The sequence below is a fragment of the Choloepus didactylus genome, chromosome 18 (genome assembly GCF_015220235.1).
Source record: "Choloepus didactylus isolate mChoDid1 chromosome 18, mChoDid1.pri, whole genome shotgun sequence".
NCBI classification, from domain to species: domain Eukaryota; kingdom Metazoa; phylum Chordata; class Mammalia; order Pilosa; family Megalonychidae; genus Choloepus; species Choloepus didactylus.
The window spans coordinates 54,044,201-54,115,147 of NC_051324.1; the positions used below are offsets into that span (position 1 = coordinate 54,044,201).

The 70,947-nt window shown below is 49.5% G+C and overlaps 2 protein-coding genes across 2 annotated transcripts; both read right to left on the reverse strand.

Annotated features, from left to right (window-relative positions):
* Nucleotides 1–484: 484 nt before the first annotated feature.
* Nucleotides 485–26,946, reverse strand: KIF18B (kinesin family member 18B). The gene is given in 17 exon segments (XM_037810511.1): nt 485–1,231; nt 1,461–1,563; nt 1,973–2,062; nt 2,971–3,499; nt 3,758–3,963; nt 6,564–6,691; nt 7,076–7,223; nt 7,642–7,782; nt 7,878–7,894; nt 7,896–7,951; nt 8,650–8,830; nt 9,005–9,202; nt 9,286–9,396; nt 9,603–9,707; nt 10,058–10,221; nt 10,820–11,146; nt 26,853–26,946. Coding segments are annotated over 16 exon segments (2,508 nt in total). The 5' UTR covers nt 11,139–11,146; nt 26,853–26,946; the 3' UTR covers nt 485–1,219.
* Nucleotides 26,947–46,409: 19,463 nt separating this feature from the next.
* On the reverse strand, nt 46,410–54,346 carry C1QL1 (complement C1q like 1). Its single transcript, XM_037809888.1, has 2 exons — nt 53,641–54,346; nt 46,410–47,749 (listed from the first exon to the last, which is right to left on the reverse strand). Exons 1-2 carry the CDS (start codon nt 54,235–54,237, stop codon nt 47,570–47,572), a joined length of 777 nt encoding a protein of 258 aa, XP_037665816.1. The 5' UTR covers nt 54,238–54,346; the 3' UTR covers nt 46,410–47,569.
* Between the last annotated feature and the right edge of the window lie 16,601 nt (nt 54,347–70,947).

The following is a 70,947-nucleotide window of genomic DNA, read 5'->3' on the forward strand; positions in this document are numbered from 1 at the left end:
ACACTATTAGTTCATTCAGCCAGCCATGTCTTCACAGAGGGAAGAGCGGTAAATCCGGGTGGAGAAGAGGGGAGATGGAGCTAGGAGCAGGAGGGGGCTGGCAGAGCTGCTGGGAAGAGGGTACTGCCCCCCTGGTCCAAGCTGTCGGGGGGGCCTAGGCTGGAGCCTCACCTTAGACCCAGGGCTGCTGAATCTCTCTGCCCGATGGCTGGACTCCTAGCAACCCACCCCAAGGCTGAGGAAGGATGGAACAGGCTTCAGGTGCAGTTGCTTCTTAACCTGCTGAGGCGCAGACACCTTACCGGAGGGCTGGCTCTCCCGTAGGCCTGGGCCGGGGGCTGCAGGGGGAGGAAGGGTGGGAGTTGTTTTCTAAACTCACAGAAGTATCCTGAGGTCCTTGAAGAGTAGGAAGGTCAGAAAAGAGTCACACCAGGGATAGAGATGGTTAATCAATATTATAATTAAAAAAAAAAATCTAAATCTACATGTATATATATGCAGAAATAAAAGATAGAAGGAACTAAACACAGGTACTAAGAGCAGTTATATCTATCATTAAAGCCGAATCTCCTCTCTCCCTTTCTTCTTCAGGCTTTTTCTTTTTACACAGGATGAAAGCAACAAAGCTGTCTTCAGTTTGCAATCAAGGCGCACCGTCACCTGCATCATCACCAGGACTGAGGCCTGGGCTCCTGCTCCCCACTGGGGCAGTAAGGCTGAAGACGCCCCTCTCTGGGAAATCAGGCAGAGCCAAGATAGGATTCCCTGAGCTGCCCCCCCATTCCCCTCCTCTGCGGTCACCATCCCTGGGCCCAGTGTTAGTCTCCAGGAGGTGGGGAACTATGAAATAGCCGCCTGCCGGCACCGAGGGCAGGGCATTACGAACTGCGGGGGAAAGACGGGGCACCCTTTAAAATAGCTATGTGTTAACACTCATGAATGAATATATACCCGCCGAGTGTAACGAGATCCATAAAGAGGGTGAGTAGCAGAATGAATGGTCACGGGAGGGGTGATAATAAAGGGAGAGCTCATTGGCAGTAACTGCTCGGAGCTGAGGGAGGCAGGCCAGGGCTCCTGGTGCAGGCGGCTCCAGCCACGAAGCGGAATGGCAGGTGTAGGGGAGCCAGTCAGTCAGGATGTCTTGGCGATGCAGCTCCCAGAGAACAGCACGGGCCCAATCCCCACCAGTTCCTTCTGGCTCCTCGGAAGCGCAGGCTCAAGGGGGGCTCTGTAGGCCAGTGGGTGGAGGAGAGGGCAGGGAGGAAGGAGAAAAGTGAGGTTCTGTCCCAGGGCTTCCCTCCCCCATCCCATCTCCGGCTCTCCTCAGGTTCCCTGAGATGCTTGGAAGTACTTCAGGCTCTCCTTTCACCAGGGTGTTGGCCCACCCCATCCCTCCTATGTCCCATCTTTCTTGACACTCTGGGGCCCAGACCCTCCCTGTCCCCAATGCCAGTCACCTGGGATTGCAAGGGGCCAGCTGGCCTCTTCAAGGTGGAGCTGGGAAGACGGGCGATGCGGCTGTGGCCCCGGGCAACTCTTCGTGAGCGGGAAACTGAGGCACTGAGGGAGGGGAGGAAGGAGGGAAGGTGGGAAGGTTACAGCCATGGGGGAGGGGAGGCCGGGAGCTAGACACTAAGCCCGGAGAGTAGGGAGGGTCTAAGCACCGAGGAGAGCTTCCGAGGGGGTGTGTGTGTAGGTGGGTGGGTGGGGGGACTGGATCCACTGGATTAACCAACAAACCCTGAATGTCTCCCTCATGGACAGGGGCCTTTAACCAAGGCAAGGAGGTTCCTTTCACCTCTAGGATGAGCCTGAGTTAGAGAACTCCTGCCCGGGAGCCCTCGACCACTTGTTCTCCAGGGTCAGGGGCACGTGCAGGTGGTGAGCCAGGCGCCCACTGTCCTGGTGCAAGCCCTTCCTCTCCTCTTCTCTCCAACCTCTTCTCTCCCCCACCCCTCCTGGACCTCACCTCCCAATGCGCCTCTTCTTGCAGGCAGAGATCCCAGGGAGGAAAGATGCTGGCTGGGGGCCCTTCATGGTGAACAGAAGCATGGGTCCCCTGGGGGAGGGTGGGAGGTGAAGGGAGGCAAATCAGGAGGGAACCAGAAAACGGTGCCGGCCCTTTCCTTCCCCCAGCCCCCACCCGGGGGGCTGAGAGCTTGGACAAGATGACCTCTGAGGCTTCTGCCTCCTAAGAGGTGGACTCCTCTCCCTGCCCACTCATCCCGGGCTGACAGCTGAGTGACAGGCCTGTGCAGGGAGAATGTCCAGATGTCAGTTTCTGGTATGTCCGGGGAACTGGAGTTCAAACTATTTCACCCTTCCACCTGCCCAGCTCTGAGCTTGTTACTGAGAGGTGGTGCAGGGGCTGTGGGAGGGGCCGGGGTGGGGGTGGGCAGCCTGCTGGCCCCCACCGCACAAATCCTGGTTAGTCTGCCACTTGTTCCTGGCCTTGGACTGTCCTGAACTGGTTGCTGTGGCCCTACCCCCTGCCCTCTGGGTTGAAAGTGACTACCTCACTGAAAAATACCTCTGCAGAGTTTTCTGAGGCCCCCTTCCCATGGGCTGGAGGGTGGAATCTGATGGTAGAGGTGGCGGAAACTGGCAGTTCCCAGTGGGACACAACTCAGGCCAGCCCACAGGGGACACAGGAGTAGATAAGGTTGGGCTCCCCTCATTAATTACTGCTCCCTGCTGACTCTTGCCAAGTTGGGGTCCTATTAGGTACACACAGACACCCCACAAGCCTGCACAGAGCTGGGAGCTTTGAAGCAGGGACAGACAGAGGCAGCGCCTCCATGGGAGCTGGGCATTCTGCTCTCCTGGGGTGCAAAGATGATCAGGACCAAAGGGAGACAGAGCACAGCTTTCCCGGCTCTGGGAGTCAGGCTGTCTTCCACTCCTTTTGGCAGCACCGTCTGTGGCTGACCCTTGACCCCTGCTGGGAGGGCTGGAGGGGAGACCCACCTGGGGAATAAGGGCTGGTCCAGCCTGTTCAGCTCCTGGGGGGCGTTCTCCCAGTCAATGCGTTCATGGAAACCCAGCTTTGAGGGAGGCTCTTCGGAGAGGTCAAAGGTGGCATTGAGGTCCCGAGCAGGCAAGGCCAGAGGGGTGGAGCAGTTCTGCATGGCGGAAGGGCCCAAGGGCACCTGGCTTTTGATGACGGTGACAGGGCAGAAGCGAGGGGAATGGCAGAGGGAGGGGGTCCTTCCTCCCTGGGGGGTGCTGGGCCCCATCGAAGGCTGGGCCTCAGGCAGGGACCCCCTCTCCAGACAGGGCAGGAAGGACTGGCGCTGGTGCTTAGTCACTGGCTTCGGGGCCGGTGGATGGTCTGGCCGTGAGGGGCTCAGTCTCCTCCTCCTCTTCTTTGCCGTGGGTCCCCGGGATGCCTGGGCTACGGTGCGATCAGGCCTGGGTGGGATCCCCAGAGTGGGCATGAGGTCACTCCATTGCTTTGCCATGGTCCGGGTCACGGGGCCAGAGTATCCTGGAGACTCTGGGCACAGAGAAGGGGAGATCAGGAACTGGCCAGAAGGAAGAAGAATTTGTAGAATTTGGGGAGCAAGGTGCTAGAGACACGAAGGAACCCCTGACTTCTCAGGTCTGCCCCAGCTCCTGGGGCCTCGCAATGTGCAGAAGCCCTCGTTCCCACGGGTCCAGTCTCCCTATCTGAGCACCAAGCCAGCCTCCCTCAGCCCCATCTGGGCCTTGGCGTCAGCACCTTCAGCCAGAGGCAGAGCAGAGATGAACTCACTTGACTCTGGACACAGCTCCGGGGCTGGAGGTGCCCTGCTGGCCGGGCCGGGAGCCTCAGAGGCCTCTGCCTCGGGCTCAGTTTTTCCCTCTCGCACCAGCTGCTGCAGGGCCTCAAACTCGGTGATCATGTCAGGGGTCAGGAGGTTGGCTGCCTGGAGCAGGGAGTACTGCCGCTGGGCCAGGCACAGCACCTTCAGGGCCAACCTGGAACAGAGGGAAGGGAAACCCCACCCCTATTCAGACCCATGCTCCCAGCCCCACGGCTCCAGAGGTGGACAGGAGCACGCGGCCTGGTCCTCTGGCTCCCTCCTGCCTGGCCTCACCACCGTCCCAGCCCTGGCTCCTGCTCCGCCATACACTTGCCAAAGGCCAAGGCTGGTGGAGACAGCCACAGGTAATGGGGAAGCTTCTCCCGATAAACATGCTACACGACAAAGACGGTGACCGGGAAGTTGGGAGAGGGCGCTACATGGCCTTGGACTCAGAAGGTCTGTGTTTCCTCAGCCCTGCCACATTCTAGCACTGCGCTTAAGTAAGTTCATTTACCTGAGGGCCAATGTACGGTGGCCATGTACGGTGGCCCTTAAGAGCCTATATTCAAATCCCTGCTAGTTGTGTGATCTGGGATGCCTTGCTTAGCCTCAGTCTCTACGTCCTTAAAATGGGAATAATAAATGCACCTACCTCATGGGCTTGTTGGGAAGAGTAAATGAGTTACTTTCCATGTAGAGTGTGTAAACAGTGCCTGGCAGACAGTAAGCACTATAAGGTTAGCTAAATATTGTTTTCTGTCAAATGGAAATAATACCATCTACCTCATTAGGATAAGAGGAAATTAAATAAGATAGGCTGTTTATCTTGGTTCTGAGAAGACCCTTAAAAAATGCTCTCAGTCTATGTTTGTTTTTTCCATTTAATAGTTGAGATCCGGAAAAAGTATGTGTGAATCAACACATATTTCACATGCACTGGGGGCCTATTTAAAGGAAATTATGAGGGTAATGTGATTACTGATGCTGTAAATTTAGATTCTAATAAAGCAAATTTTCTTTCTGTAAGGCACAACTACAATAAAATAAACACAATGATGTCGTTGGGGATTATTCATGGGGATTAACAAATAATTTATCTTCTGGTAACTCTACCTGCCTGGACATTCCTGAAGCCCTCCACTGCCCTCTGTCAGCGTGTGCTCAGAGAACCCAAACTCATTTTATAAAGTATCTCAAGGCCTTTTTGAAGGAAGACAGGATACACATTAAAAAGAACACAATGAAAACTCATTCTTTATCCACCTGAGCTACATGTTATAAGATTAGACTACTGAGGAAAATGGGTATTGGGGGGAAAGCACCGGCCTGGATGTTGGATGATCTGGGTCTGGCCCAGCCCTTTCTGTGTGACCTTGGGCAAATGCCTCAGTATCCCCATCTGACAAATGCTGAGTTGGTCCAAGTCAGAGGTTGCCAAATTAAGTTTCAAGAAACCCATCAGAGGACACTGCAAAACAGAGCAGCCCTGCTTTGTCTGTGCTACACATTAGATTTCAGCCTAAGATTTCATTTGAAGAAAGGACTTGGCAGCTCAAAAAATTTTTGAAAAGCCACTGACCTGGAAAATCTAAGCTCTACTCAGTGCCCTCGTGGTCTAAGATTCTAAATTATAAAGCCAAAGAAAAATTATTGTCGATTATCTGGTTGTTAAGAGTGTTTCCAAATACGGAAATGATCTAGAATGTTTTGCAACCCTTGGTTCTTGGCTAGCGATTTCTGTCACATTTTATTTGTACTTTAGCCTCGAGAAGTGGGGAGAATAATAAGCCAAGCTTGAAGCAACTTGCCAGAGACCACAAAACCACACTGAGGCAAAGCAGAAATGAGAACCCTGGTGTCCCATCTCCTCACAATAGGGGACACCAAGCACAGACCCTGACTCATTATTGGAAGTCTGTGGGTGAACCTTGGGGAGCAAAGGGCCATCCCCCCAGTGCACCCTTCCCTGCCTCTCCAGGGCCCCGAGGAGTCGGCAGCCAGCGGGAGACAGATAATGAGCTGCTGATTATTCAGGCTGCAGCATTTTTGCTGAGTCGGGAACAGACACTCCCCAACAAGAAATAAAATTAAACAGGCCCTTCTGTCCAGAAGCTTTAAATACACTGCCTGGTGTGAAGCATGCTGGGGAGGGAGGAGTGGAGTTGGCAGCAGCAACGCTGAGTGGCAGGGGATTTATGTGCTGGGAGCCAAGGAAAAAATACTAGCAGCATCTCTCTATTAAGCCCGGAAAGAATGACCTCCCCCCCCCATCCGTTTCTCTTTGGCTTTGCATGGTGGTTTGTATTTACTTCTGAGAAAAAAATAGCCACAGTAAATGTGTTGAAGACCCGTGACAAACACCTGACTCAGGAAGGCTGTCCCTTCCCCATCCTGACGCTCAACTTCTCTTGGCTGAGGACAGCTTTGCCCTCAGACCGGACAGAAAAGCACAAGCCCAAGCAGCCCAGCTCGAACTCGGTGCTCGCCATCTGTCTGGATGGAATTTTGCTCCTCTCTCCTGTTGGGCTGCCAACTTCATGGAGGGGGAAGTAGAGATGCTGGTAAGTCAACAGAGTAGGTGATAATACCAAGGAGTTGAAAGCAGGAGAGGGGCAGCGTTGACGAGAAAAGCCTGGACTCTTCACCAGAGCAGAACCAGAGCTTCAGCAACCACGCTTCGCGCCAACCGGTCCCACCCCCGGAAGGGCGGAGGGGTCCATGACCCAGTGCCTCCCGCCTTGGACCCCGTTGCCGAACAAGAAAACACCTACTTGCTGAGAGCGGTCCCTGCCCAGCTCCTGTGGGGAGAGGCTGCCCATGGCTGGCTTGGGCTGGAGGGTGGGGCCAGAGGCCCCTGCAGGTGGGTGTCTGAGGTTCTGCTCTGGCACCTGCATTGGAACCTGAAGAGAAAGGAGGAACCACAGGTCAAGGGCCCAGGATGCTTCCCTCCCTTGACTTAAGCTGCTCCTAGGATCTTTCCCACCTCCAAGAAGGCTTCCTAGGAGAACCAGGGCCTGGCAGAGGCTTGCTTTCTCCCATCTCCTCCCCTCCCTGCCTGCTCCCCGGTAACACACAGGGCTCCTCCCTTCTAAACACACGAGGACCAGAGAGAATATTTCTCCTTCCAGCACAAGATCTGACAGCCTCCTAATGACTACAAAGGAAGACATCGGGGTGGAGAACCCAGGCTTGAAGGGACTCTGAGTTTGGGGTGGGGCATTTCTCCAATATTCTACCAGCTCTAAGCCTTCCCACTGCCCCAGGCCTCACAGCCTGAGTCCTACCTCCTCAGCTGGGCCTTCAGCCTTGTCCTTCGGGGGCTGCTCCCAGGCTGGGCACTTCTCTTCCACAACCTTCTCCACCTGGGCCTCTGCCCCCAGGCTCTCCTCTAGGACCCCAGACCCTGGGTGGAACTCTGGTGTGCAGGGCTGGCTGGCAAGGTGGAGGGGAAACGAGGGAGTTTGAAAGGCAGGATGTGAGGGCAGGGTGGGATCTCTGTGGCACCCAGGTGAAACAGAGCCCGAGGGATGCTTGCTTGGGTAACACATGGGCAGTAGCTGATGGTCCAGGGATTTTCTGGTTTAGGAAACAGTGACACCCCACCCCTAACTTCACCTTCTGTTGAATGACAGACACCGCTTAGGTGTGCTGGGGTGTCATTTGCTTAGTTGTCACAGACAGATCACATGCTAGGAGACGATTGGTGTGCTGGGCACTGAGTGGGAACCCCAAACCCTAGGTATAGGAACAGAAGTGAGGAGTCCTAGACCTCCAGAAGCTGGAGAAGGGGGACTGGCTCCCATCCGGGCCGAGCTGAAGGGTGGAGGCAAGTATGGGCAGTAGAACTCACTGTGGTTGTTGGAAGGCCCGATTTGGGGGATTGTGGGAGGGCCTGTTGTGGTGGCCGGGGCTCCTGCCTCGTACACTTGGAGCTTCTCCCTCAGGGGCAGCCACCTGGAAAGGAAGAAAGTCCAGCCCCTCAGAGCCCTGGCTGGGCGCAGGAGCCGAGAGGAGGGCGGGGGGTTTTCCCGATGCTCTGTTTCTCGCTCCCCGCTCCCCAGCCCAGTCCCCAAGCGGGTTCCTCACCCCTCGGCCTGGAGCTGCTTGGCAGATGGTGGCGTACTGGCTGATGTGACAGTCCATGGCTGAGCACGTTGCCTCTTCAGCTGAGAGGGGGGCACAGGGGAGACCTGTTTGTTCATTCAGAGCCACTGCTATCAAGCACCTCTGATGGCGGGCATGGCGACAGGGTGCCTTCCTTCCCCACCCAAGGCCTCAGCAACCCTTGCCAGTGGGGAAACAGGAGACCTGAGGACCACAGCCAGAGGACAGAATGGGCTGTGGAACCCCAAACCCCAGTCCTCCCTGACCAATAAGTTCTTGCCAGGCCAGGGGCTTTTCAGCATGGTCCCTGGAGGAGGCGGGGAAGAGGCCAAGCAGCTGAGCAGAACCTGGAGCAACCGTGCTTTTGTCTGTTTTGTATATTGGTGTATATGTTGTTTTCTCAAAGTATGGTCCTGCTGCTGAAAACAAATCTGAAAAAAGCCACTAGACACCATCAGGCGGCCCCTCCTGTTGTCTCTTTCTTGAGATAATTCTGTCTCAGTCATCCCTGGGATATATTTTACTCTTACTTGTGGAGACTGGGCTGCCTGTCCCCCAACCAGAGGCTTCCCAAGGATGGGGACTGTGACACTCCGATCACAGAGAATTTCCCTGAAGAAAGAGGCGAGGTGATCTCTTTCCTCTGCCTTGAAGGACACTGGTCCAGGTATCTGAGGAAGCCATCTGGGTCCTGTCCCTTCCTCCTGCCTGGCTGGGGGCTCCCCACCCCCAAGCTGATGTCCCCAGCTAGCACACACCGAGAGTCTGATCTCCTTGGCCCGGTCAGCATACTTGAGGGTGTTGTAGGTGTCCTCGTAGGCCAGGCTGGACGGGCTGACGGCTGCGACCATCACTGTGCGGCAGTTGCCCCCAAGGGAGTCCTTGAGCAGACGGGTCAGCTTGCTGTCCCGGTAGGGCACGTGAGACTTGCGGCCCTGGGGGCAGTGGGCGGTGGTGGGGTGAGGTTGCTGGACCAGGTGGGGCCCAGGCCAGGACCTGGCAGCCTTGGCCCAGGGCTGGAGGGAGGACCCTGGGTTTGGAGCACTGAGTCTCTCTCCTTCCCTCCTCCCTCCTCTCCCAGGGAGGCCTCTGGGTCTGCGCAGCTTTACCTTTGCATCTGCCAAGGCGTTGAGGACGTTGATGAGGGCCAGCAGAGAGCGGTTGATGTTGGCACCCTCCCGCAGCCGCTCCCCCTTTGCGTGGGTGCTGGACGCCCGCTCCGAGCCAGCCAGGTCAATCAGGCTCATCTTGGCCACCTGAAGGGCCTGGGTCAGTCCTGGAACCCGGTCCTGCTGCTTAACAAAGATCTGGGGAGGGGACAGCAGGAGTGAGGGCTGGGCTGGGGGATCAGGAGGCCCCGGCTCCTGGCTCCAACCCATGGCCCTCTCACCTGGAAAATGGCATGGGAACGGGAGGAAGTCGCGTTGGCATCTGTGGGGTGCTGGGTGCGGTTCCGGTTCCCCCTCGTCAGCATTTCCAGCAGCTGCTCAGCTGAGGTTGGCTACAGAGGAGATGCCCAGGAAAGGGGTTGTGGTCTTCCCAATGAGGACCTTGCCCCTACCAGGAAGGGCCACTCTTTGGAGCCAATGTCACCCCTTTGCTACTGCCACTGCCACCACTACCACAGGACCCAGGGCCTTCCCAAACTGCCCTACGGGGGAACCCTAGACATGGGGCTGCCCATCCCACCCCAGGCCAACCCCACACCTGGTGGAAGGAAAGTCCTTGCACCACCACCCCCCTGTCGGGGTCCTCACGGATGGCAAGGGGTCCCTTGGGCTCCAGGAGGTCATGGATCTGCTCATTGTACACCTGAGGAGGAAGGAAGCAAGGAAGGGGCCTGAAGGGAGAGGGGCACGTCAGGAAAACCTCTCTCCCTAGAGGACCGGTGGAGGGCTGAGTGGCTGGGCAGGGGGAGCATGACTACACTGGTGCAAATCCGTGCCACACCATGAGTGGCACTCTGCAGGATGCCAGTAAGTGAACAAGAGCAGGGCAGGGGGCTTCAGTTCTCATGCAGTCCCTTGCCGAGCTGCGCCAATGCCCCCGAGCCTCTCACTTGGCCTCAACCCACCCACTTGCTACCACCCTCTCCCCAACCTGTTCTCCCCACCCCACCCCTCCACAAATGGCTGGGAAGGTGGGGGAGGGGGCAGCCCTACCTCCTGGTAGCTGATGAGCACCTCGAATCGCTTCTCCTCCTGGCAGGCCTCGAGACGCCTGTACAGCTCCATGGGTGGTCAGGTTACATGATGCCGGGTGTCGCCCTCCCTTCCCAGCATGGTGGTGTGTCTTCTCCGGCCCCGGTGGCCCCGTAGGCGGAACACTGCAGAGGCCAAAGCAGGCAGTAGAGTAGATCCACCTTCTCTAGGGTCTCCCCCAGTGCATTTCCCACCAGCTCACCTCTTCCTTCCTTCCCAAGCCCCGTTCCTTTGCTTTCCCTGTCCACCGTCTCACTGCCTCCACCCACTCACATCCCCCCCACTGCCGTGCTTGAGTTCTCCATACATCTGTCCCGGCTCCCCTCATAGTCCTGTGGACTCGAGGGCAGAGGGGGTTCTGCTGTGGGTGGGGGCTTATCCCCTCTCAGGGAAGCCTTCTCCAGTCTAGCCCACTTACCCCGGTTGCTAACCACACACTTGTTGGTGTGGTTTGGTGCTCACTGTCTCCCCCCTCTAGACTGTAAGCACCATGAGGGCAGGGACCATGTCTGTCTGGGTCACTGCTGTCATCTCGGGGCCCGATGGAGTGCCTTGCCCACAGGAGAAGAACGACGGGGAACCCACAGAGAATGGGAGCCCAGAGCCTTCTCAACAAGTCGTGTCCGTGTCAGAAGACACTCAAAAGCCTTAAAAGGAAGCAGGGAAGCAAGGCTGCTACCTGCCAACCAGGGATCTCCACCCCCCCATTGCCCACCTGCTCACCTGAGCAGTTGTAGCCCTGCAGGAAGCTGTCCAGGATCCTGCAGGTAGTGTGCTGGAACACATCCTGCTGTGTGGCAGCCTCGCCGAAGACCCGGTCAAAGACAAACTTCAGGTCTTTGCCCTTCTTCTTGGGGCCATCATGGGTGCTGCCCCACTTCAGGCCAGGGAACCCCACATCGGGCTCCTCAGGGTCGAACACCAGCACCCGCTCATCCACCACCTGAACCACAGGGCGCCGTTGACTCTCCAACTCCCGCGGGGTGGGGGGCCGCACACGCACCACCACCTGCACCACACTGTCCTCCACCGCGATCACCATGGCAACACCTGGCCAGAGACACAATGGATGAGGACCAAGCTGATCCAGGGCTGACCAGGTGCCCCCTCAGCCTGCACCCCAGGGCTCCCTCCCCAACAGCTGATCTCTGTTTATATCTTAAGAGAAACAGCACAGTGTGGAACCCAGGCTGGAATCAGAAAACCTATGTCCATCGTTGACCCGCTGTGTGATCTCGGGCAAGTGATGCCTTCCCTCCAGGTCTGTTTCTTCACTTAATGGATAAGGATAACAGCACCCAAAGTATCGGATTGCTCTAAGGACGGAGCATATATTGCTAAGTGGTAGCAAAACTTTGTTTCTCTTGAGTCACTGACAGCAATTGCATAGGATGTTCTAGCTTGCAGATTTGTGTTTTTAAAAAAAAAAACAACTATGGTGACGTGAAAGTTGCCATTTTTATCATTTTTAAGTGTACAAATCAGTGTCATTAATCACACTTTCAATGTTGTGCTACCATCGCCTCCATCCATTACCAAAACTGTTCCATCACCCCAAGCAGAAACATTGGAACTATTAAGCAATAACTCATTTCCTCTCACCCTAGCTCCTGTAACCTCAAATCTACTTCCTGTCTCTAAGAATTTGCTTATTCTAGATATTTCATATAAATAGAATCATACAATATTTGTCCTTTGGGTCTGGCTTATTTCACTTAGCATAATGTTTTTAAGATTTGTCCATGTTGTAGCCTATATCAGAAGTTCCTTTTTATGGCTGAATAATATTCCATTGTGTGGATTTACCATGTTTTGTTTCTCCATTCATCTATCGATGGACACTTGGACTTGGGTTGTTTCCACAGCTTGACAGTTGTGAATAATGCCACATGAACACTGGTATACAAGTATCTGCCTGAGTCCCTGCTTTCAATTCTTTTGGGAATATACCTAGGAGTGGAATTGCTGGGTCATATGGTAATTCTACGTTTAACTTTGAGAAAATGCCAAACTGACTTGTGTTCTTTTTTATCCTTTGTTCTATCCCCCCATTCCAATTTATCTTTCTCCTGAATCTGGAATTTAATTACTTTTTCCAAAATTGTATTTTTAATTGTATCCTGAATACTGAATATATTTTTCTTGTAAAAATTTCAAACAATAAAGTGAAAGTTCCCCTTATCCACCCTCAATGCCAGGTCTTTCCCCGAGGTCATCACGCTCGATAAATTATGAGTCTCCTTCCAGATCTCTCTCCATGTATCTACACACATATATTTGTACACCTGGAACTACAGAGTTTTGGTTTTCGAATTTTACATAATTGGTATCACTGTACATATTGTTCTCCAACTTGCTCTTTTTTTAATGGAACCTTAATGAGATATAGTGACATACCATACAATCATCCAAAGTGTACAGTTATTCACAGTATCATTATAGTTTTGCATTCATCACCACAATCAATCTTTGAACATTTTCATTACTCCAAAAAATAAGAATAAAAATTAAAGTAAAAAAGAACCTCCAAAACATCCCATACCCCTCCTCACCCCCTATTGTTCATTTACTTTTTTTAGTACAGTTTTGTTGAGATATATTCACACACCCTACAATCATCCACAGTGTTCAATCAGTTACTCACAGCACCATCATACAGTTGTGTCTTCATCACCAGAATCAATTTTTGAACCTTTTCCTTACTCCAAAAAAATAATAATAAAAGCAAAAAAGAACACCCAAAACTTTCCATCCTCTCCATCCCACCCTATTTGCAACTTGCTCTTTATATTTAATAATATATTTTCAAGATCTAGTTACCTCAGTCTTTTTTTTTTTATGATCAATTGATTTTTTTTTATTAAATTCAGTTTTATTGAAATACATTCACACACCATACAATCATCCATGGTATACAATCCACTGTCCACAGTATGATAACATAGTTATGCGTTCATCACCACAATCTATCTCTGAACATTTTCCTTACATCAGAAAGAACCAGAACAAGAATAAAAAAAATAAAAGTGAAAAAAGAACACCCAAATCATCCCCCCCATCCCACCCCATTTGTCCTTTAGTTTTTATCCCCATTCCTCCACTCATCCATACACTAGATAAAGGGGGTGTGATCCACAAGGTCTTCACAATCACACTGTCACCCCCTGTAATCTACATTATTATATAATTGTCTTCAGGAGTCCAGACTGCTGGGTTGGAGTTTGGTAGTTTCAGGTATTTACTTCTAGCTATTCCAATACATTAAAGCCTAAGAGGTGTTATCTATATAGTGCATAAGAATGTCCACCAGAGTGACCTCTCGACTCCATCTGGAATCTCTCAGCCACTGAAACTACTTCATCTCATTTTGCATCCCCCTTTTGGTCAAGAAGATACTCTCAGTCCCACGATGCCGGGTCCACATTCATCCCCGGGAGTCATATTCTGCATTGCCAGGGAGATTTACAACCCTGGGAGTCAGGTCCCACGTAGAGGGGAGGGCAGCGAGTTCACCTGTCGAGATGGTTCAGTTAGAGAGAGAGAGGGCCACATCTGAGCAACAAAGAGGTACACAGGGGGAGACTCTTAGGCACAATTATATGCAAGTTTAGCCTCTCCTTTGCAGTAACGTACCTCAGTCTTTTTGATTCCTGTAGGTTATTCCATGGTGTGGATGTTCCATTTTTAAATGTTACAATTTAACCCTTGCCCTATTAACATAACAACTATTTCCAATATTTCACTTATATGACAATGCTACAGAGAGATCTTTTTCAGACTCTCTAAGCACATGTGCAACACACTCTCTCTAGGGGACGTCTTCAGAAGTGGGCCTGCTGTGTCATAAGGTGAGAGCATTTTTAATTTTAGAAGAGACTGCTGAATCACTCTCCAGAATGGATGTGCCTATTGACACCACCAGTGTGAATATCCATTTCTCTCCATCCTCACCAAAATTGGTGGGTTTTACATTTTTGCCAATTTGATGGTGTGCTGGTTTGAATGTATTATGTCCGCCAGAACACCATTTTCTTTGATGTAATCTTGTGTGGGCAGATGTATCAGTGTTAATTAGATTGCAATTCTTTGAGTGTTTCCATGGAGCTGTGCCCCACCCAACTGTGGGTGATGACTCTGATTGGATAGTTTCCATGAAAATGTGGCCCCGCCCATTCAGCATGGGCCTTGATGAGTTTACTGGAGCACTATATAAGCTCAGACAGAAGAAGCGAGCTTGCTACAGCCAAGTGGGACACTTTGAAGAATGCACAGAAGCTGAGAGAGTAGCTGCAGATGAGAGACAGTTTGAAGACGGCCGTTGAAAGCAGACTCTTGCTCCGGAGAAGCCTGAGGACAAACACCCCAAGAGCAACTGAGAGTGACATTTTTGAGGAACTGCAGCTTAGAGAGGAACGTCCTGGGAGAAAGCCATTTGAAACTAGAACTTTGGAGCAGATGCCAGCCACATGCCTTCCCAGCTAATAGAGGTTTTCCGGACACCATTGGCCATCCACCAGTGAAGGTACCCAGTTGTTGATGACTTACCTTGGACACTTTATGGCCTTACAGCAGTAACTTTGTAACCAAATAAACCCCCTTTATAAAAGCCGATCCATTTCTGGTGTTTTGCATTCTGGCAGCATTAGCAAACTAGAACAGATGGCTTAATTTGTTGATTACTAGCAAGATTGGGTATTTGTATTTCCTTTTCTCTGAATTGTCTGTCTTATTTCCTCATTTTTGTCTGGACTGATTGCCTTTTTGTTAGAAATTTATAAGAGCTTTTAGACATTATTTGACATGCATTACGAATATTTTTTTCCAATTTATTGTTTGCCAGTTGACTTTATATTTTTTGCCTCACAAAATGTTTGTATATTTAGAGAAGCAAAATGTCTATCTTTTCTTTAAGAATTTTAGGAGTTCCTGCCTTCATTAAAAAGGTATGTCTCCCCAACTGCTAGATTGAACACATAGCTTCCTAAATTTTCTTCTAAGATTTTTTTTTAATTTAAAAGGTCGAGCTCTCTGGAATTGTTTTAATTTGGAGTAAGATAAGTGTATAACTTTATTTTCTTACAGACAGAGAGCCAGTGGTGCCAGCGCTGATTAATAAATATCCTTTTCTCACTTGAAATACCATCTTTGTCATAGTCAAATTACTATCTTTTTTGAGGCCTATTACTGGGCTTTCTACTATGTTCCATGAATCTGTTTGTCTATTTCTTGTACCAGTACCATACTGTTTCCATCATATTACTTTACAATTTGCTTTATATATAGTGAGACAAGACCTCCCTTGCTAGTCTTCTTTTTTTCTTTCATAATTTTCTTGGCTATTTTCAAGCATTTATTATTCTATTTGACTTTAAGAAAGTTGTATCAATGCCACACTGACCTCAGAGCACTCACCCCCCCCCCCAAAAAAAAACCCATTGGGATTCCAATTTGAATTGCATTAAATTTACATCTTTATTTTATTGTTTTAAATCTTCACATGCAAGAACATAGTACTGCCTTTCTATTTGTTCAGATATGTTTTATGTTCCTCAGTAAGATTTTAGAGATTTCTATCTCTTCAGATAGGTTCTGTAATTGTCCTTTTAATATAATTCCCAAGTACTTTATAGACTTAATTACTGTTATTAATGGAATATCTTCCCCCATTTCCATTTCCAGCTGGTAATTGCTAGTATGAAGAAAACGAATGATATTTATATATTTGCCTTATACCTACCACCTTTTCAAATTCTCTTATTAAATTCAATTTTTTTATTAGAGCCTATTGGGTTTTCTAAGTATATAATCATATATCAAAAAGTATTTTTTAACCTTTTCTTCTCCATATTTACACCAAATATTTCATTTCTTTTCATATTGCATTCCTTAAAACTTCAAAACAATATTGAAAAAAAACGATGATAATGGGCATCCTGTCTAGTTCCTGATTTTAATGAAATGGCTTTAGTGCTTCACTATTTAGAAATTAGTTTTTGGACAAACACTCTTTATCATAGTAATTTCTTCTATTCTTATTTTACTTAGAGTTGTTATTTGGAAATTCTGGAATTTTATCTAATGCTTTTTGAGCCTTCCTGATGTTAATGTGTTTTTCTTTCTCCCTTATTTTTTTTTTTTTGATTTTTTTTTAATTAAATTCAGTTTTATTGAAATACATTCGCACACCATACAATCATCCATGGTATACAATCCACTGTCCACAGTATGATAACATAGTTATGCGTTCATCACCACAATCTATCTCTGAACATTTTCCTTACATCAGAAAGAACCAGAACAAGAATAAAAAATAAAAGTGAAAAAAGAACACCCAAATCATCCCCCCCATCCCACCCCATTTGTCCTTTAGTTTTTATCCCCATTTTTCTACTCATCCATACACTAGATAAAGGGGGTGTGATCCACAAGGTCTTCACAATCACACTGTCACCCCTTGTAATCTACATTATTATATAATTGTCTTCAGGAGTCCAGACTGCTGGGTTGGAGTTTGGTAGTTTCAGGTATTTACTTCTAGCTATTCCAATACATTAAAACCTAAGAGGTGTTATCTATATAGTGCATAAGAATGTCCACCAGAGTGACCTTTCGACTCCATTTCAAATCTCTCAGCCACTGAAACTATTTCATCTCATTTTGCATCCCCCTTTTGGTCAAGAAGATACCCTCAGTCCCAGATGCCGGGTCCACATTCATCCCCGGGAGTCATATTCTGCATTGCCAGGGAGATTTACAACCCTGGGAGTCGGGTTCCATGTAGGGGGGAGTCTCCCTTATTTTTTGATGTAATAAATTATTTGATATTATTCCTAGTATCAAACCAACCATGCATTCCCGGAAAAGATCCTAGCCTGGCCACAGTGAAGTTTTCAATTTTGAAATAGTCAGATTTGTCAATATTTTCCTTTACAGCTTTTATGTCTTATTTAAGAAGGCATTCCTTTCTGAAGGTAATAAACACTTTTCTTATATTCCTATCTAATACTTTTTCTTCCTTACATTTAAGTCTTTATTCAGATGGAAATTATTTTTTAGGAATGGTGTGAGAAAATTTCTAAATATCTTTTCCTACTGAATGGTAAGCACTTATCTCAAGGTCATTTATTGAACAGTGCATTCTTTCTCCACCAATTTGAAATGCCACATTTAACATAAATGAATTCTCATAAATAACGAATTGGGGTGAGGAGTTCTCCATTTTGTTCTACTGGTGCTACTCTTTTCCAGTAATTCTGTAATTACCATGTTTCTTTCAAATATCCCCTCATTGCTCTTTTTCTTAGCTTTTCTTGTGCATCTTGTTTTGCATATGACTTTAGAATCAGCTTATGAAGTTCTATGAAAAACCCTACTAAGATTTTAACTGCGGTTATTTTGAATTTATAGATTAATTTGAGGAACACTGGCATCTTTAACATATCAAGTCTTCCCTTTCCATTTATTTGCATCTTTATCATATTCGGTAAAATTTTAGTTTTCCTCACATGGGTTTTGTATGTTTCTTTTTTTTATAAACAGTTTTATTGACATATATTCACATACCCTACAATCATCCATAGTGTATAATCAACTATTCACTATACCATCAAAAAATTGTGCATTCACCACCAGAATCAACTTTTGAACATTTTTCTTACTCTAAAATAAATAAATAAAAATAAAAGTAAAAAAGAACACCCAAAACATTCCATCCCCCCAATCCCAGCCTATTTTTCATTTAGTTTTTGTCCCCATTTTTCTACTCATCTGTCCATACGCTGGACAAAGGGAGTGTGAGCCACGAGGTTTTCACAATCACAAAGTCACACCATGTAAGCTACATAGTTACGCTATCATCTTCAAGAATCAAGGCTACTGGGTTGCAGTTTGACAGTTTCAGGTATTTCCTTCTAGCTACTCCAATACACTAAAAACTAAAAAGGGATATCTATATAGCACATAAGAATGCCCTCCAGAGTGACCTCTTGATTCCATTTGAAATCTCTCAGCCACTGAAACTTTATTTTGTTTCATTTCTCTTGCCCTTTTTGGTCAAGAAGACTTTCTCAATCCCCCAATGCCAGGTCCAGGCTCATCCCTGAGAGTCATGTCCCACGTTGCCAGGGAGATTTATACCCCTGGGAGTCATGTCCCACATGGGGGGAGGGCAGTGAGTTCACCTGTCACGTGGGCTTAAAGAAAGAGAGAAGCCACATCTGATCAACAAAGAGGTTCTGTGGGGAAGACCCTTAGGCAAAATTATAAGTAGGCTCAGCCTCTCCTTTGCAGCAACTAGCTTCACAAGGGCACACCCCAAGATTGAGGGCTCATCCTACCAAACTGTCAGTCCTCAGTGTTTGCAAGAACACCAGTAACAACTGTGTTACTGGTGGGGGAAGTGGAGGGGAAGTCCAATATTTCCGTGTTCTTTCCCAGTTGCCAGGGAGGCCCTGAAAATATGTCCTCATTCTATGCCCAGATTACTTTAGGATGTATCGGAATTTCACACTAACCTGTACAAACCTAGCAGATCTCACTTCCTATTCAAAGTTTCACGCAATTATGTTGTTTGAATAAACTGACCATACAAGTTAAATTATTTAGTGTGCTGCTGAATATATAGATCCTGCACCAAATAAACATCTCTTCCCTTGGTCTCACACAGAAGTTGAAGTTTTAAAACACAGTCAACATCGTCCTTTACCCTTTGGTCTGATTTGCCTTAGTCCTAACCAGATCCGCTTCATTCATATCTCTAATTGAGGTCTGAACTCTTTCAGCATTTTTTTAACAGTTGCTGTGTGAGGTAATACTGACTGACATTCACAGCTGTCAAGTTCTAGCTCTGAGTCTCAGGTCACACAGATACCCAGAGTTCCAGAGACCAACCAAGTTATACATAAAGAGCTTAGCATCCAGAATTTAGAGATAACCATTACAAATTAGGAATAGAAGTGACTGCTGTAAGAGCTTACAATCTAGGGACCATAACATTAAGCATTCCCCTGATAAGCTGTGCTCTAAGAGTCAATTCTCAGAGTTTACACATTATAGTTAGTCCATATTAATGAGGCATTATAATGTTTGTCTTTTCATTTCTGGTGTACTTCACTCAAAATGCTGTCCTCAAGATCTATTCACCTATCCATTCTTGATGGGCTGATTACTAGTTATTTTACAGTCTTTGTTATATGGTGAATAGGCTCTTTTTTAAATTACATTTTCTAATTCATTTTTGTCAGTATATCGAAAGCCGCTATTTCTGTATGCTGATCTTGTATCTGGCATATTACTGAACTCTCTTATTAGTTCTAATAGATTATCATTGATTATCAATAAGTGATAATATAGTTTGCAAATAATGACAGTTACTTTTTACTTCTAGCTCCTCTATATTTAGTTTCCCACCCTCCACCCCATTCTCCCATACCCTCATCCCACCCCATCAGGAACGTAGAAAGGGGTGTTGAATTTATCAAATGCATTTTTCGCATTTACTGAGATGATCACACACTGTGTCTCCCTCAATCTGTTAACGTAGAGGGTCATGGGCAGATATCCTAACATTGACCTGATAATTATTCCAAAAACTTATTTGCCTGTTCCCTCTTCTATCCCTCTGAGAGACCTCTCTCCCTGGTTTTTCATATTCTCCTTTGAGTCAGCTTCCCCTGGGGAAGAATGGAATTTTTGGAAAGTTGGGGTCACAGACATCCTGGAAAGTCTAACTCTAGTGATATATTAACAGGAGTAAGGAACAGGGGCTGTTCCCAGGGGAAAATGAACTGATGAATGCTTTCCCAGTCAAGACTAGGTCCTGCTGACATGTCACAAATACCAAAGTCATTCAACAAAGAAAAGTGGCATTCCTACCCAATACTCCAGCAAACAACACATTTTCCTTGGGGAATGAGGCAGAATTGAGGGGACTTGGACACTCCTATTCCCTCACCCCTAAATTTCTCCCCCACCCCCAAAAAACAAGGGTAAGCTATCAATCCACAATAGTCCTTATAGATGTGTACAATTCTATTCTGTTCCCATCCTAAAAGTCAGACTGTCCTGATAATAAGAATATTAGCCAAGTGCTCATTCCGTGGGGGACTGTTCTAAGCACCTTATACATGCAATCATCTTATATCTCCATTGCAATCTCACAAGATAGATGCTATTGTTATACTCATTTTTCAGTGAGAACATTGAGACAGAGAGGGTTAAGCAACTTGCCCAAGGTCCCAGAGCTATTTAGCAATGGAACCCGATTCCAACCCAGGCAGTTTGACTGCAGAGCCTGCTATATTGCCTCACAATGATATTAGGTATTATATTATGATTATTACATCGTCATAATAGTCCCATATATTTGTATAATAATTACTATCCCTTTTATGTAAATAGCATTATGTATTCTGCACTTTCAGATATATGAACTGCACCTCATTTTCAACACTCAGAGTTTCTGTCCCCCACCCTTGCCTTCGCACCCCCAGGGAACCCACTCTCGTACTCAAACCATAGAAGCGAAGGCACAGGGGTCCACATTGGTTGCCCCAATAACAGTCCCAACTCCCCACGGGGAGGCGAGGAGGAGCCCCAGAGCTGCCTAACATTCTAAGCAGGAAATGAAAAAGGGCACTGGCGATGGAGTGCGCGTAACCTTTACAGTTCCCTCCTCCCCGCCTCCGGAGGGCCAGGGAGGCAGGCTCTGCTTGCCTAATGAGATGTTTTCCTTCTTCCTGAGAGTGCTGGGGGCACGGGGAACGTGTGTGTGTGTGACACTTGGCAGGCTGCCCCTAGGACGCCTGGGTCCTGGCCTCTGCCCGGCGTCTGCCTGGTAGGGAGGCCTTTCCAGGAGCCTCGCCCAGGTCACATCACATCAGCTTCCCCCTCCAAGAGCGGGAGAGAACGGTTCCCAATCCGCTCCCGCCTTAGGGGGATGGGGAGATTAATGAGAGACCGTTTGTCAAGTTTGCTTTGATCCTCGGTTGGAAAGAGCATTTCAGCCCAAAGTACAAGGGATATGATTCTTTAATAAGATCTTCAGGGTTCTGAGCCAGCCACCGCCACGTCCTGTTTCTAACTCAGGGCAGCTCATTAAAACCCAGAGGTGAGTAGGTTGCCGAGCTGGGGCCGGGAAGCCAAGGCGCAGTTTGATTTTAGGATGGCCTCTTCCGCCCTCCCTCGTAGGGACTGGCTGAATAAGCCCAAGCTCCTTAAGAAGCCCCTGGAGAATTTCTGAGAACTTGAAGGAATCCCCCTGCAGACACTGGCAGGTGGAGAAGGCAGGGAAGGAGCCCTGGGATGTTCTCTTTCTGTAGGGCTCGCCATAGCCCCCTTCATCGCGCCTCACAACCCCCACGCAGTGTTTCTTGCCTCTGAGCTCCATGAGAGCAGGACCCTCTTCAGGCATAGTCAGCGTTGTCATGTCCACCACCAAGACATGTTCAAATCCTAACTCCCTGGTTCTGTGGATGTGAACTCATTTGTAAACAGGATCTTTTAAGATTTTAGTTAGGGTGAGGCCAAACTGAATCAGGCCTGGCCTCAATCCTATACGACTGGAGTCCTTATAAGCCGAGGAAATTTGGATGGAGGAGTAGATGCTTAATATTTGTCCCATGAATGAATAAAGCTCACAGAAGAGCAGAATCTGAACCCGAAGTCTAATAATAATTATGCTCACATTTTTTCTCTTTTAAAATTATTTATTTTAATTATTCACTGTGTAAAAACATGGATAAGTTGCATTTCCAGTTTACATATGAGCTTTAGCTTTATAGGAGAAAACTGATTTTGTTAGCTGGGTAATACAAACCCAAATCCACAAACAAGGGTTTACAATATGTATCAGTTTTCTCTTTCTGCATTAAGAAATTACCACAAATTTATGGTTAAAAACAACAAAATATTTTCTTCCAGTTCTGGAGGTGAAAAATCCAAAGTGGGTTGAGTTGGTCTAAAATCACTGTGTCAGTCCAGGGGAGTAAAACTCCCTGGCAATGTGGAATATGACTCCCGGGGAGGAATGTAGACCCGGCATTGTGGGATGGAGAACATCTTCTTGACCAAAAGGGGGATGTGAAAGGAAATGAAATAAGCTTCAGTGGCAGAGATTCCAAAAGGAGCTGAGAGGTCACTCTGATGGGCACTCTTACGCACAATATAGACAACCCTTTTTAGGTTCTAATGAATTGAAATAGCTAGAAGTAAACACCTGAAACTATCAAACTGCAACCCAGAACCCATGAATCTTGAAGATGATTGTATAAAAATGTAGCTTATGAGGGGTAACAATGTGATTGGGAAAGCCATATGGACCACACTCCCCTTTGTCCAGCGTATGGATGGATGGATGAATAGAAAAATGGGGGGGGGGGAGGCACCCAGTGTTCTTTTTTACTTTAATTATTCTTTTTCACTTTAATTTTTATTCTTATTATTTTTGTGTGTGTGGTAATGAAAATGTTCAAAAATTAATTTTGGTGATGGATGCACAACTATATAATGGTACTGTGAACAACTGAATGTACGCTTTGTATGACTGCATGGTATGTGAATATATCGAAATAAAAATGAATTTTAAAAAAATCACTGTGTGATACATTGTAAAGTCTCTAAGGAAATACTTGTTTTCCTTGCATTTCCCAGGTTCTAGAGAATTCCTTAGGTCAATGTCTCCTTCCATCTTTTTTTTAATTAAGATTTATTCACACACCGTGCAATCATCCAAAATATACAATCAATTGATCAAATTACCATCATATAGTTGTTCTTTGATCACCCCGATCTATTGTTTTAACATTTTCCTTGTACCAGAAAAAGTGATAATAAGAATAAGAAAATAACAGTGAAAAAAGAACACCCAAATCGTCCCCCCCCACCGCCCTATTTTTTCTTTAGTTTTTTGCCCCCATTTTTCTACTCATCCATCCAACATTGGATAAAAGTACAATCCAAAAGGTTTTCAAAATTACCCTGTCACCCCTTGTAAGCTATATTGTCATACAATTATCTTCAAGAATCAAGGCCACTGGGCTGAAATTTGATAGTTTCAGGTATTTACTTCTAGCTTTTCCAATGCATTAAAACCTAAAAAGTGTTATCTATATAGTGTGTAAAAATATCCGCCAGAGTGACCTCTCAACTTCATTTGAATTCTCTCAGCCACTGAAACTTTATTTTGTTTCATTTCGCGTCCCCCTTTTGGTCAAGAAGTTCTTCTCAATCCCAGGATACCGAGTCCAGATTCATCCCCAGGAGTCACATTCTGCGTTGCCAGGGGTTATTATGCTCACATTTATTGAGCGATTATTATGTACCAGGCACTATGCTAAGTGCTTAACAAACAGGAACATTTAATTTTCACAATAACCTCATGACACAGATATTGATTTGTCATATCCCTACTTCACAAAGGACACTGAGGCTCATGGCCACACAGAAGGCAGGAACTTGATCTTGTTCTGCCTGGCACCGAGAGGCACTGCTCATCATCCCCAGGCTATCCTGCCCTGCAGTGGGGCTTTCCCAGCTCCCACCTCCCCTCACCTTGGTACCCATGGAAGAACAGTGTCAGAGTACTGCTGGTTCTTCCCATTTGGTCCTGCAGAGGAAGGAGGTATATCCCCCACACATCATTCTCCCCACGGAACAGGCAGAGGAAGCCATCCTGTCCTCATCCTCTGCATCTGAATGTGCAAAGCAGGCAAAATCCCCCCACCCCAATTTTCCTCCATAGAGACGTCCATTATGGAGGCTCCTTGAGGACAGGGATTGCCTTCATCCTTATGTCCCCATAACCTAGCACTGAACCTACACCCAAATGTTTTATGACTATGTGTTTTTATTATGACTCCTGATTGTTGCCAGTGTATAAAAATGCAACTGGTTTTTATATAATGATCTTATACCTAATAAGCCTGCTGAATGCTATTAATTCTAATAATTTAATAAAATCTAATAATTTATAGGTTCTTTTGTATTTTTAAATGGACAATTATATGGTCTATAACTGATGATGGTTTGTTTCTTCCTTTCTAATCTTATACTTTTTATTTATTTTTCTTGTCTTATGGTTCTGGCTAGGACTTCTGATACAATATCAAATAGAAGTAGCAGTAGAATGTAGTCTTGTCTCTTTCCTGATTTTATAGGGAATGCTGTTATTTATTTCACCATTAACTGTGATGTTTGTTGTTGGTTTTTAGCATAGATCCCCTTTGTCAGTTTAAGGACATTTACTTCTCTTTCTAGTTTACCATTAAAAAAAAATCAGGAACGAGTACTGAATTTTATTGAATCCTATTTCAAATCTAACGGGATATGATTTCCCCTTTAATCTGTAAATGTGTAAATTGTGTTAATAGATTTTCCATTGTTAAACCATTTTTGCATTCCTGGGGTAAACCCAAATTGGTTGCAACATATTTTTTTTAGGCTTTACTGGCTTCCGATTGTTCATATTTTACTTATGATATTTGCAACTACATTCACAAAAGAGATTGACCTGTAATTTTGTCTGGTGTCACAAATTTTCTTTGTCATAAAATAGGCTAGAAATGCTTTCTCTCTTTTTAAGGAGTTTGTACAAGATTAGAATTGTCTTTTTCAATTGCCTATAAATTTCTAGTAGAGTCTGGTGTATGTGGGGGTAGATTTTAAACTAACTCAATTCCTCAATAGTCCTAGGTATATTCAGAATTTCCATAACTTCTTGAGTCAGTTTGGGTGAATTGTCTTTTTCCTAGAAAACTGGCCAAAAGCATTGGCAAAAGAGGTGTTCCATTGAAGTGTGTCTCTCTCTACATATTAATCTACCTGTAATTGAAGTTATGTCCCTGTTTTCATTTCACTCTTAATATTTGTCTGTGTGTGTTTCTTCTCTTTATTTCTTTTTATTTTTTCCAGTTTTCTGGATAGCTTGATCTATGTAGCTTTTTTTTCCTCATATTTTTTATTGTAGAATATAACATATATACATAAAAGCAATAACTTTCCAAGTGCAATTTAACAAGTAGATAGACAGTAAATTTCAAAGAATAGTATAGGTTACAATTCTCTATTTCTTGATCAATATTGCCAGAGGTATGGCTTTTTTTATTAGTCTTTACAAAGACACAGCTTTTGGCTAAACTAATCATCTTTGTTATATAGTAAAATTCCATTTCATTAATTTCTGCTCCTGTCTTATTATCTTCTTCCTTTTATTTTCTATTCTTTTATTCTGTTTTTCTCTTCCATCTTATTAAAGCTGGATATTTAATAACTTTCAGCTTTTAAAAAAATGTTCTAATGTAAGCATTTAAGACTATAAATTACACTCTAGGTATTGCTTTGGTTGCATCCCATAAGTTTTATATATAGTATTTTTATCACTGTTGCATGCTAAATATCTTTCAATTACAATTATTACAATTATAAATTCCTATTTGACCAATAAGTTATTTAAGTTTTTAAAAAAATTTTCCAAATGTGGTTTTGTTTTAATTTTCTTTTGTATTTTTAACTTAATTGCTTGTAGAAAGAAAACATGGTTTGTACAATACTGATTCTCTGATAATTGCTTAGATTTTTCTTTGTGACCAGGTACAGGGAAAATTTTTGTAAATGTCTCTAAGAATTTGCTACTTGTATAATGTTTTTAAAAGGAACAAATGGAAGAGCTGGATTGGATAATATGAAGGCCAACAAACTGGGATACCTTAAAATACCTCTTTGGGGGATAGGAAATTAAATAATGAAATCGGCAAAGAAGGGCCTGGATACTTGGCAGCTGTTAAACCTGGGATGCAGTCATAGGAGAGGAAATAGAATAGGGTCAAGCCTGGAGAAGACAGTGGAACATTGAGCTCATTCAGAAAAAAATTGTACATTCCCCTCTCTGAGCTAGGCTTAACTTCTCTGTGCCTCAGTTTCCCAGCCCATGAAATGTAAATAATATTAGTATCTACCTCATAGGATTGCTGTGAGGATTAAAGAGTTCATTCAAGCCTGATAAGGACTTAAAAAATGTTAACCACTATTATTAGAATTAATATGACAGTTATCATTTTCCCATGATGCCAGAAGAACCAATGTCTTTAATAAAATCCCCTAAGATTCTGTGGCACAGACCAGGCTTTATCTTTTCCATGCCACTTCCGTACCCTGAGGGGCCACAGCTAAGAGAAGAGGCATTCTAGGAGCTGTAATAGAAGGCCTGGTTTTTCTGTCATGAAGATGCTGTGTTATTCCTTCATTCATTCAAATGCTTATTGAGTGCCCCAATACCTAAGTTAGAGCCGTTGGCAGAAAGAACTCTGCAAGAGGATCAGTGATAAGCACATCAATACAGATGTTTGGAGCGGTGCCTAGCTACTCCATACAGACGTGTACCGGGTCCCAGCTTTCCAGTTCAAGTGTGCGGGAGAACCCAATTCTTCCTTACACATGGACAGGAAGACAGTTCCCTTTCACGGGACCGATGAGGGCCAAAGGCCCGGGGCCGATGTGCGCGCCGGGCCTGGGCCCTGAACAGATGGTCTGCGGTGCACATGTGTAAGGAAGCTCCCTGCTCCCCGCACCGCCTCCCGCCTTGATCAGAGGGGGCCGCCCAGGCCCTGCGGGCGCGGCCCCAGGGCTCGGCCTCGGCGCTCCACGGTCACATCCGGTACAGAGGAGGTCGGGCTCGGGCTCCTCCCGGGAGCAACCGGGTCCGCGCGTGCGGTACCGGAACGCGAGAGCCCGCAGGCCGACTCCGCCGTGACCCAAGGCTTACCCTTCGAAGGTTCCCCGCCGCCGAGGTCGCCGCTCTCTCCCGCGTCGCTCCAGCCGCCGATCACAGGAAAGCTCGTCCCACGCCCTTCTCCACCCGCGCCAACCCCAGCCCGGCGCCGAGAGTTCAAATGAGCTGCGGCGGTGCATCCGCGATCCCCATTGGTCACCGACCGGGCGCTCATTGGCCCTTTCCTAAGTAACAAAGTAAGTTCCGAAGTGGCCCACGCCGTCAACAGTGCGCTTGCGCGCGCTCCCTTCCTGCTTGCTGGAGATTTGAGGCTGCGTCTCCCAGGCTCCAAGAACTATAGTGACCCGCGGAAACCGGCATGGGGTTGGAGAAAGCAGGGCCACGGTCTGTATCTGTCGTCCCTTGGTCTGGGTGCATCATCAGTTACAGCAACCAGGAACCCACCAGGTTTTCATTCCTGCTTGTTTGTGGGCTAAGCCGACACCCGCTTATCCAAGAGGGGATTCTTCACCGCTGTCCGGTTCCCTTCCCGATCCGCAACCTCCCGAGAATGAACTTGAAGGGCAGCCTTGAGGAGGAAAAGCTGGCGCGGGCCGACAATGGCAATTCCATTCCACCCGCTTGACCGTGACAGTATCGGGGCATCAGGATTTTGTACAACAGGGCTCCTTACCGCACTGGTGAGCAGCGCTGCCTCCAGCCTCCCCAGCCGCCCGCGGCTTGGGTTCCGGTGGGCCAGACTCATACTGATCTCTGATGCACTGGGCTCAGAAGGCTTGGATTTCCAGGGCAGGCTCCATCACTGACTGGTGGTGAGAATACACAAGTCATTTCGGCTCTTTGAGCGTCAGTTTCCTCATCTGAAAAATGGGGCAAATATCCTGCCCTCCCTATTCATGTAGGAGAGTATGGATGTGAAAGCCCTCCAGAGCCTCAGCCTGTGTAAGGGGATAGTTTTCTGAGTCCGACTGGGGCAACGCAAATGAGGGCTGCAAGGAGCCAGTTGCTCACCACTTTCTGGAAACTTGACCTGTCCCTACACTTGGACTGTGAGCAGCTGTGGAGCGGGTGGGGCAAAGTGGGAGTAGAATTCCCTCGCAGACCTGCTAGTAGATTGAGTAATTAACACCTGCCTGATTTGGCCCAAACTCTTCATTCACCTCCTTAGACCTCAATTGCCCTCTGTACAATGGGGATAGAAACTACTGGTTCAGTGAGGATAAAACTAGAAAACTATGCAAAGGTGCTGTCACTGTAAAGCTACAAGAAAACTGATACTTTTACCATCTCCATTACCCAAGGGAAATAAATCTGTTAAAGGATGGCTTACAGTTTGGGGGTCCCCTTCCCTCTCACAGGGATGTGTAGTTTAATGAGGTTTGGGATGAGGTGAAGGGATTGGGGTTCCCAGGAGCCACCAGGGGAGCAGGTGCCTCTCGCTCCAATAAGCCAGGTCTTGCCTTGGTCTTATTCTGGCTCAATTAGCTGGCAAAGGTGAGGAGAGCTAGGGTGAAGCAAAGGGCAGAGGCAGGGGGAAGAGACACTTAATTGCTGGATAATCTTGCGTAAGTCAGCTCTCAGAGCCTCAATTTCTGCAGTTATAAAATAGGGAAGAAAGTAATACTTAGCTTGTTACAAAGATTAGAAATAATGTATAAGAGCACCTTACAGATATTCAATGAAATGGTAAAGGGTATTCTTTTTTGTATCATATGCTTCTCTTTTTTAATTGTCAATTTTAAAAAATTTAACCATTTGGATCAGAAGATGTCATCAATGTATTGCTTACAATTCAGGCTTCTGACACTGTATACAATGAAAATAATAACACATTTTCTTAAAGATCAAGGATCATTATGAACATCAGCCAGATACTGAGGTTTTTAAAAATAATTTAATTGTGGTAAAATATACATCATATAAAAATAATTTTAATCATTTTAAACAGACAATTCTTTGACATTAAGTACACTGACAATATTTTGTAATTTTCACCATTATCTATTCTCAGACTAGTTTCATCATCCCAAACCAAAACTCATACTCATTTAGTAATAACCCCCATTCACCCCTCCCACCATCCCTGGTAACCACTATTCTGTTTTCTGTCACTATGGATTTGCTTATTCTAAGTATTTCACATGAGAGATATCATACAGCATTTGTCATTTTGTGTCCAGCTTATTTCATTCAACTTGATGTCTTCAAGTTTCATCCATGTTGTAGCATGTCCCAGCACTTAATTCCTTTTTATGGCTGAATAATATTCCTTTGTATGGATATGCCATATTTTATCTATTCATCTGTTGATGTACTCTTTGGTTGCTTCCACCCTTTGGCTACTGTGAGTAACACTGCAATGAACATTGGTGTACAAATATCTCTTCGAGTATCTGCTTTCAATTCTTTTGGCTGCATCATGTTACATTCCCACCCAACAATGTACTAGTGTTCCTATTTCTCTGCATTCTCATCAACACTTGTTATTTTCAGTTTTAAAAATAATAGTGGATGTGAAGCTGTATCTCATTGTAGTTTTAATTTGCTTTTCTCTAATGGCTAATGACGTTTGATCATCTTTTCATGTGCTTAATTGGTGTTTGTGTATCTTCTTTGTAGAAATGTCTATTCAAGTCCTTGGCCCATTTTTAAATTGGGTTGTCTTTTTGTTGTTGACTTGTAGGAGCTCTTTATATATTGTGCATATTAAACGCTTCTCAGATATATGGCTTCCAAATATTTTCCTCCCCTTCTATAGGTTGTCTTTTCACTTTCTTCATAGTGTCCTTTGATGCTCAAAAGGTTTTAATTTTTATGAAGTCCATTTTATCTATTTTTTCTTTTTTTGTGTGTGCTTCCGGTGTAAAGCCTAAAAATCCATTGCCTACTACAAGGTCCTGAAGATATTTCCGTATGTTTCTTGTAAAATTTTTACAGTATGAGCACTTATATTTAGATTGTTGATCCATTTTTAATTAATGTTTGTGTACGGTGAGAGGTATATTGATGTGAATTTCCAGTTGTCCCAGAACCATTTGTTGAAGAGGCCATTATTTCCCAATTGAATAGCCATTGAATAGCACTATACCAGTTTGTATATATTATGTCCCTAAGAAAAACCCATGTTCTTTGATGCAATCTTGTGGGGGCAGACATATTAGTGGGGATTAAGTTGGAACATTTGGATTAGGTGGTTTCCATGGAAACGTGCCCCACCCAACTGTGGGTGATAACTCTGATTGGATAATTTCCATGGAGGTGTGGCCCTGCCCATTCAGGGTGGGTCTGAATTAAATTACTGGAGCACTATATAAGCTCAGACAGAAGGTACAAGCTTGCTACAGCCAAGAGGGACACTTTGAAGAATGCGCTTAAGCTGAGAGAGGAGCTGAAGCTTACAGAGACATTTTGAAGACTGTCTTTGAAAGTAGACTTGCTCTGGAGAAGCTAAGAGAGGACAAATGCCCCAAGAGCAACAGAGTGACATTTTGGAGAGAAGCTGAAGCCTAGAGAGGAACACCCCAGGAGAAAGCCATTTTGAAACCAGAACTCAGGAGCAGATGCCAGCCAAGTGCCTTCCCAGGTAACAGAGGTTTTCTGGATGCCATTGGCCATCCTCCAGTGAAGGTACCCGATTGTTGATGCGTTACCTTGGACACTTTATAGCCTTAAGACTGTAAGTGTGTTACCAAATGAACCCCCCTTTTATAAAAGCCAATCCATTTCTGGTGTTTTGCTTTCTAGCAGCATTAGCAAACTAGAAAAAGCACCCTTGTCAAAACCAACTGGCCATAGATAATGTGGATTTATCACTGGACTCACAATTCTATTCCACTGGTTTCTATATCTGTTCTCATCCCGGTACTTTTTAAATCATTGTAGCTTTGTATGAAGTTTTGAAATCAGAAGGTATGAGTCCTCCGACTTCATTCTGTTTCAAGATTGTTTTGGCTCTTTGGGGCCCCTTGCAATTCCATATGAATTTAAAGATTGGCTTTTCCATTTCTGCAAAAAAAAAAAAAAATGATGCTGGAATTTTGATTGGAATTGCATTGGATTTGTAGATTGCTTTAGGCAGGTATTGGCATCTTAACAACACTAAGTCTTCAAATCCATGAAAATGGGATGTCTTTACATTTATTTAGATCTTCTTCAATTTCTTTCAGCAATGGTTTGTTGTTTTCAGTGTACAAGTCTTTCACCTCCTTGGTTATATTTATTCCTAGGTATTTTATTCTTTTAGATGCTATTGTAAATGGAATTGTTTTCTTGATTTCCTCTTCAGATTGTTCATTACCAATGTATAGAAACCTGTCTGACTCCTGCGTGTTATCTGGTATCCTGCAACTTTGCTGAATTTGTTTATTAGTTCTAGTAGCTTTCTTATGGGATTCTTTGGGATTTCCTATATATGGGATCATGTCATCTGTGAATAGGGATAATGTGACTTCCAATTTGGATGCTTTTTATTTCTTTCTTTTGCCTGATTGCTCTGGCTAGAACCTCTAGTACAATGTTGAATAACAGTGGTGACAGTGGGCATACTTGTCTTATTCCTGATCTTAGGGGGAAATCTTTCAGTCTTTCAGCATTATGTATATTTGCTGTGGGTTTTTCATGAATGACCTGTGTTATGTTGAGAAAGTTCCCTTCTATTCCTAGTTTTCTATGAATTTTTATCATGAAATGGTGTTGGAGTTTGTCAAATGCCTTTTCTGCACCAATTGGGATGACCATGAGTTTTTTTTCTTCATTCTATTAATGTGGTATATTATCTTGATTGAGTTTCTTATGTTAAACCATCTTGCATTCCTGGACTAAATCCCACTTGGTCATGGTATATAATCCTTTTAATATCTGTTGGATTCCTCCAGTTCTTCTCTGGATGTTTCCGAATAGTTGATTAACACAGTTCCTGCCAGTTCCATAATTGTTTTGATGGAGGGACTGATACCTGGAGCTTCCTACTCTGCTATCTTCCCATAATCTTCCTCTGCTAATGAGTGTTCTTTTATTCATTCATTCAATAAGTAATGTATTTACTAAGCCCCTACTATGAGACAGGTGGACACAGCAGATACAGCAATAAACACTCACTTCCTACTCTAGCAGATACAGCAATAAACACTCACTTCCTACTCTCATGGAGCTTGCAGTCTATGGAAATAATTAGGCAATTCAACACGTGCTAACAATGAGGTGAGATACAGTCTCCCCACAGGGAATATGTAGGGCATCAGGGGGAGTGGCATGCAAACTGAGGTCTGAAGGAGGAGTAGGAGCTGGCCCAGCAAAGGGGGCTGTTCCTTGGATCCCAGAAGCCAAGGGAAGAGAAGGTTTGCAGGTGGGATCGTCACCTGGGTTGAATGATGCTGAGAGGACTTGGTAAGCCCTGGCCCGGCTCACTTTAGTGGGCACAAATGGAAAGCTCCTGGGTCTACAGAAGCCCATACAGGGAGATTGACTGGCACTGACCCAACAAGAATCTCAAGGCCCAGAATCTGGACAATAGGGCAGAATTTTTTTTTGCCTTGTTTGGTGGCAGAAGGTGTTTCTGGGATGATGTGGCTGAAAAGTGCTAAAGGCAACATGCTCTGTGCTCTTGGGAGAGGTGTGGACATCTCACTATCTATGACTGCCAAGACCACCAGCCTTGGGTACTCAGAGGAGACAGAAGGGAAGTGTGTCCTCCCACCTGCACCCTTATCAATACATCCTTTATACTTAAGTGTGGCATTAGCTGCTTCCGATATAGACCAATCTAAAAAGGTCCTTGAACCAAGTCCCAGGTGTCTTCTTGCCCATCCTTAAACCTAGGCCTGACTTGGGCAACTGGCCTCGCACAAAAGCCAACCAAGATGAGGACTGAAAAGTGTCTGTGTTTATCAACAATGAGAGCATGGGTGGCCTCGACAGGAGTTTCAGAGGAATGGTGACAGCCAGATCAGAGTGGGAGGTGAGGAAGTAGTAGCAACTCTTTTAGGCATTTGGCCTTCAATGGGAGCAGAGAAACAGGGTAGTAGCTGGAGGGGGATGAGAGGTGGAGGGAGGATTTTTAAGGCTGAGAGAGAAGGAGCTGGTGTAGAGTGAGCAGCTGAAGACCAGTAGAGAGGTGTGGTTATCAATAAAGTGAGGTTCTCAAGAAGGTGGGGGGTAGGATAACAACCGTCCTTGTTTGCCCAGGACTGAGAGATTTCCCAGGATGCAGGACTTTTGGTTTTAAAACAAGGGCAGCCCAGAGCAAACAGGGGCTGGTGGATGACCTGGGGGGAAGAATGGGATGCAGAGCACAATGGCGGGCTGGGCCCTGGGAGTGGGGACAGCTCTTGAGGCAAGAAAGAAGGAGGAAAGGAAGGGCACAGATGCAGGGAAGTTTGTGGATTTGATGATGGAAAGTTGATGAAGTGTTCTTGTGAGTTCTGACTTCTCTGTGAGGTCAGAGATTTGCTCACCCATTGGATAGTGGACTTCATGCTCTATCGCCAGCCCTTGTTACCAGACCTGGCACATAATAGGTGCTTAGTAAATATTAGTTGAAAGAATCAGTGAATGAATGAGATGGCGGTAAGTGTTGAAGGTTGGATACCCCTCAGAGCAGACTCCAAGACAGGGATTAGTGTGCAGGAAATGTATTAGGGAGTGCTTTTAGAATCAACACCTGGGGAAGAGAAGAAGAAGGAAGAAGGGTTTGGAGGAGCTGAGCTGGGAGCCCTGAAACTGGGAAGATCCTTCAGAGTTGTCCTGAGTAGGGACCAGGGGGTGGGGCCTTTCAACCCCCATACTGATCAGTCATTGGAAGCAGGCTACCTTGACAAATGATGTGGGGCAAAGCAGCTCACCTCAGCGGAAGCAATTCCTGAAGGAGGCTGGCAGCTGAGAGCATCTGCTGGCAGACTCCCAACAGCTGGGAGAATATATTCTTCGGTCCTGAATGTCGGAAATAAAGTGGTACCTGTAAGGGAATAAACGCTCTCTCGGTTCTGGAGGAGAAAAGAATTTATTTACTATCTTGCAAGATAGGGCGTCCAGCCAAACACATGGAAGGAAGGCTGGCGCGCCCGAGGAAGAGAATGGCGATGTTTAAATCTCCTACTCCTAATTCGCAAGTCCCTCCCCTGTTTCCCCATTGACTGGGTACTACAGAGGTTACAGCCTATCCGAGAACACTAACTAATTCATCTTTTGAGATTTTAATTTGTACAGCCAATCCCAGAGAGCCAACTAGCTCATTATTTAGATTTTGAACTGATTAGCCAATCCCCCCCCAAATTTCTATTTTTTTTGCTGTGAGTTCCCGCCTCTGATACTACCTCATGTCTCTTTACATCAGGCAGATTCTCTCTTCTCTTTGTCTGGGGCTTGTTTAAACTGGTTTTCCCTCCATTTCCCTTATTCCATGCTGTCTCTATGTGAAAACGAAACTTATTCCTTTCTTACAGATTCCCTCCTTTCTTTTTAAACACTTTTAGTTTTCACATTTTAGATTCTCAAATTTGCTAAGGGCTTTTTCACATTTTTTATCATAGGGATCTTTTTTTTTATTTTTGATTCTAGTGGTTTTGATGGGTTTTTGAACTAGCCTTTGAGCACACGGGATTATGTAGCACCCATCTGTTATAAACATTTTGGCTGGAATGACAAGGAAAATTAAAATAGATGTTGCAATTCCTTTCCATTTCTCGAACCAATTTTCCAACCATTCTATGAGTGGGTTGTTAATGCTAGAATTCTTTTCTAGTTTTTGAAATAAGGCTGTTAAGCCTTGTAGGGCTTTGGTGATAGTTCCATTAGGTGCAGTATTATTGGGGATGAATGTGCGACAATTTCCCCCAACTATAGCACAGATGCCTCCTTTTTCAGCTAGCGTTATGTCTAGGGCCATTCTGTTCTCCCATGCCATTCGGCTAGTGGCATCTAACTGTTCTGCTATTTTTTAATGACATTCCTGGTATAGTTGATAAATTTTAGCTGATGATTGACATTTTTATTGATGGTGACCCACCAGAATAAGGATGATTTAAATTCTGCAGCTAATTGATTTTTAGCTTTAAACTCTTTAGGAACTTTCTGGGGAACCCCTATACTATTTACAAACATTTTTTATTGAAGGAACTAGGTACACTTTGTACATTTTTCTTTTCTCCTTTGCCTTGGGTTGGTACTTTATTACTTTCAAATGCCAGGGTAAATGAGATAGCCAATTGAACCAGAGCACAGGTTCCTCCCCACCTTTCAGGTAGTGTTGGCCAGAGGATGCCCTTCCCACAGTACCACCAGAGGTCTGCTCGGGGTATAGTTAGGCTGGAGAAGTTGCCAGTACTATCCTTGCTCACATTCCACACCTGTGTACACAAAGCCATGGTACCAAGATTCTGGAGCCCTTCTTCCCATCTGGAGAGACAGGCAGAGTGGTTTCCGGGACCAAGGTGAGATGCTGGTATGGCTTTGACACTTCCCTCCTGGACTGGAGGGAAAAGGGAGGACAACGTACTACAACTTTCACCAGGAGTAGCATTTTGAAAGAGGAGTGTTATACATTTAAACTCCCTTTCATGCTTTTTCATCCCCAAGGGGAAGGGCATAATCTGAACAGTGGGTTGTTTGGTTGTACAAGCAAACAGTTACTTCTGTTTAGACTCTGGATGGTATGTTTGCCCCATTCTACCCAGGCATTTGTATTTCCATAACCTGTCTCTATTTCTGTGGTTTGCTTTAAGTCTTTGGCCTTAAGTATTCTAATGACCTTGGGGTCAGTTTGTACTGGAGAGTTAAATTCCAGCCAAGTTTTCCTTAATGGTTTTTCCTTCAACCTGGGTTAAGACCCATCCCTCATACTGTGTGGTCCACCAAGCAGTGTTCCAAGAATAACAGGGGTTAGGTGTCTCATAAGTTATACTCTCAAATGTTTGCTCCCCAACAATCTTGCTTTCTACTTGAACAGTCTGCTTTCATAAATGCTTATATTCCTTCCTCAGTTGTTGCTGATGTTTTAGATTTTTACAGCTCATTACTTGACAGACATCAAATTGTACAGTTTGAGACTTTAAGCCTTTGACTACACTTATAACCAGCTTAGCAGAACCTGTTACTCCTTGAATATAGAACATTATGATCAGTATAAGCAATTTCATCATTAAGCTATACACAGAGCACAATGCAAACATAGGGTTTAATCCAGCCCTTCCTCCCTCCTAGTATGTTCTTTCAACTGTTGCCTATTTAAGGTGATCCTTAGGGGATCTGAGGTAGGAGTCACTTTCCAGGATTCAGGTTGAGTTGCTGGATACTTATCGTCTGGTTCAGGCACCGGTCCCTTCACTCCTGTGTAATGAGTCCAGCCTCTTTCTGCCGTTCGGACTGCCGTCTTAGTTGTCAGCAAGACTTGATAGGGTCCTTCCCAGATCGGTTGAAGTTTGGATTCTTTCCACGACTGGATCAGAACCCAGCTGCCAGGCTGATGTCGATGGGCAGCAAATTCAAGAGGCGGGGTCTGAGCCAACAGTCCACGGTGCCTGAGAGATGATAAAGTAGAAGACAAGGCCAGTATATAATTCTTAAGAAAAAGATCCTTTGTGTCTAGGGAGGGGAGCTCTCCAGTCCTCCTGGGGAAAGGCAAACCAAAAAACCAAAGGCCTACACCTTATAATTGCCTAAGTACTAAATTACACATGGCTTGCACCCCTCTAATGACTCCCCTAGTGTAAAACTGCTAATACCTGCTTTAGGTACAGACACTCCTGAAGTCATGTGCATGAAGAGCAGCAAGAACTTACCAACATTTCGGGCTGGAACAATTAGACTAAAGGACAACTATAATTTACAATAACCTAAGATTAATGAACATAAAAAGGCTTACCACTCTTAAATGCTAACTTAAAATTCAGTTTTTAGTACATCTAGTTTAGTGATGCTTGAATATACGTGATTCACATATATGCATACCCTGAACATACACACAAGTTTTGCTGTTAGATGAGTAAAAACCCACTCTCCAGGGAGAGGAGGACAAGCCTTGGTGTGTAGTATTTGACAATATATGTGGTGTCTTTATTCCTATTAGACTTAATGTTAAGATAGCAACCTGGCATTACCAAATGGAGACCTGGGAAGAGATATGAACCATTCACTGTTCTAAGTTTGTTTAATTCAGCTTTAGTGAACCTTAAACCCTTTTATAGGAACATTTACTTGCACTTTGAGTATGGACCTTTTGCTTTTGCCCAAAATATATCAGAAAAATTATTCTGCTTTTTACAAGAATACACAGTCTCATATATCTGGAATACAGACACATATAACTTATATACACACTCATAACCATACAAAACAGACATACATTCCCATTTACAAGCATGTATAGCCAATACACTACTGTTACACATACATAGAAAACTTTTACACAGTTTTTCTCACTTTTTTTCATTTTTCACACTATTGTGAAACTGCACACAATTGCCCAGCTTTAGAGTACACACAAACTAGTATACGCTATAAAAACACAAAGAAATAGCTTCAGTTTACTATAGATGAGTACACAGGAAATTTTTGCCAAGTTTTAAATTACACACTGACAAACTTTCACAGTTTGAAAGACTCCTACGTAATTATATTACATGCTTTTATTACATACAAATACAACTATCCCACATTCCTGTGTAAACATACAACTTAAACTCCCATTAGATTCATGAAGTTTTAACTCTCAGAATGCATCCAAACACCCAAACACAGTCCTAAAAAATGTGCATATAACTTTCTATATACCCTGATACACACATTAAGGGACTTTAAATGTAGCTTCCACATGCCTTAGACTTAATTACACAGCACACTAAAATATGTAAATGTATTTATTAATACCTGTTTAGCCCCACATAAGTATATGAATAGAGAATCACACAAACCCCATGCTACAAATTTCCTTCCTCCTTTTTTTTTTTTTTTTTTTTTAAACTGCTCCAATTACTTCTCTATCTCACTTTTGTCTGTTTCCTCCCTGGCTTGTTGACTCTCTGAATATTTCCTCTAATGGCTTATTCAGCCATTCATTGATTTTTGGATCTTCTCTGAATATTAGGCTAAAATTCCTTTATATAGCTGACCTTTTAAAGTCTGAGTTATTAACAGAATGACATTGTATTCTTGGGGCTTGAGGGAGTGGGAGTCCAACCCTTTTTAGAGGCTTTTGTGGCAGCCCTTTTCTTTTCAAAGTCTGGGGTGATGTTGGGGAGATTACCTTTTTGGCCCCACCCTTCTTAAACATCGGGGTGCCACCCAGACTCTGCCTCTTCGGGGTAAAGGCTCTACCTTCTCTGAACAGTGGGGTGGCAGCCAGGCTTTTCGCATTCCCCTGGGAATGTGCTCCACCCTCTGGGTCCTGAGGCGGCAAAACTTTTCTAGAGCATTGAGGCGGAAGGCCCACCCTCAACCCCCAGGGCAAACTCACCCTTTTCATGCATGTGGGCCACTCCACTCTCCCAGCCTGAGACCACTTGACTTCAGACCTCAACTTTCATCGTTCTTTGGGGATATGGGTACAGCCAATTTTATTTTAGGTGGATGCAGTCTCTCTCTTTCTCTCATAGCCGCCCTCTTTCCCATTTCCCTTTCTTCTCCCAAGAAAGGGATATTTACATAAACCAGAGTTTAAGAATTAAGTTAATTGTTATTCAGCTAGCCTTGCTAGGCTTTTTATTAATGATTCTTACCTTTCTTTCTTTAAGAGCCTTTAGAAACAGAAACTTTTGGAAATCTCTCCGTTTTTTTTTTTTCTTTTTCTTAACTTTTGGTGGGTTGTAATTACTGGAGCAGTCAGCATTAACTGGCTCTCCAATTGCCTGGGGGCATAGACTGCTTCCACTAAAACCCCAGGCTTTAATGGTTCCCGCCCCAGTGGGGGAGGGGAAACCATAAGGTGGGGGAATGCTTATCCCAGGTTTTAGTTTCTTTTTTTTTTTTCTGCAGCCACCACATGGCACAGTTCAATTCTGCCTTGGAAAAAGGTTTATTTTTATTAACATGACACACGAGGTCAGCACAAAGCCAACTCTTATCTGCTTTATATTTTGGCCAGAATATATTTGGCAGCAAAATGCCTTTTTTTTTTTTTTTTTGTCTAAACATAACAATAATATTTGATCATTTTCTTTACCCTTTCCCTTGGTCCAATTACTTTTAGCCCAATGTTTTAACATGTTTCCCAATGGATTATTTAGAGGAATGTTCCCCAGGGACCCTAAAGGTACCCCCTTCCCTTTATTCCCAGCCGGCTGACTGCCTCTATTCCCCATTCTGAGTCTTGCCTGAGCATCTTTCCCTTAGGATCAGCTCTAGGCTCATCAGAATGTCCCCATTCTGAGTCTTGTTTGGGCATCTTTCCCTCAGGATCAGCCCTAGACTCTCAGAATGCTTTAACCACCAAGGTAATATAATATTTCTTTCCTTACCTTGGTCCGTGCACGGAGTTGCCTGGTTAACCAGAGGCAGGCCTTTTCATTTCCCCCTTTTCTCATCCACAACCGGCAGATTCAAGCATCTGGTCTCGGGCCCTTTAGCTGCCGGAGATGGGCCCCCAATGGCGGAGTCTGAGACCGCTCAATCAGCGGGGCGCGCCTTCCCTTTGTCCACCTCGGGGGTCCCCCTCCGAAGCTTTGGATCCCGGACGAGCCCCCAAGTTGTCGGAAATAAAGTGGTACCTGTAAGGGAATAAACGCTCTCTCGGTTCTGGAGGAGAAAAGAATTTATTTACTATCTTGCAAGATAGGGCGTCCAGCCAAACACATGGAAGGAAGGCTGGCGCGCCCGAGGAAGAGAATGGCGATGTTTAAATCTCCTACTCCTAATTCGCAAGTCCCTCCCCTGTTTCCCCATTGACTGGGTACTACAGAGGTTACAGCCTATCCGAGAACACTAACTAATTCATCTTTTGAGATTTTAATTTGTACAGCCAATCCCAGAGAGCCAACTAGCTCATTATTTAGATTTTGAACTGATTAGCCAATCCCCCCCCAAATTTTTATTTTTTTTGCTGTGAGTTCCCGCCTCTGATACTACCTCATGTCTCTTTACATCAGGCAGATTCTCTCTTCTCTTTGTCTGGGGCTTGTTTAAACTGGTTTTCCCTCCATTTCCCTTATTCCATGCTGTCTCTATGTGAAAACGAAACTTATTCCTTTCTTACACTGAAGGAGCCCATCACACACAGCATCTGTCACAAGAGGTAAAGGTGGAACTTTAAGGAGAGTGAGGGGCATTTGGCACAGCTGCTATTACAAGTGGAAATGGTTATTATGTGGCAGGCACAGTGCTGGGTGCTGAGGGAGAGGATGTCCTTCCTGGAAGACGCTCTCAGTCTGGCTTTGGAGACAGGCAGATAACATCTAGGGAATCCAGGAAGTCTTCACAGCAGAGGCAATGGACCTGGAATTTGAATAATGAGCAGGTATTCTGCAGGCGGCTGAAGTAGCCACAAGCTTAGCAGATCCATCCCTGGCTCTGGGTCTGTAACTTCCTGGTCTAAGCAATTGTGCTGGCCCCGGCTAGGGTCCCTCACTCAGAAGTAAAGGGGCCTGTGCCCTCACATTTGCCCTTCACCATCTAGGAAAAGACAGGAGCCTGGGCCCAATATAAGCTGTGCAGTCAGCAGGCATTGTGGGGAGGGGTGTCCGGTGATTTAGGGGAGGAAAGCCCACTCTGGCTGCAAGGGAATGAGATTTAACCCTTCCCCTACTCAAGGGTCATAGGTACAGAATGGCCAGTCAAGAGGGCTGTGCCTGGAAAGGGTAAGCTGTGCGACCTTGGGCAAGTTACTTTACCTCTCTGTGCCTCAGTTTTGTCATCCAACAAATGGGAGTCATGATAGTAACTACCTGGTGGAATCGCTGTGAGGCTTAAATGAATGAATGCATACTAAATTCTTAGAACAGTGCATGGTATGTAAACTGCTACCATAACTTAGCTGTTAACACAGAAATGAGGGTGTATGTTGTCACCTGGCCTCTGATGTTCCCCAGGCCCCTGGACAAGGGAGGAGGAAACCCCCAGCTGCCTGAATCCTGGCCCTGCAGCCCCAGCCCCAAAGGAACAGCTTCAGCAACAACTCTGGTGAGAGGGGGCTCAGATTTTGGAGGGGTATATGCTTGCTTTAAAACCTTTCCAAACATTATATAAGTAAAAACCATAAGCTCCCACTTAGTCCAACAGTTTGTGAAGCCTTCCCTGTCTCTCTCTTCCTCTTTCATGCCACCGTGCCATATAGTCTCAGATGTATCTGTATGATGTATGATCCCTGTAAGTGTCTTGAAGCTCTGGCTGGTTTCTTTTTTTTTTCCTGGGCAGAAATATTCCTTACATTGCTCCAAATATGATCTCAACAGGAGGGTCCTACGAGGCCCTCTGTGGCCCAGGACATGGGCTGGCAGGGCAGGCGGAGGTGCAGACCACTCTCCCACCAAGAGCCTCCCTGTTGACGCTGCCGGCCGTGGCCTCGGAGCCCCGGGGGCTCCTTTGCAGCGAGGCTTACTGGCATTCACCGCCCATGGGCTGCCCTGGCTGCGAGAGGCCTCAGCAGCTGTCATCACTGTCACCATCACAGCTGTAGTCGCTGCCACCCATCTGCAGGACTCTTATGCAGGGTCTGAGTGGTTTCATATCCATTTCTGGAGGCTCACCACCAGCCAGGGCAGTGTTCAGTAATGTCTGCTGAACCAAGCAGAGAAAGTAGAAATGGGAGGTGATGGATGGGCCAGGGCTTTGGGAGGGGAGTTGGGTATCCAGCACTCTTGCTCCAAATTGGAGGCCACAGAGCAGAAAGGTGGGGGAGACCCCATTGGAGACCAGAGGACTCAGGGCACTCCATTCTCAATACTTAGCCCCCCATCCTGGGTACTGCAACTACGCCCTCCCCTGGGGCCCCCTCCTCACTCTGGGGTTACCAGGGTGAAAGGCCAACCCAGGTGTCATTTTCGTTGAAGACCATCATCTCCAGCCCAGCCACTGAAGAGACGTCAAAAGAACTTTAGGTCATGGGGCTCAGAAAACTTGGGTTGTAATAAAAGCAATGTATTTGCACTTTGCTCCATAACATCCAAAACAGGTTCTCACCCATGGCCTCACAACAGCCCTTCAAACATATTATTATCCAGCCTCATTTTATAGATGGGGAAACTGAGGCTTGGAGAGGTGAAGTTTTTTTCCCCAAAACACTGAGCATGGAAATGGTGGAACCAGGACTTGAGCCCAGTTCTGTCTCCAATTGCTGTGTCTCTACTGGTCCTAACTCCAGCTCTGCCCCACCCCATCCAGGCAATGTTGGCTTCCACTCTGGGCCTCAGTTTTCCCAACAGTGTATTGGGGGGAGGGTTGCCATTCTGTGGTCGATCCTCAGTTTTGGAGGATGGGGCAGGGGGGTAGCATGTGGAAAGCGCAGGGGGATAGCCCTCTGATCTCTTTCTCCTCCAGCCCCCAGCTGCCCCCTCTCAGTAACCCTTGCACATCCTCCTGGTTCCAAACATGTGTAGACTTTTCACTTCCACTTTATTATCACCTAATTTGTAAGATTTTAAGGTTTGTTACCTGGAAGGGAGTGAGGAGTCACACCTCCAGTTCCGCCTTTCAAATATACCTCCATCACTTGTGAAAATAACCTTATTAACAGCATCTAACCTGCTACAGCTGTGGGGGCACCCAGATAAATAAATGCAGAGGGAACCAGGGCAGGAGAAATAGCATAGCTAGCCGGGGTAGAGCAGCCTCTGAACCCCTGGATTTTTCTCCCAGCCTTTGGGGGTCCCAGAGCCATTGTCAGGGTCAGCAGAATGTAGGCGAGGCCCAGCGTCGCCTTAGCAGTTGGCTGCCTTCTCGGGGTCCCTGCCTCCTGCCTCCTCCTCCGACACCCAGAGATCCTCTAGGTAACAGCTCTCACACCTCCCTAGCTTCCCTGTCCCCTGGACGCTTGTCCGGGATTGATTCTCTGGGCAGCTCCCCCTCCGAGCGGTAAATGAAATATTGGTTACCAGGAGTGAGGCGAGAGGCAATTAACCCCTGGACCTCCCCCTGGCAGATGTGTTTGTAGCAAGCTGAAGTGGAGGGCCGGGTGCACCTGCCTGGCCTTCCTGCAAAGTCATCCAATTAAGGCAGCCCCCAGCGGTGGGCCCCCGTTTTCCCCTCCTTTCCCCATAACCCCAGAGATCAGGGCAGCCCCCACCCCTAGGGCTGGCAGCTGCCCGGGCACAGGACGGCCTGCCATTCCTCATGGGGTTGAGCTCCAGGGGCCCCTCCTTCTTCACACCCCTCCTGACAGGGACATTATTCGTTAATTAATCACACATCTTCCTAAAGGGGAGGTGGCCTGGGGAGCCTTCTGCTTCCTTCCTTCCGAGTAGACCTGTCCCTCTGCCTGTCTTCCCCCACCCAGCCGGCTCTGCCCCTAGGGAATGTGCCTGTGCTGGGAAAGCCTCCTGACAGGGGGGACACCCAGGACCTGCCTTCAGGGCGCTGCCAGTCTGAGGGGGAGGCCCAGCCCCTGGCCTCAGCTCCTGAGTTTAACAGGAAAAGCCCAGTGTCTACCCTCAGAGCCACTGAGCAGAAGCCACAGTCTCTCATCTAGGAAATCCCCAAATCCCTGGTCTCAGGACAGCTACAGACCCTCCAGGAGTTGACAGTCTGGGGAGAAAACTGTCTTTGTCTGTGGGGGGCCCCAAAGGAGACACAGGTCTTGCCTTCAGGAAGCTTCCTAATCTCATGATGGAGACACAGCTCTTTGCCCTCGGGGAGTTCCAAGTCTGAGGAGGAAAAAACACAGCCTTTGCCCTCGGGGAGCCCCTGTTCTGATAAGGAAACACTTCCTCAGCAAGTTCCCCTGCAGCTGTTGCTGCCTGAGTGACAAGCAGCTGGCAGCCAGCACTGCAGACCACTCCTGGTGCCCTTCAAAGGGAGAAAAAGCCTTTGGCTTCAGTCAGTCCCAGCTGTGCCACAAACTTGCTGCATGGCCATGGGCAAGTCATGAATTTTCTCTGGACTCTGATTTCCTTATCTGCAAAATGGGGATTTTAGTCCCATCCTCCAAGTGGTATGAAGATTGTCAGATCACCAAAAAAAAGTAGGAGGAGGAGAAGAGGAAGATGAAAAAGGGAAGGGAAGGGAAGGGAAGGGAAGGGAAGGGGAGGGAAGGGTAGATGGAAGGAAGGAAGGAAGAAAAAGAACTGGGCCCTCATTACAGAAATTATTAACATTTCTTTATTGTAACAGAGGTCCTGGACCAGTCCCTGGGTCTCTTGGGAGGGCTGGGGGAGCCCCTGCCCCCAGGTGTGGTGGCTGGATAATTCCATGCCAGGGTAGCCATTAAAGAATCACAGGGGGCTGTTGGGGGGAGGGCGGACTGGGGGCAGAGGGGAAGGGCCTTCTAATCTAATCACTCTTCCCGCTGAGTCTCTAGTTTCAGCCAGACTTGCCAGAGATTTTATTGGGTTTGTGGGGACCCGCAGATTTCAATCTCCAGACCCCACAGGGAAGGAACAAGCATTAAGTTAATTTTATTAAATGGCCACAGATGGCAGTGGCGGGAAGTGGGGAAGAGGAGGGAGGATAAAGAAAGTCATTCAAGCCTGCCAGCCATGGCAAGGGTCCACACATGGGGCCTGGCCAGGAGGGCGGCCACCCCTCCTTCCTGTCTCTCCAGCTGAGCCGGACTGGGGAGGGGAGGCCAGATGGGACCTTTCCTTACTGGAGAGCACTGGGATTCTCCAAGAGGCTCACCCGTGGCTGCTGCCCAGGGCAGAGGCTTGTAAATGCACCAGGCCTCTGCAGGGCTGGACGGGAGTGGAGGGGCTGAGCTTGGGCCATGAGGGAAGCTGAGCTGTTCCAAAACTGTCCTTCCTCAGTTCTGCTTTGGAAATTCCAAACCTTTACAAAATACAGTGTACTGGGTAAAAGCAGGAACTTTGGTTCAAATACTGTCATTTGCCTCTGCCTAGCTCTGTGACCTTGGGCAAGTTACTTAACCTCTCTGAGCCTTATTTTCCTCATCTAAGATGGAGAGAATAACAGTAACCATGATAAAGGGCATGAGAGCATTTCCTGCAAATTCCTCACCTCCTTCCACCACACACACACATGAGATAATATGTATAAAGCTCTTATGTGGTGTCTGGCCTACAATGGGTGCTCTCTAAATGTTAGCTATTATTTAGGAAAACTCTAACTGGTGACTGTCAAGGCTCCAGTTATGGGAGGTGAGGGAAGCAGTGCAGGGCAAGGAGACTTAGTGTGTTGTCTCCAAGGATCAAGTGCTTCTTGGATTCCAGTGCAACCACAGAATTTAGCATCTGTGTCACATTAAGTAAGCTATTTAGCCTCCCTTGAAGAAGAAGAAAATCCACCCATCTGCTCTCCCAGCCACTGGCAGACTTGAATGAGATCACATACCCGAAAGCAAACTTTAAAGTAATTTATAAATAATGAGAGCTGTGTTTATTGAGCATATACATTCTATCTCTTTAATCCCTATCAAGTGGAATAGGTCTCATTACCTACATTTTATAGGTGAGAAAACTGAGGCCCAGAGGTGAAGTGCTTGGACAAAGGTCAACCCAGCCTGTGGTGCAAAGCTTGTTCCTTTTAATGCTGCCACTAACCCAGAACTGCATCTGGGAGGGGTGCCTTGCCCAAGATTACACCCAGTGGTGCTGGGACAAAAATCTAGGCCTCCTAGTTAAAAGCTTGCCGAGCCTTTCAAATACAGAAGTCACTTTCAGGGATGCAAAAATGGAACTTTTCCACCATGGAAGAAGATGACATAATTGGGATGCTTTCCATTCCAGCTTCCCAGGCCCACTTGGGCCCTGGTGGGCTTTGGGCTCGCTGTCCTACCTCCTCATAAAGCAGCTCTGACTCTGGCACCTGGCTTCCCCCAGATCCATGGGAATCTTCCACCAGACCTTGGCTCAGTGGGGAAGGCTGTGAGACCTTTAGCAAGCCACTGCCCCTCTCTGGGTCGCACTTCTCACCCTGAACATTGGGGCAGTTGGAGTACAAGCACCAAGGTTCATTACAAGGGGACAGTCTGGGATTCTAAGGAGCAGGCCTCAGCCAGTACCTGAATACCAGTCACACTTCATCCTCTCTCTTATCCATTTCACATCCAGGGAGTGAATTATTCCCCTGCAAATTCTTCAATCTGTAGTGAAACCTCTTGCTGTCGTAGTGAATTCAGGGGCTGCAAATGCACTTTACTGTTAGTCTGGACAAACTGAATATGGACAGGGAGTTTTGAAACAAAATATTGCCCACTTTTCAACAGCAGCAGACATCTTTTGGGAGTTAGCTGGGATTGTAGATTACCTCCCTGGCCCCCAGCCCTGGCCCCACCCAAGGTGGCTAACTGAGAACCAAGGATGTTTACTTATTTACATCTTGCATCTTGATGTCTACATTGCAGAGACTTCCATTGCTTTTTGAGCTGAAAAATGACTTCCCTTCCTGGGACAAATCTGCATCCTGGAGAGAAAGGATCTCAGTCAGCTAAGGCGCTCAGACATAACAACAGCTGAGCTCTCTGTCCCTTCCCCCTGCTCCTGAAAACACCCCCTTCAAGACTTTACCCCCTCCACATCTGCTCTCCACTAGTCCCAGGAAGCCTCTCTTTCCACCCCAAACCTGGCCTTTTCTTCGGGTACTCTTGGACAGGGCCCAGTGCCCACCCCTTAACTGGGCCAGTGCCAGCCACTGTGCAAGGCTGGGAGTGATGCTCTGCTCGGCTAAGGGGCCAACGGACCTCCTTCCTTGGCATAAGAAACCCACGGACTGACATGGATGGAGCGGACGGGCCTGCAGTCAGCTGGGCCTGCTGCTGATGCTGACAGGGCGCCAACGGTTGCAGAGGCCTCATGGGCCTCTGGGCCTCACCTGGCAGGGGCTTTTGGTGACCTGGATGTCCGTACTAGTTTCTCAGTCACTTGGGCTATATGTAAAAGTGTCAGGGACCCAGTTAAGAAGGGAGTGGAGGGGAAAGAGGCTGGGAGGACCAGAAGACAGGGCAACAGGAAGGCTCAACAGGAGACTACACAGTCTCAGGGTGGGGGCTCAGGTTCCACACCAGATCTTTTGTTTGTTTGTTTTTTAACCACCAACCCCACTCCAACGACTGGGGTCCTACCTCAGGCCCAAGAAGAGGCTTGCTGCTTTGTTGTCATTTCATCCCTTGCTTCCACCCCTTCCCAGTCCGAAGGAGTCCACGGCCCCTCCTGCAGCCCTCCCTAGGGCACAGACCGAAACCCCAAGGGGTGAAAGTGTTTTATTATAGCTTTGGTCAGACAGGGCGCGATGGGGCCGGGCCGGGGCTCTGGGGGTGCTGGGAAGCAGCTAGCCAGCTCCCACCCCAGCCCTCCGCAGGCGGCGCCACCCCACCGCGGAGGGGAGCAGCGCTTCCCAGCGCGGGATCGGACTGCGCTGCGACCTCTCCCCGGGCTGGGGGGGGGGCCGGCGGGCGGGCAGTAAACAGTCCTATTGTACAAATATACAGCGCGGGGCGGGCGGAGGCGGTCCACACCGCGCCCCGGCTCTGCAGCGAGCCGGCGGGAGGGTCAAACTGCGGCCCGGGCGGTGGAGAGAGAGGGCCGGGGCGTCATAGCCGGGGAGGGCCGGCAGCCGGAGCCGGGCAGCGAGGGGGTGGGCCGGGGCCGGGTCATTTTCTGCCCCGCCCGGGAGGACAGCCCCGGGGGCACAGGGGCTGCAGCGGGACGCACGCGGGGAGCTCAGTCGGAGTAGATGATGAAGCCGGAGAAGGTGCTGTACTTGTTGCTGTTGCCGCCGTGCGCTTTGCCCCCGTCGAGCTTGATGAAGACCTCGTCGCCCGCGTCCAGGTGCAGGATCACGCTGTTGCTGGCGTAGTCGTAGTTCTGGTCCGCGTCCTGGGCGATGGCGCTGGCCCGCACCTGCGGGGGCGGGTACGGGAGTGGGTGGGGAGGGCGGGGATGGGCGGTCAGAGGCGAGGCGCCACCCCGGAAGGATCTGGAGGCCCTAAAGCCCGGCCACCAGCCCCATCATCGAGGCTCTCAACCCGCTTCTCTCCCGTCTCCCCCCCTTCCTGCCCCACCACACCCTCACCCCTTTCCCAAATCTAGGAGACCTAGATTTCCAGGGCAGGTCCCATCCTGGCCTGAATTTGGAGTGGAGCTGAGAGCTTTCTCCTCACCTCATCTAGGTCTTTCCACCTGGCCCTGTGTGAGGACCTCAACTCCTCCAGCATGGAACTGTCCTGGCAGTAGAGGGGACCGAGGGCCAGCCCCTCTCCTCCTCGTTCACTTCCTCTCTGCTTTAGTAACAACAATGACACCTTACGTTTCAGCCACACAGGCCTGTTCTGCATCAATGGATGGGCACAAGGGTGCACTATGGGTGCATAGGTCAGGTGGGTGCACCCAGGCCAGGACGTGAGTAAGCAATCGCCCAGAACCAGGACCCGGCCTTTGGCTCCTTGTCTGAAGCTCCTTCCAGAGTCTCCACGCAGCAGCTGTGAGAGGAAGGCCTGGTAATTCTCTCCCTTCCCCGAGCCTTAGATTGGCCCTGGGCATTGGCCACCAAGGAGCTGTAGCTGTACCATGATGCCCATCTCACCCCAGGGGGGTAGAAAGGGACTGGTGGGAAAAGTGCATCTGGGTCTTCTGTGATCCTGGGTCTGATCTGAGAGACAGGCAGGCCAATGGTGCAATGGTGCAAGGAAGCACCAGCATTTGGGCTCAAAGCCAGCCGTCACTTTTGGGAGCTCCAGTGATAATCTAAGATATTGGAGGGGTGGGGGTGGTGCTTTTGGTGCCCTTCAGTGAAATCCATCAATTTTTATTAGCATGGCTTTGTAGCATCTATTAAGATCTCTCAGGGATGAATTCCCTCCCAGCGTTCTCTAACAGCTGAAACATCCCAAATCCTCAGCCTTAGTATCTGGGTGGAGAGTGGGAGGGGAGGAGCCATCTCCAGGGTTCCGTCTTGTAGTGGGGAGGGTGCACTGAACCAGGTTCTCTCAGCCAGGTTCCTCAAGGGCCCCTCTCCAACCTGCTCCTACCCAGAAGGAGCTCCCTCCTGGGCTGATATTCTGAGCTCGACCAAGCCAAATTAGCAGAAGGGCCCATCGTCCCTACGAAAGCTGCTGACTCGGCAGCAACGCTGCAAGGAAGAGGACCCCACCCATTTGCATGCAATCATTCAGTTGCCACTTAAAGCCCAAACCCCTCCTCTTGCCCCTCAGCCTCTTTTTCCCCAGCCTGGGAAGGAACTCTTTGGGATGCTTGGCTGAGAAAACTCCTGGTCTAGCTGAGGGTGGGGTGAAGGAATAAAATGAGGGGAAAATGCTGTCTGTCAAGAAGTTCAGTTTCTCCTTCTGAAAAATGGATGAGAAGACTTTACCTCGCTATTGCCTCCTTTGTGAAAGTCTTTTGTTGGTGAAGGAAAAAAAAATTTAATCTTGATGGGGCTTTGAGATACTAGGAAAGAGCAGAAAGCAAGCAGCCAACTTCTGTATTGTTCCCTGGGCCCTAATCCTGGTAGTATTTATTATTACACATGCATTTCATTATCTTTGCTAATAAATTACTACTAATAACAATTATTTTTATTACCAAGAGTAATTTAGCCTTGACTCATTAAAACAGTGTGTTCTTTAATAGCCAAAGCCATTAGAATACAGTCATCTGTCATCAGGAATCTCCTGGTTATGTGACAGGCATCAGAACTGTTATGATTATGTTTATTATTTATTCATCACCATGATTGTTGCTGTAATTATTCTAATTAGCCATGGAGGCAGGGAGAATTTATGCCCTTCCATCCTTATACAGTGGGGGATTTGGGAATGGAACCCAGGGGTCCTGATTCTCTGCCCTAGACTGGAAGTGGTTGAGGCATCCAGCTCCTCCTGGGGGCTACGGGGAGGTTTGGGAAATTGAAGTTGCCATGGATGCAGAAAGCAGGTCTGGGACTTGTCACAATGGGGCGATGTAGTCATCCCCTGCAAGGCTGTCCGGAGGGGAAACTGAGGCAGAAGTCTGGCAAGGGCCTGGAATGGGGAGAGAGCACAAGAAAACTGCCCCCACCCCGGATCAATGCCGGAGTCTCGGATGTGCTAGCCTGGCTCCCACGGACAGCCAGCCTGGCCCACGGGGGACACTGCACTTGCACACATTCACTGAGTCTGACTTTGCCACTGTGCTCTGGGAGATGCTGATCACCAGGGGAGAGGTTGACTCCCAGTTAGGTCTTTATACCACAGCCCTCAATTTATACACCATTACTCCTCACCTTACTCAGCCTCTGCTCTCTAGGACCTTGCTTCCCACCCTTTTTTAAAAAAATTGTATTATAGTAACATACATATAATATAAAATTTGCCATTTTAAGTGTAAAATTCAGTGGCATTAATCACATTTACAATGTTGTGCCACCATTACTACCAGCCATTACCAAAACCTTTTCATCACTCCAAACAGAAATCCTGTCCCCATTAGGCAGTAACTCCGCATTCCCCCTCCCTCCAGAACCTGGGTAACCGCTAATTTACTTTCTGTTTCTATTAATTTGCCTATTCTAGACATTACTCATAAGTGGACTCATACAAAACATGTCCTTCTGTGTATAGCTTAGTTCACTTAGCATAATATTTTTAAGGCTCATCGATGTTGTAGCATGTATCAGAACTTCATTCCTTTTTATGGCTGAATAACATTTAATTGCATGTATGCCACATTTTGTTTATCCATCATCTGTTGATGGACAATTAGGTTGCTTCCACCTTTTGGCTATTGTGAATGATGCTGCTCTGAATATTGGTGTACAATATCTGAGTCCCTGGTTTCAATCCTTTGAAACCACGTACATGCCTGGGAATGGAATTGCCGGGTCATATGGTAATCCTTGCCGTTCCAGAGCCCCATTCCATGGACAAATAGCATCCTGGCCAAGGCCCCAGCCCATCTCCAGCCCACTCCCAGCCCAGTTCACTGATCCTGTGCCCCCCCTTCACCCACCTCAATTAGATTTCAGAAACAACTGCAGGCAGCTTACCTTGCCCAGGGCACCGCCCCCAACCTAGCATCCCTTCCTCAGCCCCCTGGGGCTCCCCAAAACCTAATGACCAGGACTTGGTACTCAAAAAGACTCCTAGGGAGAGGATAGGTTGAGCCTCAGACAAGGCGAGGCTGCCTTAGCACCAGGCACAAAGCTGGTGGTCCCTCCACCATCCTGCCCAGGGAAGATTCAGCTCTGCCCTCCTGCAGAAATTCTGGGAACCTCTGTGCAGGCAGGAAGCCACAGAGGAAAAGCACAGCACCCAGGCTGCCCCTGGTCCAGAAAGCATGGGAGGTACAAGCCCCTCTCCTCTGTTCCCATCCATTGCACAGCCCTGTCCTTTTTCCTCTGTCTACTTGAATGTCCTCTCCCACCTCTGGGCCAAGCTTTCCCTACATTTGACCTTTTGTTTTCTCCCTAGCCCTGTCTCCTCACCTTGGGGACCAAGGTTCACCATGCTCTGCCCCACCTCATGCTCATGTACAGGAAGCCAGGGCAGGATGCATTGAATTGCTCCCCTCAAGCCAACACATTGGAGGATAGGAGTCACCTGTGAAGCTCCAGCCCACCTTCAACATGGTCCCTACTGGGCATGTCATTGTCCAGTTACCACTGTCTCCTCTGCACAGACCATGAGTTCCTGGAGGGCGAGTGGATAGACTTCCTCGTACCAAGCCCAAACCTGGTTCCCAGTAGGGGCTCAAAACAAATGTGTTGGAAGACTAGTGAGATTAAATGAGTCTCTAGGAAAGTCTGGAAGGAGAAGTCACAAAGGACATGGGGGAGGGAGGCACAGGCCCTACTGTTTCTCTCTCTCTTTTTTTTTTTTTTTGAAAGGGGTGGGTGGGGGACTTAAATGATCCAAGTAACTGTATTAAAATGCTGGGTCTTTGAAACTCCCAGTCAAAGCCACTTCTTGTCCCTGCTAGCCTGTGCTCCGACCTCCAGGGAGCACCTCCTAGTCAGGTTCTGCCCATGTCCCACCCCTGCAGGAAGGGAAAGAAGGAGCTCTTAAGACTTTTCCACCTTCCAGTGACTGAAGCAAGTGCTGACCCCCATCTTTGGGGCCTCCTCTTGCTTGTCTCTCAGGTCCTGCTGTGACCTCCTGAGGTGGTACAGGGTCCAGGACCCAACAGTGGTCTGGCGACTACCTCACCAGCCAGGCAAACTGGGCTCCCAGACCCCTGAATCCTCAGTGTGGTGCCAGCCCCAACTTTCTTAGGGAGACTAAGAAATTCCATTGACGAAGGTGACTTTGCTGCATCCCTTACTGATGATTAATAAGGGAATCGTGGGGCTGTCTGCAGAAAGGGCCCTCACCGGATACTGGGGCCTCCCATTTGGTCAAGAACCAAGGACAAAGAGGAGACACAGGAAAATCTGACAGACACAATGGGAGAGAGACAGGAGGAAAAGAGAAGGGTTTGTGTGTGTGTTAGACCCAGGGGAGAGAGCTCAGAAACTGTGGGAGAGACGACAGGAATGGCAGACCAAAGAGGAGAGAGAGACAGAGAAAGAGAAAGAGAGAGAGGGGGAGAGAGAGAAGAGACAGAGAACAGCAGGCAGGGCAAGAGAGAAGAGGGGCAGACCCACAAGCACCTGGAAGCTTTCTGATGACCTCCCATGCCTGTCCACCCGCCACCCCCTTCACTTCTTGCAGACTCTTAGACCAGCAGGGCTTCAGGGCAGCGCTCCCTTGGGGAGGGGTTCCAACAGGGTGCAGGGTCTCAGTCACCTCGAGATTCCTTCTAACTCCCACCAGCCCAGCCTGAGTTCTGATCCGCGGAGGTCGCCCCTTCTTCCAAGAGAAGGCACTACCTGACCACGCCCCCAGAGCCCCAGGCCAAGGTGGGCTTAGAACCCTGGGGAGAGAGGGAGCCAGACACTTGTCGCCCTGGAGTGGGGTTGGATCGGGGTTGGTCCCGGGCTGGCCGCTCCAAGGGGCGAGCAGCGCACTCGCGGGTCCCCGCACCAGAGCCTTCTCTCGGCGCCTGCTAGCTCCAGTCCCTGGGATGGGGGCAGGGAACGGAGAGGATCCCCCATGCTCCTGGAGTCAAGAGGGGCTGGAGCTGAGAGACCAAGAGGAGGGGGAGATTCCATCTCTTCGCCCCGCCTCAGAAGGAAAAACTTTTCCCCCGAGGCAGCCCGTTTGCGCGGGATAGCTCTGACATGGTAGAGAGGGGCCGCGTAGTCCTGGTTGTCAGATTCGCCCAGTGGCCCCTTCCCGACGACGGGAGATGTGCTGCAGCTAAGTCTCTGGCCGCCGGGTTCCCTTTGCCTTTGTGCCCAAGACGTCTCCTGCCGCTTGCAGTCTCTGCTTGCGCGCACAACCACGCGCCTGGGCGCCCGCGGGCGCCAGTCTGCTCCTCCCCACCCTGTGCCCCAGAGCCCATCCTGGCCCTGCCCTAATCACCCTTCTGTATCACCCTGAATCCCAGCTCCCAGATGCCGCCTGCCAAGGGCCAAGCCCCCAAAGGCCAGTCCGCGCGCCCGGGAGCTCTGCGGTCCGAATTTTGTTGGGCTTATGTCCTGCATTTCCATGCCAGCTGTGACCAGTAGCTTCTACCTTAGAACCGACGCTCAGGAACTGAGAAGTTAGGGGTGCCCGCTGGTTCCGACCAACCCCGCATATGATGCCCAAGGGGGGCCAAGTGGGGTCTCCACCTGAGCTCGCCTGGCATATCCTCTGACAGCCCGCGTGCCCATCTGCCCGTGATTCTCTGGGTGCGCTGCCCCCAGGTCGGCCCCATCCCCCCACCGGGCCCACCTGTCCATTCTTGCAGAGGTCCGCCCACATACTGGTGCCGTCGCCGCCGCGCATGAGGACGTGGTAGGTGAAAAAGTAGGTGCCGGGAATGTTGCACGTAAACTTGCCGCTGGCTGCGTCGTAGTTGTTGCCTAGATTGGTGACCACGTCGTCGAACTTGAGCACCTCGTAACCCTCGTGGGGGTTCTTGAGGCCAGCGTAAAAGGCCACGCGCGGCACCGTAGTGTAGGTGGCCGTGCTGATGGCACCGCTGCCCCCGGCGCCCGGCAACCCGGGGGGACCCGGCTTGCCCGGATCGCCCTTCTTACCGGGCGGCCCCACGGGGCCGGGAGGACCTGGGTCCCCGGGAGGTCCGGGAGGCCCCGGCTTGCCGGTGCGGCCTGGCTTCCCCTGGGGGCCCTGCACCAGCGTTGAGGGCGGGGGCGCGCCGCTCTGCTCGCTTAGGGCGTCGCCGCCGTCGGGCCGAGCGCCGGCGCCGGGGCCCCGCGCGGGGTAAGGGTCGCACACCATGCGGCAAGTGCCCAGCATCTCATAGTGGCCTTCCGGACCGCCCGAGCTCACCAGCACCGGGATGAGCACCACCAGCACCAACAGCATCACCACGCCCGCGGCGGCCGCCAACAGGGTCTTGCGGCCGGCGCGGAGCCTGGGGAGCGCCGGGCCGCCCGGCCGCGCCGTCGGGGCAATGGTGCCGGCGGGCAGGGGGCGCGGGTGGGGCGCCCGCGCTCAGGGGCGGTCCGGCGGGGCTGCGGGCATGGGGCCGGGCCGGGGTGCCGCGCTGCGCTGCACTAGCTGCGCTGCCAAGCCCAGCCGCCGGCTCCCGCCTCGCGCCTCCCTCCCACTGCGCGGCCGGACTGAGCGCCTCGGCCGCAGCCTCCAGCCTCGCTTTCCCCGCCTCCCAGAGCCGGAGCCACCGCCCCCTCGGCTCGGCCCCGCCCCGCCCGCTCAGCGCGCGCGAGGGGTGGGGCTGTGGGCGGGTCAGACGCCTAATTGGGCCGCGGGAGGTAGGGCCCCGCCCATCGCAGGAAAGGAGGGGGAGGAGGCGGGGCGGGAGCTCCGAGAGGAAAGGGAGACTGAAGGAGCGACAGACATACGGAAATGGGGAGGGGGTTACAGGCTGAAAAACAGGCAGAGGCACCCAGAGGGAAGGGAAGAGTAGAGACCAAAGAGCGGACGGAAGAAAGGGCCATTGGGAAAGCGAGAGAGTGCCGAGGGCGACCGGGAGAGGAGAGGCCTCGAGGATCGGTCACGAGGAAAACCGAGCAGGACAGAGGGAGGCACGAGGGGCCTGGAGGCGGAGGGGAGGAGTGGAGGTGCCCGGGTCTGCAGGGGACAGAGAGCTATTGAGGGGAGGACAGAAAGCGAGCGAGAAGGAAGGACAAAGAAGAGGGTTATGAAAGGCAAGAGGGGAAGGCAAAAGGAGGATAGGGGAGGGGGGCCAAGCCGCACTCAGGCCTCGCAGAGCAGACCGGGAGCATAGGCCTGGGCTGTGGTACTTGAGCAGCCCCCAGCCACTCCCTCCTCCTTTCTGGCTCTGGACTGCTCCTGGGACCTGCCTTCCCCTCGGAGGGGCAAGATCTTCCACCGCCTTTTCCCCTCAGCCCCTTCCCCACCGAACTCCAGGCTAGGCCCAGGCAGCTTTTTCCTGGGGTCCCTTTCCTCCATCTTCCTCTTATCACCCCCTTTATCCCTATTTATAGACGAGGGAAAATTGGTGATCTTCAGAAGGTGGGCATCCCCATGTTATTTCTCCATTCTGACCAGTAAGAAGCTGTTTCCGGGTGGTGGCTCCTTTTCCCAACCTCCAGGAGGGGTTGATCTAGCCAAACTCCTCAGCTACTCCCCTTATTCCCTGCCTAGGCAGCCCCCTAACTCTTCTCATCAGGTTGTGTGAGGCTTTCTTCTTCCTCAAGTGCAGTAAAGTGTTTAGGTTGCATAAACTGAAATGTGTCTGCTTCCATCAAAATATTTGTCACACTATTTGAGGCCCAGCTCATGCAGCTCCACTGCTCCTTCTCCACTTCCTTTTAACCAGTCCACCAGGGAGGGCTCTGCCATTCCGAGCCAGGCCTGGTCTCCTTCTCCTAGAAGCCTCTACCGTGCTCACACTGTCCCCCTGCTGACCCATAGGACAGTCCATAGAATTCTCTGGCATTCTCTACCCACCATCGAGATGGCTTAGCCTTTCCAACAGCTGGAAAGAGGAAAGGTGCATCAAATGGGGGGCTGTGAGAAAAAACCCTCCAAGCGCTGACACCCGAGACCAGGATAGAGACTGCTCACCACTACCAAGGAGGGAGCAGGAAAAAAAGTGCAATAAATAACATTTATCCAGGGCTTACTGTGTCCCAGGCCCTGTGTTGAATCTTTTACATACCTGATCACCCTTGATCTTTACAACAATCCAAAGAGGTAAAACCCACCTCCCATTCTCATTTTGCAGATGGAGAACTGAGGCTCTGGGAAGTTTTTAAGGAATTTGCACAACTAATAATTAGTGGAGCCAGGATTCAAACCGGCAGCCTGGCTCCTAGCTCTTCCAACCTCAGTGCGACTGAGGTCTCTAGGTTCGGTTTACTCCCAAAGGGAGAAAGGTGTTAAGTGCAGGGGGACGGGCTCAAGCCGCAGATCTCCCCAGGCTCAGTAAGAGCAGTCTGGGTTCTCGGCTCAGGCAGGCTTCCGGTCTCCCCAGTACGTGTTTCCCCCTAAGAGCGACGGGGCAGGTGACCCGAGGGACGCGTGCATAGTAATTTGTATAGACTCCCTCTGCCTGGTACGCTCGCACCCGGGCCCCTCCTCCGTTACGCCTTGGGGGCTCGTCGGCCACCCGCAGCCTTTCCTGAGGCCTCCGGGGAAACAGCAGCTGGCAGCCCCAGGCCGAGGAGGAGGCGGGAGCACGCGCCCCGCGCGTCCGAGAGGCTCGCGCTGTACAGCGAGGCGCCGCCTCCCGCCCCAAAAGAGCGCCCGCTCCCCTGGCGCGATGTGGCGTCTCTGTCAGCCCAGCCGGATTCTCCCCGCTTCGCTGGAGTGGAAAATAACGGCTTCAAACTTTGCAGAGAGGAGCTGGTGCCAGCACTTTAATTAACAGCCATCTTGGCCCGCGAGCCTGGGCCACCGGCTTCGCACCTCCCCGGGCTCTCCAGGCCCCGGGCTCTCCAGGCCCCGGCCCCTGGCCCCGCCACGCCCAGGCTCAGAAGGAGACAGACAACCCTCCCAAGACCACCACCCTGTGTGGGCCCCCTTGGGGCTCAGGAACCCCCTTTCCCCGGGAGATGAAGGCCTGGCTAATTGGGAGGCTGGTGCTGCCTTAGACCCCCAAATCACCCCCACCCCAAACTCTGTAAAGCCTAGTGGTTGAAGATTCTGGAATTAGAGACCTGCATTTCAATTTTTAGGGAATTCACCCAACCTCAGGGTGCCTCACTGTCCTGTTCTGTAAGAAAAGGTTTTTGTGAGGATTCAATGAACTGTAATGTACGTAAAACCCTGGGATCAGTATCTCACTCTCATTATGCCCCCAGTAAATGACGGCTAAGAGACGGCTTCCGGGTTCAGAGAGGGAACTAGATGAGTGAGGAAGGAACTCCCAGAACTCCTGGCTCCCAGACCTCTTTGCAATCACCTGCCAAAACCAGGGACCCAAGTTTTCAGTAGGTGGGAGGCCGCCGGGGTGGGGGCTGAAGGTTTGGCTTTGCTTTCTTTCCTGAGGATGAGAGCTCCCTTTGTGTGGCTGACAGACTCCTACGGCCCCCATCATTCTAGGGGTGGGGAAGGGATGGTCGGTGTTGGGGTGGTGTGTGGAGGATGCAAGGAAGTAGGTAAGGCTATTTATGCATGGCTGACTTCAGAAAACGGGGTGGCTGTTCTGTGGCATTTGGAGGTTCTTTGAATGAGTATGAGTGGGTGTGAATGTGTAAGAGACTGTGTTTGTGTTGATGTGTATCTGGGTTTGTGAGTGATGGGGGGGTGGGGCATGCCCTAACTCACTGGCTGGCAAATCTGCATTCATTTATTCACTTGCTCATTTAGAAAACATTTACTGAAAACACCAAGCTAGGCACTATGAGGTGTGCCCAAAAATGAGGAAGGCCTGAGCAGTAATCCCAAGCTTACTGTTTAGCAAGGGACAGGCGAAAGAAGTGATAAATGCTATGATAATCTTTGTAGCTAACATTGAGCACTTACTAAGTGCAAAGTCCTGTTCTAAGCACTTTACCTGGATTATCCCATTTGAATTTAACAACCTATTATCATGGATTAAGAACTATTATATGGCTTATATCATATAATATACATGGCTTATATCATTTAATATTAATAACCTGGAGAGGTAGGTACTATTATTTCCCCCATTTTATAGCTGAGGAAACTAAGGCTTGGGTAGAGGTTTGTACTCTGTGTTACGAAGCACAAAGAACTCCCTTCCCAGGGGAGTCCAGGAAGACTTTACAGAGGAGGTGTCATTTCTCCTGTCTGTCCATCCATCCATCCATTCATCCATCCATCCTCCACTCATTCAACAAACCCATATCAATTGACTGCTCACCACACCTCTTGTTAGCACAGGATAGTGATGAGCAAGAAAAGGCTCTGACTTCATGGAGTTTACAGCGTATCACAGGATGCTGGACAACTAAATAAGCAATTGATATCCAGCCTGACACCTGCACTGCCTGGGAATGTGTGGGGTGTATGGGGTGCTATGTGCGGCAGTGTAGCCTAAACTCATTTGGAGACAGAAAATCATGGGAAGCTTCCTGGAGGAGGTGATATTTGCATTAAACCCTGATGAAAGAAGAAGAGTCAGCAAGGTGAAGAGGATGGCCACCAGAGGTGGAGGAGGGAGTGATACCTCATAGTATGGGTAATAGGAAAGTATTGAAGGGTTTTAAGTGAGTGAGTGATTATATCAGGCTTTTCAGATTAGAGGGATCACTCTGCTGTGTGAAGGAAGGAATAAAACAGAATAACAGTGGTGTGGCAGTAGGGACATTAGGTAGGAGGCAGTCGCAGTGGTCCAGGTGGCCTGACGGTGGCCTCACCTGGGAAGGCAGGAGGCAGAACTGGCAGACTTGACAGATGGGATGGGGTAGAAGGGGGAGAGGTTTCTGGAAGGCTCTTGAAACGTTATTAAATGCATGAAGGGTGGATGAATGTTGTTGCCGTTAACTGGATACCTGATTTGTGCTAGATGCTTTATATACTCTATTTCATTTAGCCCTCACCAGAAGTCTAAGGAATAAACATTATCATTTCCATGTTGTAGATGAGGACCCCGAGGCTGGGAGAGGTTAACCTGCCTGGGATCACACTGCTGGTAAAAAAGGGAAAGTGAGGATTTGAATGCAGGTCTGTCTGACTCCGGGTAGGGGCTTTACACCAGGCCACTGGGCTCAACGGTCCCCTGGTGGGGAAAGCATGGAAAGGAACGTCACGGAGGAAGACCAGCTCAGATACAGGGACAGAAGGATAAAAGGCATATTTTTGGTCTCTGTTTTGAAGCCACTTGTCTACAGCCCTGGCTTGGGCAGGATGGGGCTGCTGGACTCCACCAGGCAAAATGGGCTCTCAAGGCCCAGTCAGCCCACCCACTTGCCTCATGAATTTGGGGGGTCTCATCAAGTCTTGGGGCTTCCATTTCCTCTTCTGGGCTGGGCCACTGTCCTGGGCAGCTCCGAGAGGCTGTGATTCTCCCGTGAAGACAATTCCCCATTGACATCCATTGAAATATTTAAAACCCCATCATGACATTTTAACTTGGACACTTCCACATCCTCCATAGGGAAAGCCCCCATAATTTTCCACCCCCCTTTGGAAGGAGGACATTGTTTCAGAAAGAGGGGGAGAACGGGGGTTGAGTTGTGCTTTGGGGTAGGGGTGTCACACCTCAGTGGGCTGAACCAGGCTGGGTCTCAGAGGGTGGTGAGGGGACCTTCCCCAGGAGCCCCTCCCCCAGCCCCGTCTCCTGAGGAGGAGAATGTGGGATTGAGGGGGCAGAGCCCAGCACCCAGGTCATAGGCAGGTTTCCTCATTTCTCCCTCACCAGAAAACTCCGGGCCTTGTGCCTGGGGGGTTCCAGGGACCTGCGGGGCCTGGGCCTCCCCCTTACCCCCCGACAGGCAGCCGCCTGCCTCCCACCACAGGGAAGCCGCTCCGAAAACGGCCCTGGCTGCGGTGGGGGAGAACTGACTGGACGGGCAGTCTCCCCTCCGCCCAGGCTGCGTCTCCCAGCTGCATGTATAAGTAATGAGGCTCTGCAGCCCCAACAGGAACCAATATAATGGCGGGTGCACGGGGTCAGCCGGAGAGACAGATAGCAGGACGCGGGAGTGACAGGCAGTGCAATTATGCTGAGCCTCCTGCAAAGGCAGCAGGGAGAAGGCCTGGCCAGGCCAGCAAGGTCCTCGTGCCCCCGCCCCTGCCCCCTCCCACAGCCTGGAACCTTCCAGACCCATGCTCCGCCCCCCACCCCACCCCAGCTCCCAGGCACAAGGGGGAAGGCAGGGAGGCAGAGGGGGAAGAGGTGCTGGTGAGGAGCAGCTGGCTTTCCCGGGTTCTGAGGGAGACACCTCCCTGGTCTGAGGATGAGGACAGCAAGGAAAAAGGCTCCCGCTCCCCGGGATGATTGGGGAAAGCTTCCTCTTTGGGAGCCCTGCCCCTTCTTAGAGAAACCTCTTCCTTCATTCCCATTCTAGGAGGTGGAGCCAGGTGGGAACTGCCTGGAGCTCTTTCTAGGACTCTACTGGTGGGGGTCAGGGGGAAGAGGGGAGGGAGGAGGGGCTGACCACTTGCCTCTCTCCTGAGTGGTCCCCTCAGCCCCCCTGAGGTTGGGAGTGGAGAGTGGGGCTCAAAGAGGCTGACACCTGAGAGTAGGGGTCAGATCTGTGGCTGCAGCAATATCCTTGGAGAACCCCTAGAAGGTAGGGTTGGGGGTGGCCCAGCCCCGCTTCCGTGTTCAGACAGGAGTCTTTGGGCCCCTCATCTCCACATATCTGAGGACAGGGGTGACTCCGTGGGGATCTTTGAGGTGGCAGAGCCCTGCCTGGGGTTGGTCCGCAGTAAGTTCTTAGTAAATAGTCATTAAACTGAGCCTCTGAACAGGGCCGGCCAGCTCCATGGGCATGTAACCTGAACTCAGAAGGGCCCACCCCTTGGTTTAATGCTCTGCTGTCCCCGTCTTGAAATTCTTAATAAGTTTTTAAATAAGGGGCTCCACATTTCATTTTGCACTGAGCCCTGCAAATTATGAAGCTGGTCCTGCCCCTGAAACAGCTGTGGTTTGTTCTTGGAGGGGCTCCCTTGCTCTAAACTTACCCCAGGATGCCCAAAGTGGAGGAGGACAGAGCCAGGAGAAGCTGTCATTTGATGAGCTTCCTGGGGGTCCCTGCCCTACAATGGCTGACCATGCCTGTGTGGAATTGGGGGGCCTTGACTGATCTGTCCTGCCAGCCTTGATCTCATCCTCAAGGCCTGCACTTTGCCAATCTGTCCATCTCTGTGCCCATCTCTGAGCCAGGCCAGGGGCATGTCTGGCCAGAGGACTCCCGGTCCTAGCTGCCCTCTTCCACCCCCGCTAGGGCAGGGGGGCTGGTGGAGGGTGGGGCGGGAGGCTTAATTAGCAGCCAGAGCCAGGCAGCAGGCAGTGGGCCAGAGAGGGCTGACTTTTCCCCGCTATAGATCCACTCTCTGGGAGCGGCACTAGCCAGCTGGCTTAGGCTCCTGCTTGGCTATTTTAGGAATCTGATTAACCCTTGCTGAGTGCCCGCCAGCTCCAGACTGTCCTCCACTTTCTCCCTCCTCCCCAGTCCCTGCTCTTCCACCCTGGCAGCTGAGAAGGTCATGGTTTCCTCAGTGGTGGGGTGAGTTGACTTTTGCCAAAGAAAGCTCCTGCTTCTGGCCCCTGAGCCCCTTTCTTTGCCCTGCCCAGTGCCTTCTCCCCCTCCACCTCCTCACAGCTTTGGACCAAGGAAATTGACTGATTTGAGTGACACCCCGAGCCTTTTCTTCTCATCTTATGAAAGTGGGATGGTTAGACCCCCCCCATCCTAATGAAAATAGCTGGCTTGGGCATCTTCCTCCACCCTTTGAGAGAGCAGTAGCCCCTGCCTGCCTGATTTTGGTGCCCATCTGGGTGTCTCACTCAGACTGGAGCTCTGTAATGTCTTAGGGTTCCCTTGGGCCATCCCAGGGCCTTTCCAGTTTCTGACTTCTTGGACACACCTAGGCCACAGTATGGACATTACCTGGGCAAGGCCAAGAGGAGTCCCACAGGTGCCAGGAGGGGCCAACATGAATAAATCTGAATTTTCTACCCAAGGCAGGGGAAGAGTTGCCATTCCACTCAGTGTCAGGTGTTCCTGTACCTGTACTGGGCTTGTCCAAGCTGGGAGGTCCAGGGCATGCAGGATTCCTGGTCCCACCCCTCGGGCATGTACCTTCTGGGACTAGGGATTGGAATTTGCCACCAAATGCTACTAGAAAAGCTTGACTTGGAGATCCAGACATAAGACCAATGACTCCACACAAATGTCCCAGGGCCTGTGATGTGCCCGACACTGCACTGGACACTGGGTACAAAGGGTCAGTAATCAGTTGTTAATCCCTGCCTGAGCAGGGGGCCTGACCACCAGCCTGGGCCCTGATGTCGATGGACTGCATCCTCTCCACAGGTGCTGTCTACCTCCCTCTCCTCTAGGTGCCCACAACCAGCCCAGCTCCAGAAGTGACAGGGCTGAGGGTGGGGTGAGGCCAGATGAAAATGCCTTAGCTCCTGTTAGGGACTGCAAGAGGGGTTCACTGAGCTGAATATCTTTCAGTCTCCAATCTAGAAGGACCCAGACAGGTTTATCAGGGTGTCCTAGGGAAGATAGAGTTCAGAGAGACAATACCCTTCAGTGACTCAGGGTGAAGAAGTAAGAAGACCCCCCTTAACCCCAAATTGAGAGTCATGAATAGGAGGCAGGAGGTTGGCTGTAAAGGAGGGACGCCCCTCTCTTCTTCAGTAGGAGAGTGTGGGCTTCCTGAGGCAGAGGATTGGATGAGATTTCTGGTCCCACAGTTCCTGAGGTGGACAAAGTGGGGCACCCAGGCTAACCTCCAGCAAAACCAGGAATCCTGGATCCCCACTGCCCCCAGTGCAGCTCCACCTTCCCCTCCTCCACATTCCGTGCTTGCTGTTTCCCTCCCCGACAGCTTCCAGGCTGGGAGCCCCAGCTGGCAGAGGATGTCTTGCTCCTCAGCAGCTGGGATTTGTAAATATTTATAGGAACATGGAACAGATCAGTGGCTGACAGGCCCGAGGAGTGGGCAGGGGCCCTTCCTGGAGCTCAGCAGCTTCGCTCCCCCCTCCTCACACTCTGACCTGATTTGAGGGAGCCCAGGATGACAAAGAGGGGTGAGAAAGTAAGGCATGGGGCCATCAGCCTCCACATTCAAAAATGCAAGCTCAAAGGATGCCTTGGACCTTCTGTCCCTGGGCTCTGCTTCCACACCCAGAGCCACTCAGATCCTTCCACTGTCACCCCCACTCACCTGCATGCTGACCCCCACGGTCACACACATGCTTTCAACACTCATGTACATTCACTGTCATGCTCATGAATGTGCATGCACATCTTCTACCCCCCACATCCACACTGATATTCACTTTCATGTGCACACTCATATACACATGCTTACATCTTTGCACACACACCCGTTCACACTCACAGCCCACTGGAGGCCCAGATCCCAGCCATTCCCCCAACTCCCCACAGGTCTTAATCACAGGTTTTGGGAGGAAACCTCCTATTTCCTGTCTGGGATGGTGGTGGTGGTGATGGTGGTGGTGTTGGTAATGGTGGTGGTGATGGTGTGTGTGTGTGTGTGTGTGTGTGTGCACAGCAGGAGGAAATGGATTCTGATGTCGGGGGTGAGGAAGAGGACGAGGAGGTGGAGGTATGCACCAAGGGCCATTCGGAGCTGATATCGGCCCAGAAAGAAAGCAAGACAGAGGTAAAGGTGAGCTGGAGAAATGGAGACTGACAAGAGCTGAGGCAGAGGGGGCAGGAGCTGGGGACAGAAGGCCCCCTCCCCCCAGATAAGAAGCTGTCACATTGCTGATCCAGTGGCCTCTGAAACCAGCACCACCCCCCAGCTGGAGCCTCTCCCCTCTGGATCTTGTCACTGTGGCTTTGCTTTGCTGCTTGGGCAGCCGGGAGTGGTGACAAGCAGAAAAGACAGTGCCCAGGGCTGCTGGCTGTACCACTCTGGCCCGGCTGCCAGCTCACCCATCAGTGCCCATCTCATCACCCACAGGGACCCAGATGAGACCAGTGATCAGCCTGGCTGCCCTTACCTTCCAGGGCCACAGCAGGGGGAGAGTGCAACTGGACACCCTTCCCCTCGAAAGGTGGGCAGTGCTGACCAGGCTCCTGGCCCCTGATGCCAGGCATGGGATACAAGGGCCGACTCTCTGCTCCTGGCATCCAGAACCTTCCAGCCAAGGGGATGGGGGTGGGGAAGACAGTCACTACGAGGAACCAGACATTGTTTTGGCATTAACTTTTTCTTTCGTCTCCTTTCCCATGCACAAGAATGATGTTCCCACACACCATGCCCCTGGGTGCTGTGTTAAATAATTGTCCTTCTCGCCTCGGGTCTGTCTCAGGGTATTAGTTCTAGGGCATCAATCAGTCAGTTTGTGCTCTGAGATCTGGGAACAACCATTTCTATAAAATCAGAAAGGCAAATATATATATAGCAGGGAAAGTTGAGTTGCCTGCTGTTTTCCGGGAGCCTATTTTTCAATCGTCAGTGCAGCTTTCCACCCAGGCTCTGACGTCCTGATTGATTCATGCTTTCATGGGTTCATTCATCTATTTACTCAACAACCATTACTCATCTGGGTGCCAGGCCCTGTGCTGGGACCGGAGACCCAGTGAAAAAGCCAGACAAGGTTCTTGCCTATGCTGGGGTTAGAGCTGATAGAAGAATCCAACCTGTACGAGAAACTGTGATTCCCCCAGGGAACTAGGGAGCAGCATCTGACTGCCCATCCTGGAGACCCAGGCGTCCTACTCTTCCAGCTGAACCCTTGAGAATGTTTCTCTCATCCAAGGAGCAACATCCTCCCTCTGCAGAAGAAGAAACGGAAGATGTTCTCCCGGGCAGCCAGGCCATCTGGGAATGTACAGAGAGCATTGATGTGGGACTGTATCTCGGCTTGGACACTCAGTAGCTGGGTGACCTGGGACAAATCACTTCATCTCTCCGAGGCACACTTTCTTGCTCTGTAAAATGCAGTGGTTAACACCTGTCTTGGGGGTACCATTAGCATCAAGTTGAAGTATATATGCCAGACCCTTTGTTTGTCCCTTCCCCAGTGGTATCTCGTCCCTGTTTCCTCCCCACAGTGGGGGGAGCTTAGGGGTTGTTGGGAAGTGCAGGAGGACCCAACGTTCCATGCACCATGATTCCATGCCTCATGCCTCCCTCCCAAGCAGTCTGTTGCGCTCTGAGGTAGGCCTCTTATCTGGGGGTGGGGTGGGGGGTAGAGAAGCCTGGATTTGCCTCCTGGACCACTTGAGCACTCCAGAGAAACAGCCCGTCTCTTCATCCTGTCCCCCCTCTCTCTAGTGCTCATTTTTTAAATTATTATGTTTGTGTATGCAGTGGTGGGAAGGTGGTGGTGGTAGTGGAGACGGTGGTAGGTGATGGACCTGGAGGTCATGGTGGTAGCGATAGTTGTAGTGGTGGCAGTGGCAGTGGTGGTAGAGGTGGTGGAAGTGGTGATCAGTGTGATCAGAGCCTCTGTTTCAGTTGATCCACTGAGGGTCTCCTAAGTGCCAGGCTCTGTGACGCTCACTTCATTGTCATAGGATACTGAGGACAGAAATTGGAAGTGACCTGGCTACAGACTCATAGCTCATAAGGTGTGGAGAGGTATTAAACCCTGGGTACTTCCTCTCCTAGCCCCATGTTCCTTCTCTATGCCATCATAATGCCACTCACATTTCACAGTAGGGGAACTGGAGATCCAGGGGGGTCAAGTGATTTGCCCAAGGGCACACAGCAGTTAGAAGCAGAGCCTGGCTGTTCCCCTGCACACCTGGGCCTCAGCAGCCTGCCCTCCACCAGAGCCAGGGCATCCGTGAGGAGGACTGAAGGACCACGAGCACATTGCTCTTCACGGCCCTGAGCAGAAGCCCAGAACTAAGATTTCCTCAGGCCCCAGGAGGCCGGTTCTGGCTCTGCTGTCCTCCTGACCCTGCACATTGTCAGCTCCAATCTCCCCCTCCTGCCTCAGAGTGAGAGTGACAGACGGCGCAGCTGCCAGCTGACCCATCGCACTTGATACCTCCTCCTCCAGATCTGACTGTGGGCCTCCCTGGGCCCAGGAACCATGTTGCAGCGACTGATTGGCATTGAGGTGGAGGGACAGGGACTGGCACCCCTTTACATGCATCCCCGTCTAAGCTCTGAGGTGGCTAACTTGGTGGTCCAGGCATCTTACTCTCCTGGCCCTTTTCTGGTCCTAGACCTTAGTTTCCTGCTCAGGAAAATGGTACCCCAGCCTGATTCACCAGGGATTAGTGAGGGAAGAGGAGAGAGAGTGCTATGCCCAGGCATTGCCCAGGACTTCCTCCCCCAGGAAGCCATCTGGGACCCATCTCACCCGGTTCCACTCCCTCTGACCCCTCTGCACCATTCCTTCAATCTGGAGGCTATGTGTCTGAGTCATGGTGATGATGATGGCAGTGGTGATGGTGATGATGTTGGCAACGGGGGTGGTGATGGCGGTGGTGGTGATGGAGGTGGTATTTGTTGTAGCGATTGTGGTTGTGATGATGGTGATGGTGGCCACAGACAGTGGAGTGGATGGTGGTGTTTGTACTGTCTGTGATGGTGATCATGGTAGAGGTGGAGGTGATGGATCTTGGATGGTCAGAGTAGGGTAGTGCTTCCTTGGGGGAAGGAGGTTGCCACTACCTTCCTTTACCTCTTCCCCCACTTTTTAATAAAACAGGTACATGCTGAATATTTTAGATGTAATAATTCATTTAATCCTTGTAACAACCCTATGAAGTCGGTATAATTATCACCCCCTTTTTAGAAATGAGGAACCGGAAGCACAGAGAGGTTAAGTAACTCGTCCAAGGTTATATACATCTAGCAAATAGCAAAGCCTAGATGCAGCCACGGTCCTGTCTGACACCGGTCCGGGTACTTGACTGGGGCCTCTGGTGCTGCCTCCTGAGCAGAGCTCTGCTCGGGAGGAGAGCTAGCGGGTAAATATGGGTGAGGGGCTTTGGGGGATTCAGCTGTCTTGGGGTTTCCTGGGCCTAGCCATGCGGATCTGCCTGCCTCCACACCAGCCCCCTCCTCTCTCAGGAGCTCTGGCAAAGGAGCTGGGACTCCTTTGGACCCAAAGGAGTGGGCGTGGGGGAGGGGACGAGTCCTGGCCTGAGGTCACGAAAGGGGGGCCTCTGCCTCCCCTGCTGGGCAACTCACCATCGCTCCTGGCTGGGGCTCCCATCCTCTGGGAGGCCTGTCCTGTCAGCCTCCCTCCCTCTCTCCCTCCCTCCCTCCCAGGATCTCATTATATCCCTAAGAGAAACTGACAGCCTCAATATCTTACTTTGCAAATATAGTTTATTCCTTCAATAAAGCCGCCTGCGCAGGGGAATGTTTAAGCCCCGCTCTCCCCCGAGAGCCTCATTTGAATTTCTAAAGTCTTTAGTCGGCTCCTCCAATGGGGCAGCTGGGTAATGAAAACGCAGCCCTTAGACGGGATTCATTTCCTGTCCGAGTCTCCGTCTAGGGAGGAGCGGGGCTGACCGAGGGGAGAACCGCTGGCCACCTGGATGCTGGGGGCCTTGGGGAGGGAGGCCAGGAACGGGTGGGGGCCCTGGCTCAGGTCACATGGCCGGGTCTGTGCCTGCACTTGGGGGCCTCTAGCTTCCAACCCTGCTAGTCTAGCCCAGGCCCCACCAAGAAAACTCAGTTCAGGGTTCCCTCCCGGGGTCCGTTAGAGGTCTCCCCACCCGAGGAGCCCTCCGTGGAGGCTCTGCCCAGGGACCCATCCACAGGGTCTCCACCCAGGGGCCCCTAGAGATGGCATCTCTCAGGCCAGAGTTCTCCCCCAGAGGCCTAGCCCACTGATCCCTGGGGATGAGGCCCCCTCCCTGGCAGGACCCCCTCACTCCAGGGCAGCCCCTACCCCAGACCCCCGTGGGAGCCTCTAATTAAAGGGCCGGCACGCCCCTCGGGGACTCATTAGGCCTGCTGTGCAGAGAACATTTAATCATTGCTCAGAGCATCGATTGGAAAATCAATTTCTTTGTCTCTCCACACACAGCGCTAGAGGAGTGGGGGGAGCACTGACCTCCTTCTGCTGCCATGTAAAGTGCTGCACATTTAATCAGGGAACAGAAATCAATTAGCCACTTACGAGGTTGGCTTTAGTTACCGAGTCGGGCCCACGCCACAACTCAGCCGCTGACAGAAGCGAATCTCTTTACCCGATGTGGCTGGGCCCGCTCCCATCCCACCAGCTCTCCAGGGTCTCCCTTCTCCACCACACTCTCTGGGCACCTCCCATCTAGACAGATCCCCACGGGACCCAAAAGAAGCCCTGGGAAGTCCTCCCAAGCTCTTGCAGTTGAGCATCTGACTAACCCCACCCCTAACCCTGACACCCTCCACTCAGCTCATCAACCCTAAGATGTCCCATGGAGACTCAGCAGAGATTCAAATCTGAGCTTGGCTTCTACAGGCTTCTGTTTGTCAGGGAAGTTTCTTAACCTCCCTGAGCCTCCTGAGAACTTTACTCATAAAATGGGAATAACGATGGCACCTACCACTTGAAATTGCCGCTCTGAAAATCCTGTGAGATGATCTTTGTGACGTGCCTACAAAAGAGCTGGGGCTAAGTGACGAGATCTTTGAACTCACGTTGTGGGGCAGTGTCCTTCTGGCCCCATGGTCAGCCCGGCAGGCAAGGGACAGTGCAGGTGTGAGCTGGGGGCACCTCTTGCCACTGCTCCCCTTCCCTTCAGGGCAAGGGCAGGTGGGCCCAGGGCCCCTCGCCCTCTCCCATTGCCCCGTCGCCTCCTGGGTGTTGAGGCTGACTCACCTCGGCACCCACTCTCCCCCACCCTACTTGGGCACCAGACACAGCCACATGATCTGCTGCTCCCTCACCTGTGATTATCCCTCCCAGGTACCCCTCACCCCCACGCCCGCCCCTCACAGCTCCGGGGGCACGCGCTTTCCAGCCATGCCTCACGCACCCAGAGTTATACACACTCAATTACCCAGAGTTGTACACAGTCTGCACGCCCCATTACGCACAGTTTCGTAGAGTTTCTCCCGTAGTTACAGTCACACAGCTCCTCACACGCAGTTGCACGCCAGCTACTTCATACCCACGCGGCCCCCCGCCCCCCACTGCTGCTCTCAGGCACACTGACCTCTCCCAGGGCCACACACACAGACTCACCCTTGCTCACCTGAGGGCCCCCACCCTGCAGCGTTGCACGCCGGTGGCACACGCACTCGTGTGCGCACATGCACGCACGCACACTCCCGTTCTGTAATAATATTAGACATGCCATTTCTTTTGCATGACAGTTCCAGTGGAGATGCTCTGAGCTGTCACTTGGATGAAAAATAATGCATAATCCTCGTCTTCCTTCCTTCCCTTCCTTTTCTTTCTTCCCTGTTTAATGAGCTCCTAAAAATATTCCTTGCTGTCTCGCCGAGGCTGTGGGCTAAGCGTGAGTCAGGTCTCCCCTCCGCAGCCCCCCCACCCCCCGTTGCCTCCCTCAGCCCCCTGAGCAGGCTGGAGGATGAAGGGTCATGGGGAGTCTTGGTGCTTGGCCAAGCCGAGGTCAGGAAGAAGATCTTGCCCAGGCCTCCTGAAGATCTCTGCCTCCCTCCCGCACCCCTCCTGCCCGCCCCCACTAGCTCACCTGAGCAGGGGATGAAGGAAGCAGGCAAGACCCAGGAGGAAAGGCAGAAGCCCCGCTCTGGTACCCAAGCACCTCGGCAACCCCCTCCCTAGCTCCTGACCAATTTCACAGGGCCAGCCCCATCCGTCATCCCTCCCACCTCTGAAGGGAAAGGCCTGCATGTAGCCAAGGTCTCCCCTCTCCACCTCCTTGCACCCCAGCTTCATTCTCCCTCCCAAAACTTTAGAGGATAAAGGAAGAAGGAAAGTTAGAGCCTTCCTGCACCCCCAGTTTCTACTAGCACCTGGCTCTGCAGGGAAAATTCCAATTGTCAAAGCTCCCTTCAGTTCCTCCTTTAAGCCCCGGATCAAAGTCACCTCTTCCTTGAAGCCTTCCTGATTTACCCCAAAGGAGGTATTTTCTCACTGAACATATTGACACACTCTAATGATAACTATAAATTTATGGAGAGGCAATCATGTGTCCTGTCCAGTGGGAGCTTTGTTTTCCTATAGCACACTTTCCACCCTGTGTTTTTTTTCCTTACTTACATGTGTCATGTCCACAAGATCTGAGCTCTTTCAGTGTGGGAATGTGGTTTGTCCATACAACTCCAGCTAAACAAGAGCTCATATCCCCAAAGTGATGGATGGATGGATGGATGGATGGATGGATGGATGGATAGATGGACGGATGGATAGGTGGATGGATGAATAGATGGGAGGTGACATGGAGGGAAGAGCCCAGGGTCAGGAGTCAGGGGCCTGAAAGTTAACCCTGGTTTCTGCCAACTTGCACCATGACCCTGGGAAAGGTAAAAGTCCTTCCTAGGTCTCAGTTTGTCCATCTGTAAAATGAGAGAGCTGGGCCAGTGGGCAGCGTGGTGTCTGAGGTCCCCTGTGGCTTTGGCAATACTACTTCTATGACTCTCCATAGTGTCAGACCAAGGGAACCTGTCTATACGTGTAACGTCCCAGCCTACTTCATGCGAGGAGCTAGGGGTGTCGTGGTGAGGATGACAAGGAGCCCTCAGCACCACCACCTGGGGCTTTATTTTGCCAACATTTCCTCTGTCTCCCCTCTCTTCCCTACCTATTTCTTTGTTCCAGTCTCCTCAATTCCATTTCTGTGTCTTCTTTTCATTCATTGACCTTTTCTTGCTTCTTCGGGGCCTGCACCCTTCCCTTAATAGCTCAGAGCAGGCTTCCATCCCCCCATCTCCCTTCCTCTTCCTTCTCCCAGACCCACCTGCTTCGGAAGCCCCCTCCCCATGGACCTCCCATCTCCTCCCAGCAGCTCCAATCCCGAAAGGTTAAGCTAATAGCAGCTCCTTCCCCATCAGCTGCTCTTGTTTGCTCTACATAATTGCAGGAGA

What these genes read in the sequence shown, in the direction of transcription:
- C1QL1 (XM_037809888.1), bottom strand. Translation starts at nt 54,237, where the DNA reads ATGCTGTTGGTGCTGGTGGTGCTCATCCCGGTGCTGGTGAGCTCGGGC. An exon ending in ACCTCTGCAAGAATGGACAG is followed by an intron (nt 47,750 to 53,640) that starts GTGGGCCCGGTG and finishes CCGCCCCCGCAG; the next exon opens with GTGCGGGCCAGCGCCATCGC.